The sequence below is a fragment of the Magnolia sinica genome, chromosome 6 (assembly GCF_029962835.1).
Source record: "Magnolia sinica isolate HGM2019 chromosome 6, MsV1, whole genome shotgun sequence".
NCBI lineage: Eukaryota > Viridiplantae > Streptophyta > Magnoliopsida > Magnoliales > Magnoliaceae > Magnolia > Magnolia sinica.
In genome coordinates, this window is record NC_080578.1 from 75,145,778 (window position 1) to 75,217,866 (window position 72,089).

General features: G+C 39.9%; 2 long non-coding RNA genes and 2 other non-coding genes across 4 annotated transcripts; 2 read left to right on the forward strand and 2 right to left on the reverse strand.

Annotated features, from left to right (window-relative positions):
- Positions 1-6,500: 6,500 nt before the first annotated feature.
- Positions 6,501-6,608, forward strand: LOC131250316 (small nucleolar RNA R71). The gene has a single exon (XR_009173238.1). It is a non-coding gene; the product is annotated as a small nucleolar RNA R71 (small nucleolar RNA).
- Positions 6,609-19,264: 12,656 nt separating this feature from the next.
- LOC131248887 (uncharacterized) lies at positions 19,265-21,115 on the reverse strand. The gene is made up of 3 exons (XR_009172525.1): positions 21,039-21,115; positions 20,275-20,393; positions 19,265-19,715 (listed from the first exon to the last, which is right to left on the reverse strand). It is a non-coding gene; the product is annotated as an uncharacterized LOC131248887 (long non-coding RNA).
- A 623-nt stretch (positions 21,116-21,738) lies between these two features.
- Positions 21,739-23,463, reverse strand: LOC131248888 (uncharacterized). Its single transcript, XR_009172526.1, has 4 exons — positions 23,351-23,463; positions 22,687-22,811; positions 22,473-22,602; positions 21,739-22,296 (listed from the first exon to the last, which is right to left on the reverse strand). It is a non-coding gene; the product is annotated as an uncharacterized LOC131248888 (long non-coding RNA).
- Positions 23,464-56,422: 32,959 nt separating this feature from the next.
- LOC131250182 (small nucleolar RNA R71) lies at positions 56,423-56,529 on the forward strand. Its single transcript, XR_009173112.1, has one exon. It is a non-coding gene; the product is annotated as a small nucleolar RNA R71 (small nucleolar RNA).
- The last annotated feature ends 15,560 nt before the right edge of the window (positions 56,530-72,089 follow it).

Genomic DNA, 72,089 nt, shown 5'->3' on the forward strand with positions numbered 1-72,089 from the left:
TTATGAAAATATAGTATTTTTATGAGAAGTAAGTTGATTTTCACTGAGCACGTTGAAAACCTTGATATGCGAACTATGCTCTGACTTAATGGATAAAGAACTTATTTGATTGATTGCTTATGTGATTCGGCTCTAGGTTTTTAAAATCACTTTCTCATCTTGAGTCTACTCATTTATACTTGATTACAAAAAAGATTGTTTTCTTAAAAAGGGTTGAACATTGCGCATTGAAGCTCATTTTTCACATACTATGGTCGAGACTAGAAAAATGCTGGTTGGTGTAACGCCATGAAAATCATGGGTCGAGCAAGAGCCTAACTCCCGAGTTCCAACACATTACTTATGCAACATAGATAATGATGATTAATTGTTGTCTGTATTAGTGTGTTAAACATGAGTGGGATTATACCAAAATAGTATATCATATCCAGAGACAGTTAAATTACGCAAGCGGAAGACTGTGATAGATATATAAACTATATAAACGAATTGTAACTCTCTTGAGTATGATCATATTACCAGGTCACTTAATTACATACAAACTTCCAAAATATACAAAATGTGTAATGCCATCTAGTCAGCATCTCAGTAATCCCCATCGATCAGAACATGGCCTACATAGACCCGCTTGATAACTGCATGTAGGAGAACTCCTCGTCATCATAAAAGTCTGGCTCCACTACATAAGCATCGTCATCATCTGCAACTACAACAGGTTCTGATTTGTGTTTAAAGCACTGTTCCAAAATGTGGGAGTGAGTGATCAACTCAGTGTAGCTATAAAGTAAAGGTTAACATGTTATCAATTCAGCCAAGCAGTAATGATAAAGCAATACAACACTCATGTCCTAAGTACTCTTGTTAATGCAAGGATGATATGTGATAATGATGTATGCCCTCGCCTGCACTCCCTCTACGACATCATCTCACAATCGCGGCATGCAACACTCCCGCTATGCTCAACTCCAACGCCAAAGGCACATGCAATGAGGTGCATGTGCGTGATTAGCCAAGTTCTTAGATAAGCATATTCATACAGTAGGATTGGGAAGCAAAGGCACCTCCCTTTATATCATTGACCCAAACAATGATCCATCTAGGGTCGTCAATCCTAGTTAATCACATACAATAGGCAATTCTAGGTCGCTTCAGAGAGGCTCATCACTATCAACACAGGCCTAGTTTATACTCAAGGTTACTACGGAAAGGCTAGCCACCTTAGCATAGTTCAAGTGTATACTCGAAGTCACTACGGGCTCGTCACCTGATCGTAGGGCGACAGCTCGAATACAGTGTCCTATACCACCGTATTCAGCTCACGACTTTGGGTTGCTCACTGGTCACTACAGGAAGGCTCGTCGCCCTAGCGTAGGCCGATAGCTCGACCACGGTGTCTCATACCACCATGCCCGACTCATGAGTCTTAGCGGAACGAGGTACCAAGGTTAATCGGGTTTTTCACTAGTAAGTTGGTACCTTAGATTCAAGCAGTAGCATCCACACATGGTGAACATATATTAGGCCAATCGGGTTGCTTGACAAGCTCGACTAGTACGAGCGTACATCGAGCTGATCGACATGGAGTGTATAAGCACTCTGCGTGGCCTAACCACTATCGACAAGTAGCGTACGACTCAGATTCATCGAACGTATTCGTCGTGGCTAAAACAGTTCATCCATCGATCATGAACCATTACCGATTACCTAGACTACATCGTAGACCAATCATTCTTAAACACAGCAGGCATTCATCTTCGATAGTCAAAGAGCATGTGACAACGATTCAAATATAAATCACATTTGAGCATTTTAACAAACACGTAATACGCATGTTGTCCCATATAAAATTCCATCCCTAATGCACGTAGTAGTAAGCCAGGTTATATGAAGGAAATTGTAACTACAAGCAAGGGAATGGAGAATCATATCTCAACACCCTAATAGAATACATTTCAACAAACATTTTCTCATTCAGGCATTTTCTCAAACACTTAGACTACACATATCACATGCATGTAATAAAGTAGTTATAACAGGTATTAAGCAAATCCCTTTATAAGGATTCACTATATGTACAACAATCATGTATTCTCAGTCAATAAACATAGCAAGCATAAATCATAATTCCATACTCATTCAAACATTTCAACAAATACATGGAATGTATTTAAAATCAACATAGTTTACATATATGCATAATATATGGTAAACCTTGTATCTAAGCACATGAGATAGCAATCAAGTCAATCATAAATCATTACTAACATTAAAAGCCTTGAAAACCATAACCTAAACATTTATAGTCCGCACCTTTCGCTGGTAGACTCATAACAAACTCAGTTCGAACACTAACTCTTTGTCTATGGCACAACGACAACCTATAGTATGAAATAGGTTAGCTATTTCACTATTTACTCTATTTGAATCCCTAAAATAGATTAAGGTTAGGATTTCTTACCCGAAAATGGAATCGAAAACGCCGGTATAGCAACACAGAAGCGGTGGTTAAGCACGTGGAGTGGTAGGGAAGGATCCCAGGAACAGTCTCCCACTTTCTCTCTCACTTTCTCTTTTTCTCTCTTTCCTTCTCTCTTTGCTCTCTTCTCTATCCTAGGGTTTACAAATTCGTATAGAGTGAGAGAGGGATGGGTTTAGGTGCTTATATAGGCCTAGGACTGATGTAAATGGCCCCAGGGCCATGGTATACATAGGTTATAGTAAAAAGTTGGCTGTTTCAGTCCAACAGAGAACATCCGGAGGCTCCTTTTCTGTGTATGGTCCGAAGTAAGTCCCCTAACATTAGATCTAGGTCTAGTTAAGTTTTCAGTCCGATCGGATTTACAGATCGACCGTGGAGGACTAGTCTCAGTTCAACGGTCATTGACACTCGATCAAGGCCACAAGTACATTGACCTGTGCTGGAAAATTTTTCTGATCCGAGGGTGTAGTTGGGTCAGAATCTGACGGTCTAAATCCTTAGATTTAGCCTGTAAGCGAACTACTCAATTCACTTAAGTTTCAGTTCATTCCCTAAAGATATTCGTGTTTCTCACACACTTCACTCCGGGCTCAAGTTATGCGTTTCGGGACATCACTTGGACTTGATTTCTGAGATAGTTGTCAAGCCCAGTAATGCAGTCATAACCATATAGTTTCACGATAATTGGACTTTCGACGCGCGGTCCAAGTCCGATACAGAGTTTCATGATACTCTTGAGAGAAACTAGGTTTTGAGATGGATCCTAAGTTTTTAGGCAATGTACCATTAGCAATCCTACTAATTTTGGGTCTTGCAGTTCATATTGAAAGCTGTCCAAGCTAGTTGGACAGGTGATCTAAAATAGCACTTAGTTAATTCTCGTCTAATTTCTAAAGGTTGTGGTCCTTAGTGATTTCTGCTTGAGGTGGTACTTAGGTCTTTGTACGGATTTTGTCGAGACATTATAGTTGGAAATTATGTCGAGGGTTAAATATTGCATATTATCCCCCATTTATAACTTTGTTTTATGAACATGATAATGCTTAATGTTCTATTTTAATCATGTTTGTGTTGCAAGGTGATTTTAAGAGCTTGGATTGGAAAGGATGTTAAAAGCATCGATTTAATGCTTAAGAATCACCAAAGCCAAGGATAGATCTTATGAGACCAAGAATGAAGAATTCACATGCCAAAGATCCAAGAAAACCAAGTCAAGAATTAAAAGAATCAAAGTTTCAAAGTGAATTTTCGTGATCCTCGACTAGTCTAAGCTTTGACTCGTCTAGCTTCGACCAGTCCAGGAGCCTGCTCAACTAGTCCTAGCTTTGCTTCAATTAGTCGAGGCTCCTGCTCGACTAGTCAAAGAATCCTCAACTCGAACTCCAACAACATGAACTTCTAAATTCCTGCCATTTTCAACCAGTTAAAGGTGACCCTTGACCAGTTGAAGGCTGTCCTCGACTAGTCGAGGGTTACGCAGATTTTACGCGGACTGCGTAAATTTAAGGCAATTTCTAGATTTTTCCAACTCGATACGAAAGTTAGAGTTGCACAATTATAAATAGGAGTCCTTAGGATGTTCCTAAGCACTAAGGTTAGAGGAGTGAAGCAAAAGGGTGGAGAAGCAGTCACCAAGAGTTTTTCTTCCTTTCCATTAGTTATTTTTATGCTTTTCTTAAGAGATTTTAGTTCAATCATGTCTATGGTTAGCTAAACCTTTTAGCTAAGGCTAAGAGGTGAAGTTTGTATCATGATGGGATGTTTCGTTTACTTTGATTCATGTTTATATTAAACCTTCTTTGATTCTAGTTTGATTTTAAAGGAATACTTTCAGTTATTAATGGTTTATTATGACTTAAATTACAGTAGATCTGCAATAGTTTTGAGTATCTTCTTTTTCTGATTTTGAGATTGTGGGATTGGTAAATCATATTGTTAGCCATCGTCTCATGGGCATGGTTTGGTGATGGAATCTCTTCCAATTATCACAATTCTCCTCCATTGAGAATTAGGTCAAGGAAAGTTCAGATTGATCTCAATTGTGTATCTTCCAATTGTATAGGATAGGACTCTGATTCCAATCATGTGACTTGAATCAAGTAGGAGGGCTCCCTGATCTCTACAAGTAGATCCTTGAAAACCCTAGTTACCACCTTTAAATTTACAAGTTTTAATTACTTTAATCACAATTACTCTCTCAATTACTTCAAAATTAGATTCACATCTTCTTCTAGTTAATTTCAGAAACACACAAGATTAGTCCCTGTGGATTCGACCTCGGTCTTACCGAGATTATTACTACATTGCGACCCTACACTTGGGGTTGTGAACATGGGCCAAGCATGTCTCTAATGTATCAGAGTATAGAATCAGAAAAGCTTTATCTTCCCCGATTGAATGGATCAATGTGACTTCATGGGTATCATCAACTTCTTTCGGTTGTTTGCACATATTGAAAATATTAAGCTCGAGTGTCATGTTCCTGAAAGATAATATCATGATCCCATTCCTGCAATTAATAGTGGCATTTGATGTGGCTAGGAATGGACGACCAAGAATGACGAGAATGTGAGTGCTTGTGTCTATAATGGGTTGTGTATCCAAGGCAATAAAATCTACTATATAGTAGAATTTATCAAATTGGACTAGCACATCCTCGATCATTTCTCTCAATATATGAATCGAATGATTAGCAAGTTGTAATGTGGTCTTGGTGGGTTTTAATTCATCTAGACTAAGATGCTTGTAAACCCAATAAGGAATCAAATTTACACTCACTCCTAATTCAAGAAGTGCGTGCTCAATCCGATGGTCCCCGAATATACAAGAGATAGTTGGGCTACCTGGATCCTTATACTTTTGTGGCACATCTTGCTTTAGGATGGTACTCACTTTCTCAGTTACAAAAATCTTCTTTTGTATACTTTGTCGTCTTTTGGCCATGCAAAGGTCTTTTAGGAACTTGGCATATGTGGGTATTTCTTTAATGGCATCCAAAAGAGGGATGTTGACCTTCACTTGTTATAGAACCTCTAAAACATCCTAAGTGTTAGATAGAGGTTTTAATGCAATCAACCATTGGGGGAATGGCGCCACTGACTTGTATGCTTTTTTTAGTTCTCTCTCTTGTGGAGCAATGCTAGTCTTGGCTTCTTCCAAGTCCTTAGGCTTTTTAGCCCTCGTCAGGATAGTCTTATCATTCATCTTACCACTTCTAAGAGTGGTGATGGACTTAGCTTGCTTCATGTGTTGATTGGAAGAGCTCATGTCACTATCTCACATTTTTTTTTGGGTTAGGGAGAGGTTGGGATGGAAGAATTCCTTTTTCCCTAACGACTACTTTTGACTCAATACTCTAAATAGACGATGCAAACACTCCCAAAGTTTTTTTGATATCTTGGAATGTTTGTAGCATATTCTAATTGAATTGCTCTTGATTTTGTATGAATTTTTTAATTGTATTCTCTTGAGGCCTTCTTTGATTAAGAAATTGAGTTAGGGCCTCTAGAGGTGTAGCCATTTGTCCGTTCCTCCAACTAAAGTTTGAATAGTCCCTCCAGCTGGGATTATATGTGTTTGAGGTGGGTCTGCTGAATGGTCGTTGATAGCTGTTTATAGCATTTGATTGCTCATGTAACAACTCTTGAAACGCAGGAATTGTAGTGCATATTGCTAGAACAAATACTGCAAGCAACTTCAACGGTTTCGTCGGGCTTGACTATCTCTACCTTCTTAATTCCATGGCATCGAATTTCCTTGTGAGATTGGCCACCCTAGTGTTCATGTCATCATCGTCTTTTAAGACATAAATCCCTCCTTTCTCTCTTGATTGAGTAGACTTAGAAGTGGTGGCCTTGAGGAGGTGTCCCATTATTGTGCATTTTCAACGAGTATATTAAAGTAATCCCACGCATCATCTACCTTCTTATTCATGAATTCACCCTTACACATCATTTCTACTAATTGGTGCATAGGTGAAGTCAATCCATCGTAGAAAAACCTTATTACCCACTGTGTTTCATAGTCATGATGTGGACATGAATTCAAGATATCCTTGAATCTCTCCCAACTTTCGAAAAATGTTTCTTCCTCTTTTGGGGAGAAATTCGTGATCGTCCTCCTTAAGGTATTTGTTTTATGGACTGGGAAGAATTTTCTAAGGAATTCCCTGGTCATCTCGGCCCATGTACTGAGGATCTTAGCCTTAAGGCATGTAGCTATGACTTAGCACTCTCTTTCAGAGAAAAGGGAAACAATTTCACACTTAAAGCATCTTCAGAAACATTATTAAACTGTAGAGAGGCAACTATCTCATCAAATTCCTTTAAGTGCAAGTATGGGCTTTCAGAATCTAGCCCATGAAATTTTAGAAGAAATTGGATCACTCCTGGCTTAAAATCTATGTTTCCTTCATTGAGTGGAAAGATCATGCAGGAAAGTGTACTCGCCCTCATCGGTTGTAAGTAATCTCTTAATGTTATAGGCGAGGGAGCAATATGCACCTCATTCTCATCTTGAACTTCCTCAACCGGGTGGTGTGGTTAATTTGCAACCATGACTTCTACTAACTCAGAGGATCTTAAGTGATGTCCAATCCGGTGATGGATAGGTAACCCTTCAACTAATCGTCCTTCGCTCAAAGGACGTAGAGCGTTATCACGTACCCACTTGGGCATGAAACACTCAGCACACTTTTAGTTCTAAACAACCTAATCCTAAAATAGGAATTTAGAAACTATAAAAAAAAAAAAAAAAAAAAAAGAGAAAAAATTAGAAAGATATTACCTGATGGGAGCTGCTAAGTTAGTTGCTACAAAACACTAAAATCATATTAGTACTAAAAGAGAAAACAATGCTAATCTAAAAAACTGAAAACATAGTTAGAAAATATGAAGATTTAGTGCTAATTCCTACACTGATTCTAAAACTAAAATAATCTAGAAAATATAGCGCAGTCCTCAGCAACGACACCAAAAACTTGTTTGCTTATACCCCAAATGCAAGGTTGCGAAGTAGTGATAATATCGATGAGACCAAGGTCAAATCCACGGGGAATGAATGTGTGTGATTTTCTGAAGTATTTAAGTTTAGAATTGGTAGCTAAACTTAAAAGTTATAATTGAAAAAGATATTGTTGTGAAGTGAACTATCAATAGAATGGAAAGTAGAGCACTAAGGATCCACTTGCAATCATCTTAATGCATCCTTACTTGATTCAATCAATACTTCAACTGGAATTAAAGTCCTAATCAATCCAGTTGGATGATACAACGGTTAAAACATCATAAACAATTCAAAATAGATTCTGAACATTCATAACATTGGTTAACCATTTATTTGAATTGATTATAGAAAGGCAAAGCATCGACCATGCCCTTAGTCAATGGTAGATCAGAGAATTGTACAGATCAAACAATCTCATAATAGAGAGGAAAACATTCATAAACTTCATAAGCATCCACCGTGCCGAGAGTCGACAATAAATCAAAGTAAATTCAAAAATATCTCTTTCATTAAATCATAAACTATGAAATACCAATAAGAAGATCAAATAACTTGAATCGAAGTAAGAACAACACTAAAACAAACTACAAGTTTCACCTAGCTAAGAGATTAGACAACCAAAAACATGATTGAAACTAATGCTTTTAAATAAAACATAAAAAACTAACCGGAATGGAGGATTTGGAGAAGATGGAAGACTCCTTAAAGTTCTCCACACCTTGCCCTCTTCCTTCAACCATAATTCATATTTTAGAACTCCTAAAGGACCCCAATTTATAAGCTTTGCCCGAACCGACCTTGAAACTACCTCAATTTATGTAGTCAGGTTATGCTCTGGTTGCAACCGATCGATTTTGATCACATTGAACTTTGAACTTTTGATGGACTGAATTAACTTCTTTTCGTGTTTGAACTCTCTATTCACCTTTGGTCGCACCAGATGTTCCTTCAATCGCACTAAACCTGGCTTTGGTCGTACTAAACTGGGATTCAGTCAAATCAAATTAGCTCTGAATTTCTTCATTCGTCGTCACTGGACTATTTTGTGCAACTTCAATCGGACCAAAGGTCGAGCTAAATAGTCTATTTTTTGTTGTTGCCTCTATGTTTTTTCTAGTCTTTTCTTCCTCCGTTGCACTTGGTTTTTCTTGGATCTTTGACATGTAATTTCTTTATTCTTGACCTCCAAATCTCCAAGTCTTACTTTACTATTCTTTTTAGCATCAATTCACCACTTTTGGCGTCCTTTTCTCAAAAGCTCTTGAAATCATCTTGTAAGAGAAAACAAGTGAAAATAGATCGATTAAGCATTATCATGTTCATAAAACTAATGAATAAATAGGAAAATTATGCTATATTTCACACTCGACATTACACATTTGCCTTTCGTATGAAAGGACTTTTCAATAAAGATAAAATAATAAGAAAAGAATTCTTATAGTCAATCACGGAGAATAGCTACAAAACACCATCCTAGATGGAGAACTTTGATTGATGCTTATACAGAATCCAGCATATGAGCATAGATTCGAATTACAACTGAAGTTAACAACTACTTGATTAACTCTACATATTACACTAAGGAATGTAAACAATAGGAAAAAATAAAGAACTACACTACGAAATGTAATTGAATGGAAGAAAGTAAAGGGATTACACTAAGGAATGTAAATTACATGTAATTGAAAGGATAATTGAAAGATAGATTTGGTTTGATTGAATTTGTACGAGATAATGTGCTTTGTTAAATCTTTTATCATTTATAGCCTTAACCTGATCATCTAGATGCTTCGCATGTTAATTGCATCACACTGCTGATGAAGAAATCTGGTAACCCTTCTTGGACCTTCGAGTACCTGCACACAAAGAAGACAGATGGAGACCATGGCTGTTGCAGGGGACCCTCCAATGACAAAGTCAGACAGGTAAGTTAGGTCTAGTAGAACGTAGGGTTTTTAGGAGTGGTTCATGCGTAAGATTGTATGTACCTTTCACTATTAGAGATGGTCCTATTTATAATAGAAAAAAGGAGGGTGGTGGTGTAGAGGGCAATCTCCCTACTTAGTAGGTGCTTGTTGTAATGAGAAACATATCCTTGAACAGGTCGTGATCATCTTTCGAGATCTTCATCTAATGGTTCAGCCTAGGCTCATTTGGTGAAATAGTCGACCGCAATGACTGCGAACTTAGTCTGACCTTTACTGGTTAGCAGGGGGCCAATAATGTCATGAATGTCAGAGATTCACGATGATTCCTCATCAGCCACCTGAGTAGCTAACCCCTGTGACTGGACCATGGTTGTTCGCCTAATGTGGGATAGACATTATCGGCCCATTGTCAATCAACAAAGGTCAGACTAAGTTCGCAGTCGTCATGGTCGACTACTTCACCAAATAGACCGAGGCTGAACCATTAGCCGAAGATCTCAGAAGATGATCATGACCGTTTGGGATTTGATTCCCTTTACAACACGCACCTACTAAGTATCGAGATTGCCCTCTAGCTATCACCCTCCTTTTTCAACTATAAATAGGAGCATCTCTAATGGTGAAAGGTACACACAATCTTACGTATGAATAACTCTTAAAAACCCTACGTTCTACTAAACTTAGCTTATCTGTCTGACTTTAGCATTTGAGGGTCCCCTGCAGTAGCCAGAGTCCCATTTGTCTTCTCTTGCAAGTATCAAGTGGTTTAAAGAGGACGTCTAGATTTCTACATCAACAGTTTGACGTCGTCCGAGGGAAACGATATTGAAAGCCATTCTCCTCATCTACAGTGCTCCAACAATGGTGAAAGGGAGAAAGAAAGCTCAAACCACCATTGCTGCACCCAATCTTGCATTGGTGGAACAATCCATAGACCATGGGGACTCAAGCTCCCAACTTCAGGCTGATTCTGCACCCGCAGGTCTAGTGCAGTAGTCCCGAAACCGGGGAGGTCAGCTTGTCTCTCTGGAGCATAAAATTGAAGCATTGACCAATAACATTGATAAGATAAAACAAGTACTGGAGCAACAAAATCCCCCTCCCAATCAAGGAGCTGAGGAGGTTGATGCTCGGGCAACCAATGAAGTCTATGAGTTGTCTCGAGCACCCGTCAGATCCCAGAGGAATAGACAGGCTCATGAGATGCCAAACTATGCACACTCCCATGCCTCAGGAATTGTCATATTGGCTACCTTGGACCTGCATCATGCATTGTAGTAGGAGAGGCGAGGTAAGGCCCCTGAGGTGGTGGATGAGAACAAGGATCCCTTGGAAGCCGAACTCAATGAGATACGGGATCAGATCAGCGACATACGACAAGCTTATCGCGCATACACTCTGACCTCGATAGAAGCTATGTTGGAGGAAACTGAGCTGTCATTTATCGACAATATCATGCAAGCTCAGCTCCTATCCAAATTCAGGATGCAGCAGATTACTCCATATTCAAGGTCCACTGACTTAGTCGAGCATGTAGAAACTTTTAGGGCGTAGATGGAGCTTCATGGTGCCTCAACCACAGTGATGTGTTGAGCATTCTCCCTAACTTTGTTAACAGCAGCTCATGAGTGGTTTCGGCAATCAAAACCAAAGTCCATTAGCTAGTTCATGCAGGTCAGCAAAGCCTTCATTACCAACTTCATCGGAGGAAAAGAAAGACAAAAGCCAACGACTCACCTACTCACCATCATTTGGAAGGAAGACGAGTTATTGAAGGATTACATCAAATGCTTCAACCTAGAAGTAATGCAAGTGGAGGGCTATTTGGATCAGATCGCCTAGACCGCTATGGCGGTCGGCCTAAGGGAGGGGAGATTCATCTTCTCGCTCGGCAAGAATATCCCGACGACATTAGCCAACCTCCTCAATCGAGCTCAGAAATACTCCAATTATGAGGATCTTTTTAGTTCGTGAAAAGCCACCATGAGTGAATGAAGCTCAAATAGGGAGAAATAACATAAGGAAGAATAAGCATCAGCTTCGAGCAACAAGCTTAGAAGAGATGATGATCTAACCAAGGGTTAACGTCTGAGCAAACGACCTGAGAGCAGATTCTGCTCTTACACTCACCTCAATCCTACGCCCGAGCAAGTCCTTATGAAAGTTCGAGACACGACTCCTGAAATGGACGAACCGGATGAAAACCAATGCCGATAAGCAAGATAAACGAAAGTACTGCTACTTCCACCGTGACCACGGCCATTCCACTAGCAATTGTTTCGACCTTAAGGAAGAAATTGAAGCCCTCATCCGCAACGGACACCTACGGGAGTATGTCAGTAGGAGGGAGGAACAGTCAGATCGGAAGAATGAGCAGCCCAGCAATGGCAACAACAACGAGGCTACAGGAAAATTTTGCACCATCTTTGGTGGGTCCGCGGGAGGAGGAGACTCGAACCGAGCACATAAAGCACATACTCGGAGCATCAGTCATAACAGCTTGGAAAATCAAGTCCACACCTGCAGACCTCCAAAGGAGCAGAAGGTGATCTCCCACGAACTGACATTTACCAAGGAGGATTTCCAAGGTATCCACCATCCCCATTGCGATGCCTTAATGGTGGTCATGACTATAGCTGACCGCAAAGTGTTTCAAATTTTGGTGGACACCGGCAGCTCGACCGATATCCTCTTCGCCGACACCTTCGATAAGATAGGGGTTGGGAGGTCCTGACTCCGACCTGTTAAAACTCCTTTGCTGGATTCACAGGGGATGGAGTCGCCTCCGAAGGATCTATACAGCTTCTGGTCATTATGGAAGAGGGACAAACCTAAACAATCACGATGATCGACTTCCTTGTGGTTGACTGCCCTTCCGTCTACAACCTCATCCTCAGACGACCGTCCTTCAATGTCATGCGGGCGATGGTATCAACCTACCACCTCATGATGAAGTTTCCAACAGTGCACGGTGTTGGGCAAATCAGATGAGACCAGCAGGAAGCTCGCTAGTGCTACTCCATGACTATGACGACGCAACACCACATGATGGTCGTTACTTCTCTTGGTCCTCAGGAAGAGTCGGTCGAAAGAGGATATCTAGTGGAAGACCTCGTAGCCATCTTGCTCAATAATTACGACCCAACTCATACTCTGTAGGTTGGATCATCATTAGCTCCAGGTCTACGGGGTAAGATCATGGACCTCCTCCAACGCAATGCCAATGTTTTCATCAGGTCTTATTAAGACATGCCCGGCATCCACTCAGAAGTGATGTTCCACAAGTTGAATGTCGACCCCAACCACCGACCAGTAAGACAGAAGCGACGAGCATTCGAACTAGAAGGATATGCCATCATTAGTGAAGAGGTCAATAAGCTCCTCGAAGGTGGTTTTATTAAGGAGATCTATTATCTTGACTAGATCACCAACGTCGTCTTGGTGAAAAAATCCAATGGGAAGTGGTAGATTTGCATTGATTATACTGACCTGAACAAAGCCTGCCCCAAGGATAGTTTTTCCCTTCCACGGATCGACCAGCTAGTCGACAATATGACCGGGGATGAGCTCCTAAACTTCATAGATGCCTACTCGAGCTATAACCAGATCATCATGCATCTGCACAACAAGCAGAAGATGACCTTGGTCACCAACAAGGGACTCTACTGCTATAAGGTCATGCCCTTTGGGCTGAAGAACGTTGGGGTCACGTACCAGTGACTCATCGATAAGATGTTCACTCGACAGATTGGACACACCATGGAGGTTTACGTTGATGACATGCTCGTTAAGAGCATCAAAGCTTTAAATCACCCTTTCGACCTCGAGTGGATGTTTGCGATCCTACAAAAATATCAGATGAAGCTAAACTCGAGCAAGTGCACCTTCGGTGTCGACTCAGAAAAATTCCTTGGCTTTTTAGTCAGCCAGAGAGGGCTTGAAGCAAACCCGGCAAGATTTGATCGCTGCTTGATATGAGCTCGCCAAGGATAACGAAAGAGATTCAGTGCCTCACAGGAAGAGTGGCTTCCCTCAACCGCTTTATCTCCCAAGCTACTAACAAGTGACTCCCTTTCTTCCAGCTGTTGAAAGAAAAACAAAAGATAGAATGGACCAAGGACTATGAGCTAGCCTTCAACAGCTCAAACGATACTTAGGATCTCCTCCGCTACTTTCCAAGCCCATGTAAGGAGAGCCACTACTGCTCTACGTGGCAATCTCGGCCATAACAGTCAGCTCGACCCTAATCCGAGAACAAGGAGGGAAGCAACTCTCAGTGTACTACGTCAGCAAAGCCTTGGTCTCAGCTGAAACCAGGTACCCAGATATCGAGAAGCTCACCTTAGCTCTGGTCATGTCATCTCATTGCCTCCGACCTTACTTCTAATCCCATACAATCATAGTCCCAACCAATCATCCCCTTCGTCAAGTACTCTAGAAGCCTGAGGTGTTGAGGAGACTTACGAAATGGGCAATTGAGCTCAATGAATTTTACATCAAATATCAGCCCTGTATTGCCATCAAAGGTCAAGCGGTAACTAATTTCATCGTCAAGTTTGCCTGCAACCAAAACCTGAAAGCCGATCCAAGAAGAAAAACCGACCAACTAGATAAAGACGATCAGGTGGATAGGGCCGACCCACCGACCTGGACATTATACGTCGACGAATCATCCAAATCTAAAGGTAGGAGGGTCGGGGTAGTCCTTAAGGCTCTCGACCAGACCTACACGCAATATGCCTTAAGATTTGGATCCAAGCATCGAATAACATGGCAGAGTACGAAACTCTTCTCTCTAGACTTAAACTGGAAACAACAATGGGGGCTTAAAACCTAAAAGTCCATAGTGACTCACAGCTCATCGTCAACCAAGTCACCAGCGAGTACTAGGCCAAGGAAGACAGAATGATCGCCTACTTACAAAAGGCCCAGGAACTTATGAGCAAATCCCTCAAGTACAACATCAGCTAGATCCCTAGATCGAAAAAACTCCAAAGCAGATGCATTAGCGAAGTTGGCCCCAATAGCTGAAGATGACATATTAAGATCAATCTCGATAGAGTTCCTGGCCGAGCTAAGTATTAGCAAGTCCGATCCAGATATAGTTCTTCCAGTAAATTCGGTCTCAAGCTGGATGAACCTAATAATCGAATATCTTCAGGAAGGGAAGCTACCCGAAGATCAACTCGAGGCACGCAACCTCCGATCCAGGTCAGCTCAGTACACCATGGTCGGGGACACCTTGTACAAAAAGGAATTCTCTCTACCTTATATCGGGTGTCTTTGACCTAAAGAGGCTGAGTATGTTCTGAGAGACATACATGAAAGGATTTACGACAACTACTCTAGCAGTCATGTCCTCGTCCATAAAGTCATCCGATAAGGATACTTCTGGTCGACCATTTGAAAAGATGTCAAGCAATACACACAGAGATGTAGTAAATATCAGAGATTCATAGTGATACCTCATCAATCACCTGAGCAGCTAACCCCCATGACCGTTCGCTTAATGGGGGATAGACATTATCGGCCCCATGCCAACTGGCAAAGGTCAGATTAAGTTCACAGTTGTCGCGGTCGATTACTTCACCAAATGGACCGAAGCCGAACCATTAGCAGAAATCTTAGAAGATGATCATGACACGTATAGGATACGTTTCCCCTTACAACACGCACCTACCGAGTAGGGAGATTGCCCTCTATGCCACCACCCTCCTTTTTAAAATATAAATAGGAGCAACTTTAATGGTGAAAGGTACATACAATCTCATGCATGAACCACTCATAAAAACCTTACGTTCTACTAGACTTAGCTTGCCTATCTGACTTTGGCATCAAAAGGTCCCCTACAGCAGTCACAGTCTCCATCTGTCTTCTCTTGCAGGTATCAAGTGGTCTCAAGAGGACGTTCAGATTTCTACATTAATAGGCACAATCACTCTTCATTCAAATGCTTAAGGCTTGTTTGATTTTCTAATTCACCCGTAAATACCGTGTAAATATGTAATAATTATTTTCCCTATATTTACCTCACTTTGTCCAATGTTTATACATTTTTAACACAAAAATTGAGAATGCAACAACATATTTGTGGGTCCCACCGTGATGTGTATCGCTTATCCATACCGTTCATCTATTATGCCCGATGAATTTATGGCATGAGCCAAAAAATGAGGCATAATGAAAGCTCCAGTGGACCACGCCACTAGAAAAAAGGAATCGAACACTTGCCATTAAAAACCTATCAGGCCCATTGTTTCTTTTTGTGTGGGGCATTTGAGTGCTCAATCTGCCTAATTTTTTGGCTCATGCCTTAAAATATTGTGTTAAAACGGCTGGATGGAATGGATTAAGCATACACATAATCTTGGGCCCACAAATTTAAAATAACTCTTTTAAACCGCTTCAGAAAATAAAAAGTACTATAGATTTTCAAACTATTTTCAAAAGGGTGAAATGGTAATAATTACCCATTTCAAGAGTATTTACACAACCACTGAAAAAATCAAACATACCCATGGTGAATGATGTGACATTGTTGGATGCATTCTAGATATAATGGGTTCCCGTTGTATGATAGTAAAATCTTCTTAATATATAGACAAACATCTCCAAATACACAAATCCATATAGATTACATAAAACTAGTTTTGATTGGCTGTTGAAAGAAGTGGCGACAACTGGGATGAACAATGGCTACCTCCTACATATATAGTTAAGCGAGAGGAGATCCGGATTATTAGGAGAAATTGGATGGTTGAGATTGTTCTGTCTGCCATATTTTAATACTCTTGTCCATCCACGGTGATATTATGGATTTGGACCATCCTGATCGACGCATATCATGTGTACGGTGGATGGGTTGCCATTATTTGTAAATTGTGCGTTTACACACACTAGGAAAAACCAGAGGCAGAGGCTGGTGTACTACACACCACCGACCTGGCTGGTATGAGTACGTCTCGTACGAAGACGAGCGCTGACCTTCTAAAGCTCCGAGGTGTACGAACGGTTCAAAGGAGATCAGAGTTACATTGACTCCACAATAATGTATTTATTATATCCACACCGTTCATCCATTTGGCCAGATAAGTTTAGAGCATAAAACTAAAAATGAGTCATATCCAAAGCTCAAATGGACCACAACACAAATAGTAGTGGGACAATGATTCTGACCGTTAAAACATTCGTAGGGCCACCATAACGTCTGCTTTCCATCCAATATATTCATACGGTCATACGGACCTAGCTGAAGAGGAAAAAGAAATATCATATTGATTCAAAACTTCTGCGACCCCAGTGGGGTTTCAATGGTAGACGCTCAATCTCCCACTGCTTTTTACAGTGTGGTCCAGTTGATCTTTGGATCTGTCTTAATTTTCGACCCAAGCATCAAAACGAGCTGGCCAAATGGACGGACGATTTGGATATAACACATCTCTTTATGGGACCACAGAACTTAGTGACGTTAATACACCAGCGAAGTCCGTGGTGTGTAGTACACCAGCCAATCAGCTTCCGAGGCGGGACTGGAAGAAATAAAGGAGCATTGCAATGACGGATGTATCTGATACACAACCCGCAGAGTTGATCCTGGTCACAGAGATGTGACCGTAGTACGTCTTTACTAGGGTGGACCCCACACATCCCGCCTACGGTTTTACCCTCCTCCGGCTCGTGGCAGAAGGCCCACGTGTGTCGAGTCCAAGGGATGGACCACGTTCTTGCTTATGCTTTTATGCATAGACCCATAGAACGTGGAATCCTCCATGTCACCTTATCCACTACCCGTCTCCATATCTCTCCCTCTCTCCACTCGTCTAGTTGCAAGGGGACCAGTATCTCTCCGAGGAAATTCTACTTGGTCATTGTTATAGGCAGTTTGAATACCGGCGTGTCATAATTGAATTTAAGAAAGATAAGCAATGTGACCTGAGGTAGGAAGATATGCATCGTTATCTGAATGGGATGAGATAGGTCGTCACTTGTTTAGCCCCTCGTTCACGGTGTAAAATAATTCCATATGAAAGAACTTTTAAATAGAGATAAAAAGAGAAACAAAAAATGGATTATTATGGTGGTTAAAAAAAGAAAAAAAGAAACAAGAGCGAAAATCACGGATTTGCGACGGATGAAATCCGTCGTAAAATCAAATAAACGACGGATTTCGTCCGTCGCTTGGTCCATCGCTGTTTATTGGGTCTTTTTTTTTTGCCGATGGATAAAATCCGTCATTTAATCTGCGACGGATAAGGTCCGTTGTAGATTGCCGACCGATAAGATCCGTCGCAAAAATAAAAAAATCGTCACTAAAATTCGAAAAAGCCCACATTTAATATTCATCATTAAAATCTTATCCGTCACTAACATGAGGAAGCGACGGACCGAAATCCGTCGTTCTTCTATTGTTCATAAATTAGCGATGGATTTGGTCAGTCGCTAAAATATCTATAAATTAAAAAAAATATATCATTAGATTTTATTTATTTATTTATTTTATTTTGAATCTTACACCTGATAATCATTTTAAAAATAATTCAACGATTGTTTAATAAGAATTCTATTCACAAAATAAATCCTATTCACATAATTGTTTAATAAGAATCCTATTCATCAAACTAAAAAGTTCAATCATACTAGAAATCAAAACTCCCTGCCAAAGCATTATATGATACCTCATATGACAAATACATGCACATAAATAGAATCCACTAAATATGATACCTCATATAACAACATATAACCATTGACTTGTAAAAGCCTGCTAACTGCCTAATGAAATCTAATATATACTCGCATACTTCTAGGAGAAGAAGGGAGCTTTTGATGGGACACGTCTTTCTTCCAGCTTGAACCCGCAGCTTGTCTATCATGGGAACATATTCATAAACTTTGAGAACCCTGCCCTTCCAAATTAGAGAAGCATGTCAAAAACTACCGCTAGACACATTGTCACGGTATTTCTAGAAGACGGAACATTAATTAATTAAATACAAATAGAAGAAAAGCCTCATTGAGAGTACATGAATCTTTGAAGTGGTTTTTATGTCGATAAAAGACTTCACTATGCTCCACAACAGCCTAAAACTAGGGCCAGCATTGATGATAAACATTCGGCACAATGTTTGTACGAGAGCAAGTCCAATGTTATAGGCAACCAATATCTAGATGCACATTTCCATTAACAACTCAAATTCCTATTTAATTTTTGGTCTGAACCAAATTATGATTACAAGTGACATCAGGACTCCATACTCAATTAAGACTAATTTCTAATACAATTCTACTTTATAAAACAATGTATATGGAAAGATGTTCGGTGAATCAAGACATTCTTTTCTTGGCAATGCCAAGGCCTACACAAATATCAGGAGTCGAAAGAATCTTATTATATTCATATATTTGTTTCAGATAAATAGATAAATAATGAAATCATTAGCACTGCCTGTCTGGTCGATATCTACATACCTGGAAATGCAATGGATTTATTTGGCAGGAGAGGATCCACCTGCACTGCCTATCTAGTTGAGATCCACATACCTGTTACCCCAATATCTTCAATTGAAACTATCATGCAACTATTTCTTTTTGTAGAATGAGAACCAAATAATTGCAACAAATTCGATATAATGTAAAAACTTACCATCAACCCATAGACCTGTAATAAGAATCTTGCCATCACCTTGAGCAGCAACACAAACAGGATCATCCTGTAGCAGCCATAAAGCAAAACAAAGTAAATCAGCTGCAATTAAGCAATAAATAAATAAGATAGTGCTAGAGCTTCAAGCACAATGAGTTGAGTTTGGACGTGTTCAGTCCTGATGATTATCATCAGCTTAGCCTTGTCCCAGATATTTGGTGTTGGCTTCACCCACCAATTCACATATTTTGGCTTCTAATAATAAACTAAAAAAATATCAAAAATTTCACACTTCCCATCAAGTCTCACCGCACTGGTTTACATTTTAAATATCGCCTTTTTCCAACTTTTCAGCATTTCCTACTGCACTACTTTACATTTTTCACCATTTCAACAGATTCACCAAATTGTGATTTTTCTGGAATGCCTGGTGAACAGGCCTTTGCTTCAGGCCATTTCAGGGCAATTGACTAATCCAGCCACCTCATGAGTTCGATTGCCAGCCTGATTTGTGAAATCTTTTATAACAAATACCAACCTGTAATTAGAACACAGACTGTAACTTGAATGAAACAAAGATTTCCAACTCTCTCAGTTGTTGGGGTTTATTCATGACAAGAATACGATGCTCCTTTGCATATAACTCTAGAAGATCCTTGACCTACTTGGAAAACAATGCATTAATAGTGAACCTGAATTGTTGTTGTGGTTGATGGTTTGCATATAAATGTATTCAAGCTAGATCATCCCACTCTCAACCCCCAATCTAGTTTGAAGATTGAGAAATTAGAAGGAACGATCACATACACCCGCAATCAACAGAATGGTACTATCAACCTTAACACAAATGCCAGGTGCTAAGTGTGTACAACATCCAAGCCATGAAATAGGTGTGCCAAGAAGATCGCCTGGCATAAAAATTAGATGAGTTCACTCACAGGCAAGCCACAATAGGTTGAATTGGATCATCAGCAGATACAAGTTAAATAGTCCACTGTTTTCCCTATGGTGCGCTGACCTGATTTGAATGACATGGTCTTCATGGTTGGGGCCCATTTTTTCAATGCTTTGATTTGACCCACATTTGACATGGTCTGCATGTCCTGCATGGACAATAACTTACAAGCCATTGAGGCATATGTTATCACTAGTAACATAACAATGCCCAAGAACTTAGACAAATAGTGTCCAACATATGCTAGAAAATGTGAGACAAATACCATATGACTGGAACTCTCCCCACCAATCATTTCCTCCAGGGATACACCAAAATGGATCCGCGGTTTTAAGAATCTTTCCCAAGGTAAAATGTTTTCTTCCTTGTTGCAATCTGCATATCCTGTAGCAATAATACATACAATCCATTGGATTAGCTTCCATAAAGTAGAATGCTAATCAGTAAAGCAATGACACTTTATAATATAAACTGCACCAGGAACAGTTGAGTGTAGAGTGTGTGATTTCACAAGATCTCGAGCACGCTTGAGATTTATCTGCCAAAATATAAGTAGAAATTCAATGCAATTGAAAACTAATACACATGAAGCGCGCGCACACACACATAAAAGAAAAGAAAAAAAAAATAGAAAAAGAAGAAAGAAACGAAAAGAAGAAAAAGAGTAAAACCATGGAGAGTATTAACATGTGCATCGACAGCAAACATGTCTTGACTAATAAGACAGCACGCCCACTTATTTTATATACATATATGGGAATACAACATATTTGTATTTGTGGTCACATGTACTTCATGTGAACCAAGCAAAGCTCCTGAGATTAACATCATGCCAAACTCTTCAATGCAAGTTCCAACTCATAGATAAGCAAACATGTATTGGAAAAACAAGTCAAAATAAACTAACATTGCCCTCCAGTGAACAAGAATTTTCTGTATTAAACATTATGGAGTAATCATGATGGAGATTTCATAAATCCGGTCAGATACTAGCAAACTAACATTTGCAACAAGTAAATGATCACCTACAAGAACAGTAGTGGAGGCCGTTGAGCCAGCATCTCTGTATTGATTGTTTTCCGACTTGAGAAATTCGGAGTCTGTGTGGTTGTATGCATTAGCTGCAGACACAGGAAGCAAATAGGCACGACTATTCCACCATTTAGCTAAAACACAAAGGGAACTTTGTTCATGATGGGTACTAACAAGTAGATGGATCAAATTGTTGATTTGATCTATTTTTCTGTAAAAGATCATGACTGTTCCTATTAAAGGTCATTGAACAAGAATCTTAAAGACAATGGGCCACATCTTGATGTTAAAGGCAATGGGCCATCACAATGAAAACATCTCCACAACATCAATCCAACTTAGGCATGTACAACCATGCTGACTAAGAAAAATAGATTATCAACAAAAGAAACATGCTCTTGTTCTAGCACTCACGTTGAACTTATTTGATTTATATATTGAGGTGCACAGGATGCCGCCAACTTTAAGGCCATTTGAGTAAAGATCATTCGGCCACTTTATTCTAACATCAAGATGTGGCAAACCCGGAAATTAGACCATTTTCGCAAGCTAAAGTAAATACTAACTTTAAAATATAAAACATGAGATGCAAAATTTAAAACTAAATCAAATAAACTAGTGCATGAGCTGGCATAGAAAAACAAAAAGCAACATTTCTATTAGTTAATGGATCAGATTTTGAACATATAGACTACACAACAATGAAGCCTCAAAATCATTATTAACTTTTCAAGGTTTTTTCCTGCAACAGCTATACCAACATTTTCAAGATTTCAACTTCCATAAAACCAACATGCATATAAATAAATAAATAAAAGAAAACTATAGAAGTTGCATTTTGTACCCGACTATTAGTCAATGAAAAGAATCTACAATGACAAAAGTATATATCTTTAACATTTAAAATATAATAATTTAAAGAGGCAGCCTCACACATGACTAGTTAGAAAATAATTTACCATCCACCTAGAGCATAAATTCCAAAGTGTCAAATGTGTACAGCATCCCACTCGTCCAAAAGGTTTGGCCCCCACCACGAAGAATGCTCAACATAAAAATTAGGCTCATCCACTCATCATGTGGCCTACACCAAAGAAAACAATTGGCAGATAACTGCCAATTTGATAATCCTAACAAGATTCATGTGTTGAAGTTTTGCAATCAACAAAACCTCATTTTTTAATTCTTCATTCCCTTGCCCCGAATTCTTGGAAAGCCTTTTCCCTGATATTTCCTAACCATTCATCAGCTTACCCTGAAAGTAACCATCCAGTAAATTTGGGTTTTAATTACAATCAAGAAGCACATAAATCCATCCATTCTTAAAATGATCATGTAATAACAAATTTGGCAGTGAAAGTGGCAAAAAAAAATCTAGTTCAGTCAACTAGCCCTTTGTGCGAAATAGACGTATCACATCACACTATTTACCTTAAGACAATCGGGATCTCATAATTCCTGTGTTTAACCATAACCACCACCCGCAAACTCATGAATAGCCACACCAACCATTGTATGGTGTAGGAAGTAATCAGGCATAAGAGGGCATCATATATATAACCTACACAACATATATATTCAGTGATAATAAAGCACATAAGCTATAGTCATACCACAACTAGGAAAGGTAAACACATCAAACCACCTTATTTACTTCTGAGAGCTGATCACCTACAACCACTATATTCTAACTTGTGCTGCAGCCAAATCTTTTCTGAAACACGTCTTCCATCATTTTACAACCAAATACATTGAATCAGGCAAGGAATCCTATTAGATTGCGCCAAATACCAGAAAAAAATCAGATCTAATCTCCAAACCGAATCTATAGCTTCAAAAACCTAAACAAACCATAATAAGATAAGATGGACAAGATCTCTCCATAAAACATGAAAAAACATCATTCTGGGGAAAGAATATGTATGCTCTATACCCAAACGTCGTATTTATGCTCTGTCCCCAAACAGGCCATTTCTTTTCGACGACATTAGAGTAGCAGAAATCCCCAGATCCCCAATAAATAAATAAATAAATAAAACATAGAAGGTGAAATCCCCAATTCCAAAAATCCTCAAAATCCTTAAAATCCTAAAACCCCCAAAATCCTAAAATCCCCAAATCCCTAATTTGTAAAATCAGAAAAACCCCAATTCAGGGTCCACATTCAAATCTGTAAGCCCTAAAATCCCCAAATTCCCTAAATGAGGGTCCACATCAAATCAAAAATCCATAATTTACTAAATCCCCAAATTCCTAAATCGGCATTGAGATTGAGAGAGAGAGAGAGAGAGAGAGAGAGAGAGAGATACCTCACGTTCGACAAATAGTCGTCAACCGAGCTTCAGAGAGAGAGAGCGAGGGCATGCGTGGGCAGGGCGTTCGTGGATCAAAGACACACAAAAGAAAGCTTAGAGAGAGAGAGAGAGAGCGGGAGAGAAGGGAGAGGGGACTAGGACGAGAGAGAGAGAGAGAGAGAGAGAGAGAGAGAGAGACAAACAGACAGAGAGGGAGGATTAGGGTGAGAGAGGGAGAGGATTAGGGCTATAGAGAGAGGAGAGGGAAATCGGTTTACGTACTGAGTTACTCAGCACACTTTTACCGTACTGAGTAAACTCAGTTAGGCCTACCGTGAATGTTTATGGCTTATCCACGCTATCCATCCATTTTTCCAGCTTATTTTAGCGGTCGATACAAAAATTGTAGCATTCTCAGGCTCAAGCGGACCACACCACAGGCAACAGTAGGAATAATGACTTCCATCGTTGAAACTTTTGTAGGGCCCACAGTGATGTTTATTTGTCATCCAACCTGTTCATAAGATCACACAGACATGGATGAAGGGAAAATAAAAATGACAGATTGATCCAAAATTTCTGTGGCCCCCAAGAAATTTTCAACAGTGAAATTTCAATTACACTGTTTCCCTTGGTGAGGTCCACTTGAGATTTGGATATATTTCATTTTTCTTCTAGAGCCCTCAAATTATCTGTTAAAATGGATGGACGAAGTGGATAAAATATGTAAATCATGGTGGACCCGTAGTGTTTTCTCAGTACGCTTAGCGTGCTGAGTTACTCAGTACGCAATCCGCGTCTGGCAGGTTGTGTAGCGAGACTTGCTACTGACGTGAGGTCACCAAGTTTTGTGGGGCCCATTATGGTGTATGTGTTGTATCCATACCGTCCATCCATTTGGAGATATCATTTTAGGGCGTTATCTAAAGAATGAGGCAGATCCAAAGCTTTAGTAGACCCATGACAGAAAATAGTGGGGAGAGTGATTCCCACCGTTGAAACCTTCCTAAGGCCGACCATGATGTTTATTTGAAATCCAAACTGTTCACAAGTTAACAAAGATATGAAAGAAGTTAAAACACAAGTATCAGCTTGATCGAAAACTTTTATGGGCCTTAGAAGGTTTTAATGGTGGGAGTCACTCTCCCCACTCTTTTTTGTGGTGTGGTCCACTGGAGGTTTGGATTAGACTAATTCTTTGATTATTTCCCTAAAATGATCTCTCCAAATAGATGGACAGAGTGGATACAAAGAATGCATCATCATGGGGCTACAGAACTTAGTGATGTTAGTCTCGCTGCTCAATCTGTCAATAGCGGATCCACGGATCCACGTCCAGGACACGGAAGGATTTATGCGAAAGCCTTTAACAGGAACTTCCTGCACAAGGATGTTGGGTGGGGACCGCCGAGATGTTTGTGAGAAATCCATCCCATCCATCCGTTTTATGAGATCATTTTAGGATGTGTGACCAAAAATTAGGTGTATCCAACATTCAATTGGACCACACGAGAGGAAACAATGGGAATTCAGTGAGCACCGTAGACATTCAATCAATATTGTTTTCCCATGGTGTGGTCCACCTGAGATTTTGATCTACCTCATTTATGTGATATAGTATTAAAATGATGTGCAAAAATTAATGGACAGTGTGGGTTGATCCCAAATTTATGGGCCTTGTAAAAAATCGTGGTCCAATCCGTTCCCCTTATTGGTGGTTTGGTCCATTTAATCTTTGAATATGATTCATTTTTGGATAATTCTCTAAAATGATCTCAAAAAATGGATGAATGGTGTGCGTTGATCCCAAAATTTCGATAAATTCAAAACTCAAGTGGACCATGCCACACAAATTAACAGTGTGGATTAATGATTTCCACCATTAATACCTTCCTTGGGCCCACAGTAACATTTATTTGCCATCCAACCTGTTCATAATATCAAAAGGATATGAATGAAGAGAAAACACAAACATCAGCTTGATCTAAAACTTCTATGGCCTCCAAGAAATTTTCAATGGTAGAGGTTCAATTACACTATTTCTTGTGGTGTGGTCCACTTGAGCTTTGGATATGCTTCTTTTTTGTTCTTTAGAACTCAAATTATCTGTTAACATGGATGAACGAAGTGGATGAAATAAATAAATAATGGTGGATACCCACGGAGTTTACTCTAATAAGGGTAACGAGTAACTCACCTAAATGTAGTGGAGAAGGGTTTCCTTAAAACATTCGTAATTATATATTGGGCTTACCTAAATGTGATTCACATATCCCCACTAATTATGTGTGTCCCAGTTGGATGAGGGGTCATACCAAGTTCTATCCGTATCCAAAACTCATGTGGGCCCCGCCAAGTGCTTTTATATTTTTTAGGATGTCTTCACATGGTTTTAGATGGTATGGCCCACGTGAGTTTCATATACGGATGATTTTTGAGATATCTCATAACCTAAAGGGGACACATCAAATGCACGGTGTTGATGTTTGACACACATCATGACGGGGCCCACAAAACTTACTAACACCAATTCTTAGGTTCTCGGGAGGATAATAAGTTGAGTCACAATTTTGACCAGAAAATTTGGCCCATTTTACATGTCTAGTCCATTCACTCTATTTTACTGATCAATACCCTCAATTTGATTAGTTACTCGCCCTGATCAGGCTAACTACATATGAGAAAGAAATTGGGCATACAAGATTTATCAACAAGTTGAGTGAAATTTGATTTAAACATCTGAAGTTATTTATTATTCAATTTAGACTAATTAGATTGTCCAAAAATAGTTAAATGTTCAATTAGTGGATGTGCTAAATAATTTATTATTATTTTTTTCACAAATAAATTTCAATTTCCATTTAAAAATAACATTTTTTTTCAAAATGTATATTTTTTTACTCTTAATTTTTCTTTGAAAACTTTTAACAAAATATCATTTTTATTATAAAATATTTCAAAAAAATATAAATTCTGAATTTTTATTTTTTCAAAATCTCAAAATTTTCACAAATTTTAAATTTTTTTCCCCAAAAATACCAAAATGCTGATTTTTTTTTCTTCAAAAGCATCATTTTGTTTTCAACTTTTCAATTTTCTTTTTTAAAATGATATCTTTTTTTTCAAAAATCTTAGTGTTTTTATAATTAACTTTTTCTTTTAATTTCAAATTTTGAACATTTTCAATTATTTTCCAAAATCACAAATTTTTTCAACTTCTTTATTTTTCATTGTTTGTTTTTTGATAAAGTATCGATTTTTTAATATTGTTTTATTTTAAAATTTTCAATTCTTTCTAAATTCTCCGTTTTTTTAAAGCATTTTTTTTGAACCAATCAATTTTTATCGAACTTTTTTATTTTATTTTATTTTTCAAAATACAAACTTTCATTTTCTTTTTCAAAATATTTTCATTTTTCAACATTGAGAAAATTTTCACATTTTTTAAAATCTTTTTAATTTTCCTTTTCAGGATATTTTTTTTTCTCAAAATCAATTTCTTTTTAATAAAAAATTATCAACTTTATTGAACATTGTTTTTTTTCTCCCACAAAATAGATTTTTATTAAATCACGATTTTTATTTTTTCAAAATCTCATTTTTTTCCTCAAATATTGTTAAATTTTTTAAACTTCTCAATATTCTTTTTCGTGTGATATTAAAAATCATTTAAATATTATTTTCAAATTAAAAATAATAATAATTTCCACTCATTTGATATAAAAACAAAATAAGTTTTTTATTTTTTATTTTTCCATTTAGTCAATTGTTAAAAAATAATCTTAGATACAAATATGTACAATTAAACCATTGAAATTCTATTAAAAAAACTATTAGACTACAAAAAAACTTAATTTTCCACCATATTCTAAAACAAATGAAAAAAATTAATGGTCAAGGCAAAAGTCCTTTTACGATCGACCGTGATCCTTCACAAAAGCAACTGAAAAGGGTCGCCAATAGGTACTTTGGGCAGGAAAAAGCAACTGATCATATTCCATCGCAAAAACAAAATGCAAATTTATGACGGACCAAAATTCGTCGTAAATACATCGTAAAGTAGATTTTAGCGATGGATTTTGGTCTGTTGCGAAATTCCACAACGTTTGGACCGAATTTTCGATAAAGACGGGCCTGGTGACAGATTAAATCCATCGTTAAACCAAGCGATTTTTATGATGAACTACGTCCATCGCAAAAATACGTCGCAATTTCGTGATTTTGGCGTAGTGTGAGTAACTGAATCTAACATACGAGCACAGATGCAAATTACAACTAAGATCACCAACTAATTGACTAATGCTATGGATTACACTATAGAATATAAAATGGTATGTGAAAAATGAAAGATTACACTAAGAAATGTAATTTATTTGGTGGAAAAGTAGAATGATTGCATCAAGTAATGTAAAATGACTGGTAATTGAGAGGATAATAGAAATATAATGTTTGGGTTTGATTGGGTTAGTATGTGACCTCTTTCTTACTGAATTCCTTTACTATTTATAGCTTTACCATGATCATCTAGATCTTTATCATGTTCTGACGGTTGCTATAATCATTCAACACAATGTGTCCTCTGCTCTTGCTCTTGCCATATATCTTATGATTGCTTCTACATGATTGCTCTTCCATCGGCCGCTTAAGCAATGTCGTGGCATCAGTTGATGCACTCTAGTTGTACTATCATAAAATCATCTTCTTATATATCCACAAATCTTTAAATACACCATGCGGGTTCATCCAGATCACACGTAACTCACTCTAATTAGTATCCGCAGGAAATAACGATAATGGGGGTGAACATTGCCCCCCATGTCGCTTCACCTATGGAAAAAGGTGAAAGCAACGTATGACCCATCATTAATGTAGCAGTACCCTTGTACACATGGAGGTGTCATGGTAACCGTCTTTGGCCAATACATCCTCACATGTCAGCCGTAACCACACATTTTCGAAACAAGAGCCTAACCCTACTCTGACACTGTATCTGCATCATCCCAAGCAAGGTAATAATGATGTCGTAATAAATGCTCCACCATCTCGACCGATATAAGCAACATTTCGATTATTCTTTCATTCCACACTTCCTTTCTCCTCAGAACATTCTGATTTCATTCTCATTCTCACATTCCAACCCTCATCGTCTTCTCCTCTATCATTTCACCAGGGCGATCTAGTCATGATGATGGATGCCCTTTTTAAAAAAATATTCCATCAATGTAGTTTTTAAATCGCCTACGGGAGATTAATTTTGTATGGGACTGGTCTTCTCTCCTACAACTAATGCTAATAAAGTTAGCATGATGGATCCTCTATTTTCCATCTGTCCAAGCGAGACTCTACTGATTCAGTCTAAATCCATCCCTGAACCTACTAATGCCCTAAAGAATCCTCGATCTTGTGCTAGACCACTGTCAGAATGGGATATTTGGTTCACTCGTGTCTTGTCTTAATATGAGGCAACATGGAGGAATTTGGACATTTACGAATGCATCAAACTATCCATCCACAATTACTCATCAAATCATGCCCTCCTCACAGCAACTTTAACATTTTGGAGCTCATCCAGTAACATGTTTTTCTTCTAGTGCAACACTATAAGTCCAATGATTTTGGATGTTATAGCCCTTACCCAACTTCTTCCTTTTGGTAAGGTCATCTTCGCTGGTTTTGTTCAGAAAGAAATCGGATGATTCATGAATAAAGTTAGCAAGTCTTACTCTCACTTAATGCTGACATACCGCAAGCACCAAGGATTGGTTGACTATGAAGAAGATGCGGCTCTGTAGGTCATGAATGAGTACGTTCAATTGGCTGAGGTGCTCAAACAGGATTGAAAAATTGCTCTGGCACCTTTCGTACTCAGCCACCTGTACAGAGGTATCTTTGAGATTACCACTAAAGGTTTGTATCTTGACCACCGTGGCTTCTTGAGATGTGGATCTACGAATACTTTCACCATTCCACTATACATCATTCCCTTCACTCTGACACTGCTTATTCTTCATATGGAGAACACATCATCAATTGTCCCCAAGAAACTCGAACATTTTCTTTATATATGTATACTTTATTCTTGTCGTTGGATAGGGGTAAACGTAATCGAACATTCACTCCCTTTCATGATAGAGAATTCAACCCAGCTTGGTTCACCAGTAAATACGAGAGCAAAGAAGATCTTGGAGTGTCTCAAATGCACCTTATTCAGGAGAGCTATCTCATTTGCAAAGATATCCCTTATAGAGGTATGATCAACACGGGCAAGAATGCAAAAGCAAGAATTGATCAATACTGTTAGAATCTACTCGCTCATTAGTTCGATCTCATCCAGTGCGTCCCATGTCCGTTCACTTAGATGACCTGCAATCAACCTTCCTTCATTTGGCCGATTGTCGATCTAGTTGATCTCTATTTCTCTCAACTCTACTTTCCCGTCGGCGAGTCGAACTCTCAATCATACCCACTATCTAAATCAATCCCAAGTAATGGACACTTTTGCCTCTTGGTGGGATGACCATTATCAAAAGCTGATCAATAATTGTCCTAAAGCCATCACTGCCCAACTTTCTTCTTCCATAGAGCTTTGAGGAAAGAAGAGAGTAGCACCCCTATCGGCCACGACTCCCATCCAAAAAAACAAATAAGCTAAAAACCAAATCGGCCACCATCTCTTCCCCACAAGTTTTGTCGACCAAGATGGCTCCTTAATCGAAGTGCTAAAAAGCTATGGTGAAGGTACATGTCGCTCCCACATCTCTCCCATATCGACTACCTACATCTGCTCTAAAGAGGATCGTTGACTTAAGAGCTCCTCTCGGCCCACCTCCTCGGCGTCCTACACTAATCTTCAAGCGCTCCAACCCACCTTCTCAGCCAATCATAGCAAATCAGCCACTGCTATTCTCATCTAAAGGATGATAACAATTAAGTACCTCGTCGACCGAGGTTGTGTCTTCATTTGAAAAATGCTTCAAAACCAAATATTAGCCAAGGCTCTCCGCTGAAGACTACTCTAAAGAAATTGAGGAATGTTTGAAATGTCACTAGGAAGCTCACTATAAGAAAAATGCTGGAATAAATGGTGGTAGGATAGAGAAAGATTAAACAATCTCAATCTTTCATTTAATGAAAAATAACTAACTCCCTATCACCCCAGTTCACCACTATTTTCCACTTCTACACGAGCAATGGCGATGATTATAAAAAATCTTCAAACTATGGACAAACGATTCGTCACCTACACCATCCGTTCTAATTTAGGTGGATGTTACTTTCGCTTGTATACCTGCTCTGAATATTTTTCCTCATACATCAGTTAATTATGTCTTTCTTTTGTAGTTACTCGAGAACTATTAGCTGCAAGAAGCAAGTCATTATGGCACAGCCACTACAACAGCATCAGCTAGCGATTGATGCTCTTAAAATCCTTTATGTGCAAATTGTTGATTCTGTGGACACGATCAACACTAAGGCTCTTCCATCTCATGCTTCTCTTGAGGTTACGACTCTTGCTACAAAGTCTAAATACATGGTTGATCTTCCCCAAATGTTGCCCACTACTGTCAACAGAGAAGAAGAAGAAGAAGACAAGCACCCTTTAAGTGTCACTCCTTAGACTTAAATAGAGAATTGTCTCCTCTACCTACTCCTTCCTCTATTCACCAGCTTCCTCCAACTGCTGAAGGACCTCTTTAACTAGATGCAACACTTGAGGAGATTATCCATGATTAGGTAGTAGAAGAGACTCATGTGGCTGATGTCTCTCTTCCTAACTCAATCCTTGCATTAGCACCAATGGTTGTGGATGATGGCTCGGCCTCTTCTACATCTATTGAAGACACACTTCCAGTTAAAGACATCGTCTCCTACCTCGAATGTGCTCTTGATGTGACCTCAATGTGGCCGAGTCTCCTTCTCTTTCGACTGCATTGCAAAGCTTTAAAGAAGAACTCTGGATGCTCATTCAGGTAGGATTGTCTAGGATAATGTCAGTCAAGATGATTGATAGGCTCACCCAGCTGATTGATCCATACAAGGCTTTCTCTTGTTCAGACGTGAGTCTCATGACCAAATTACCAACCCTCAAGGACTTTTTGGGATTCATTAAAGATAAATACGGATTTGCACCATCATTAATCGCTTCGAGACTGAGCACGTAACAACGAAATCCCAGATGACCTATTTTACGAATATCACAAGTAAATTATCGGCCAACGACACAAAATTAAAAACATATAGGGCCGAGTTGGAAGAAATGAGCATTCAGATCATTGCTCTAGAGGCAGAGTTTATGACTCTAAAGAGGAGCTACGAGGAGAAGAGTGTTGAGTGTGTTCGACAGAAGAAAATTGTTGAAGAATTGACAGCATCTGCTAAGGCTCAGACAACAAATATTAGCTAAATTCTTTGAGCAACTGCCAAATATGAATTTGTTTTACACATGACAAATGGTCGATTGGAATAGGTTGAAGTTACTATACGTATGACAAAGGGTCAATTGGAAGAGGTTGAAGCATCAATTCAGTGCTTTTCTTCCTTTGACTTGTAACTTCTTGTAATTGTGACCATTCATTAATACAATTAGCCATCGAGCGTTCTTTTTACCATCGATTGCCTTACTTAGTATTTTCTTTGTTTTCTAATCTACATAACTAACTGTTGACCTAGCATCTGAAATTTGAGTCATGCATGATCCCTCAAAATAAAGGCTAGGATAATTGCACATTCCTAATTTCATAGGACATAAAGTGTCTTTCCTGCCATAATCGCATTAAACGTGCTCTTGAATCGTCTATTTAAACTATCATAGATCCCATCCAAACTTACATTAAAATTGTCATAAACTGTCTAATTTTCTGCCCTTCATACCATGGCTTCCAACTCCTCTTCAATCCTTGAAAGTGCAAAGAGTTATTTGCAATAAATTTGATTGGGGTCTTGCTGACTTCAGCTAATCCTCTCTGATCTTCGATGTGAATCACTTCGTGTGGGAGGCCTCGGAAGCTGTTAAACCAAACGCTTAATTAGAAGATATCCTACAAATGCTGAAGCATTTGTATTTAATCAGGAATCACTATTTTTAGCTCATTTTTTTAAATTTGAGTAGTTCATTGGATATCTGCGGCAACAAGCTGTGGCCAGGGAAGATTCCCTAGAGGTCAATGAAGCTTATGAGCTAGCTTGGAATGAATGATTGCGATGGACCCGAACCCATTAATTTAACCATACTATGCTTCGTATGCTGCAAGCATAATGCATAGGGTTGTTGGAGGACATTAAGGAGAGGAAACGATCCTTCTTTACCAAGGATCTAGCCGTTCCCAACTATCTCTCCTTCCTTGATTTGCAAATCACAATTTACCAGGCTTAGTCGAAGATGAGCCTGCCTGGGAAAAGGGAGGTTGAGAACCAAGTCTCCACTCATAGAACCCGCATTGACTAGCTCGTTCACATTCCTATTTGAGAAGAGAACTAACTAGAAGTTGAAACAGGAGCAAGCAAAGGTCGAAAAGCAATAACTCCTTGAAGAGTTCGAGGGAATAAAGGGTAAATTTTCCTAAATGCCTGAATTGCTTAGTTATTTTGTTTCCCTTCTTTTCTATCACTTCTATAATGTAGCCGATGCCCAACTCACTCTTAAATAAACTTCATTCTTGTCAATTTTTGTATGATTCACGTACTTGTTGAGATCGTTTTGTGTTATACCATAGAATGACGCTCCTCTTCATTGGACCATCATTCTAAGATATAAAACCTCTCCTTTACCACTATGATCAGCCATAACTTAAGATATTTAAAGCAATCGACCGACTTGAACTACTCATTACTATGGAGCGAGACTCATTGAATGATTACCCTCAGCCGATTGGAGCTGTGATGTCACCTGTTTTGTTGATATCCCTTATGGACCAGACTTTTTCTTCTCAACTCAATTCAAACCGAACAATTATGACCCCATGTAGTGTCTCGATTTCATATAGCTAATTATACACACACCTAGACATATATATATCCACCTTATGAGGAATATAATGAAAAATTAAACCAAATAAATCAGTGTAACTAGTACAAGTAAATAAATTTTGAGGACGAAATTTTGTTTAAGGGGGGTAGATTGTAATACCCTAAACTTTTTAATACCCGAGTATTAAAAGTTCTCGAGTGTTACCATGAAATTTAACTTATTATGTACATGTGTAAGATACCAATCTAACTATCCTAACCTTAAATCTATTCTCCAACAGGAATCTAACCATTGGGAATAATCTCCATTCATAGATCAACCCATCTAACCGTTGATTTTGAGATAGGATCATCATATACCCAAGTATTCTCACTTGTCTATCATAACCGAACATTCGGTCAACTATTCACCGCTAAGATATCTAACCTTCCACTCTGAGTTTGGACCACTTGACTATAGTAAATTAGCTACTTGATCTCTACATCCGCTCATACACATATCAAATTAAGATTCTGATCCATTCATCTTGTTCACCACCTATAAATATATTTAACCCACCATTGGAACTATAATCCGAGGAACTTACACAAGTAATAAGTCACTTGAATCTAACACTATACATGTTCTACCTCTTGGTCACTCCAAAAAGTCACTTGTGATCATCCGTTTACAAAACTGATTGTCCACCTACTTACATACATATCAGAGTATTAACTATCAAGTTTTTCTATTTTTAACATGTTATCTGACCATCCATTATATTGGTTGATATATGTACATTCTCTTAATTAGTTTAGTGAATAATTCCTTATTCATAATGATTTAGATATAAGTTCTTTTGTAATAATTACTTAGAAACATGCCTATAACCATGTAAAACCATTAGATTTTCCAAAACTCTCATATCAACAATAATTTTTTTTTTTAAATGCCATTAACCTAGACCCCCTGAATTCTAGATCACATGGTTTTAACAATCTGTTTGATGTGAAATTTTATACCATGCCCGTGTATCATAAATTAACTATACATGTCAAAATTTGGCCCTTAGATCATTGTAAAAGTGACCCAATTGACAAATTAGCCCCTTAACCGTTGATTTTAGTGTCCATCGAGTGAAGAAACCTCTTGGATAGTCGTAGTAGGATATTTTCTTTCATACGAACAACTTGGATTACCCATCATATAGACCAAGTGTAAAATATGAAGACCCCACTTTGGTAGGCTTTTCCTTAGATGAAAAGTTATCCTATCAAGACCTACTAACTCCTTATAAATTTGGATCTTCTGATTTAACCACTTCCTTCCATCCATCGGAACTCAAATTTGGACCACACTTTGGTCTCATATGACTACGAGGTTATACAAAATTTCGGCCTCGGTCTATGATCTTACATCATTGAAGGTCAAAGCCAGTCCCTTTCTTTTAGTACAAAATGTGAAATTTTAGGCTTTTTCCATCATTGATCAACCACCAAAATTTGTCCAACTGTTTACCTATCTTGACTACACATTTTTCTCAAAATTGGGCCCTGATCATCAAGTGTAGACCGTTAATTGAAATAAAGTTCGTTTTGATACTTGTAAGGAGAATTTTCAAGATAAGTCAATCTAAATTTTGAATCACCAAGAAAATTATATACCCTAGCTCTATTTGATGACCCTGACATGTAACACCCCATACTTTTCAGTGCTCGGGCATTAGTATGAGGACCTAATTTAGGATGAACGCAAACTCGATTTAATTAAACCCTTACCCTCACTTTAATCTGAATCCAACATTAAGGGTAATCTTCTCCTATAGATCGAGCCATCCATCTGTCATCTTTCAAGATGGACCATCACACCACACGACGGGTCTACTTTAGAGTTTCAATCACCCTGATAGACAGATCAAACCATCCATTGTCAATATCAAACGCCAGATCATTAAAACCCACTGTTCATTAGATTGACCACCTTCTGTAAGGAAACTTAGATACTTAGTAAACAATATAAACATCAGACTTTGAAGCTATCTGTGCAAGTGTATTTAGGTTAGCCAGGGAACATTTTAAGACGTTGGAAATCAAGTATGGACATGATCTAATTGTTGAGTCATCGGGTATCACTAGATGGAATGCCAAATCATTAGGTGAGTCCCATTTGGGCTATGGATCTGCCTCATAGTCAGATTGGTGGCCCATTCTAAGTTGCTGGAGCTGATGGATGGACTAGATTTCATGTAAACATCATTATGGACCCCACACGAGAGTGGATGTACATGTGGACTGCGTGCACCTGTGCCGCATTGGACCAAGAAACTTGGTCAATTGGGTTTAACTCGATGAAAATAGCAAGAAAGTAGGGAGCTTTCCCGCCCGAGCTGGTTTAACCAGACAGCATCTGTTTAGACGTGATGAGACCCACTATGATAATCCAAATGATGGATCCAAATCGTCCATCTTGTAGAGGACGCGAAGATGACCAGAACCATGGTCGATCCCCCTATTGGATTGCACACATGTGCACACAAGCTTGGATGCGAAATGATTTCGTGTAACTGGCTATTTTTAAAAATGTAAAAGTTCCATTTTCCCTCTTCTCACATTGGCGATCTGCATGGGTTGCCTCTGCAGCATCCCATCCCTCCACTTAGAGCCATCGGAGCCCTCCAAACTAGGGCTTTCATGATGGTTGTAGCTTGAGTTCTTTCGTCGCCGCTACAAGTGGAAATCAAACTCCATCTTAAGAATGTTGATAACCATCCATTTGGAGGGTTCCATGGTGATCAGGGGACAAATCTACACCGTCCATGAGTGATGGATAGGTAGGTTAGCAATCCACCAATGACTTGCCATTAACGGTGGAGTCATCTTCTCCGTTAACAGAAAGAACCCACCATCATTTAATGGGCCCCATTTTTCGATCTAAACATCCATCAAGTGGACCTTTATGCTAAGAATCCATCCCCGGGGTTTGATTGAAGCCATGAAATGATATAGTGGTCATGAGCACTTAATGATTGATAATAATGCCGAGTTCACATGAGGATTAGAGTCTGACCCGCAACTAATTCGGAGATTAGTCGCATGTCATTCTCAAGATGAGTTTGAGAAGGCTATATAAGCCCTCTTTTAGGGTGACTATATTAGACAAAAAAAAAGAGAAAGCAAGAAATAGAGGGAAAGTTGTGAGAGCACTGCTACCACACCAGCTCAAGTCGAGCGGACTTAGTTCAGACGTTGCTGGAAGCAGCAGAGGGAGAGAGTAAGAAAGGAAGAGAAGGAGAGAGAGAAAGATAAATGAGAGAGAAAGGGGGCTCAAGCTGAAGTCATAAGCTGTTGCACTAGCCCGACTCAGCTGAGTTTTGGGCCGCAGTTTGAGCAAGCTTGGGCAGGTCCATTCCAGGCATCGTCTGGTCTAGAAGGGGAGAAGAGAGAAGAAGTAAGATAGAGAGAGAGAGAGAGAGGATGTTGTCCTTGTTCTTCTTCATGTTAGCTACCACACCAGGCCACTCTCGTGTCTAGACTACGCCCAGATCCAGTCAGGTGCAGTCTGGTTGAGCCCAAACATTGTCCAGACTAGCAGAGGAAGAGGAAGAAGGAGGAAGAAAGGAAGAAGGAAAAGAGAAGAAGAGAGGGAGAAGGAAGCAAGAGAGGTATTGGTGGTGCTACTGCCTAGTTGAAACCAAGTCAACTCGATTGAAGCCGAGTCTGACTGGGTTGAGTCAGGCTTGGGCCTGTTCTAGGCCTAACTTGACATTCCAACAAGAGAGAGAGAGAGAGAGAGAAGAATGGAAGAAGGGAGAGAGGAAGTGAAAAGAGAGAGAAGAGAGAAGTGAGTTTGGGTCGAGGTTGTTGTCAAGTCGACTCATTGATCGACCTGGCTGCTACCATTTCGGTGGGTCGCAGCTGAATCCGTGCCTTGTTGGTTGACCCAGACCCAAGTCGCCAAGATACATCATCTAATCAAGGTAAATGGAAACCCATATCCCTTTTTTGTTACTGACTTGACTAGGTGAGTTTTCATTGATTGTATTGACCCTAGAAGCCAAGCACTAACTATTTTTCTTCATGTTTTATTTAGGTCATGGTCACATATTATCAAGTAGATTTAACTCCATCAGGCCGCATTCATGTTATCTAGCAGGACACATAACTATGTTGCGCGACCAAGGTGAGGACTCACCCTTTCAGCTTCCCACTTAAATTCATTAATCTAGTCATAGATGATGCTTGATTTCTCTCATTAAGTTATTTACCTCACTATGGAATATGCTAAATTGTTGCCCAAATTATTTCTTATGTTAGATGATCGACGTCTTTCTTTAATTATAGCAAGCATAAATGATTTGATAATAGCATGTTATCTTTAGTTGTACATTTGTTAATTAAATGTATATTTGTTGCTTGCAATTAAGTGATGAAATGTACAAAACTTATCATGAACTTACCATCTTGCAGTCCATATTTGACTTATGCGGTTTGGATCGCACATCTGCCTTATATGGCTTGAATCACACATTTCCTTACATGGCTTGGATTACATATTTGCCCTACATGGCTTGGACCGCTTATTTGCCCTTCATGGCTTTGATGGAACATTAGTGCCCTTTTGTGGCTTGTTGGCTATATTCGTATATGTTGTTGATTTTTGGGTCATTACACGGAGTTCATTATGAGTTTCAGGTGGAGCTGAAGTTCACTTGTTGATTTTCTAGCTATCTTGCGGAGTTCATACGATTTCTGAATGACGTCAGAGTTCCTATATTGATTCTCTATTCATCTTACGATGTTCAGTAGTATAGTGATTTTCGGGTAGAGCTGAAATTCAAATGTTATTTTTCTAGCCATCTTGCGGTGTTTACATACGATATGATTTTCAAGTGAAGTAGAGGTTTGTATGTTGGTTTCTTAGCCATCTTGTGGTGTTCAGTCATATTGTGATTTTCGTGTGGAGCTGAAGTTTGCTTATTGATTTTATAACCATCTTATGGTGTTCACATACGATACGATTTCCGGGTGGTCTAGAGTTTATATGTTAATTCTCTCTTCATCTTGTGGTGTTCAGTCATATTATGATTTTCGGCTAGAGAGGGAGTTCGCTTATCAATTTTCTAGCCATCTTGCAGTGTTTACATACGATATGATTTCCAAGTAAAGTAGATGTTTGTATGTTAATTATCTCTCCATCTTGCGGTGTTCAGTCATATTGTGATTTTCAGGTGGAGCTGAAGTTTGCTTATCGATTTTTTAACCATCTTGCATTGTTCACATACGATATAATTTTTGGGTGAAGTAGAGGTTTAAAGCTTGATTTTTTATTCATTTCATGGAGTTTGCGTATAATGCGATTTTTGAGTGCACTAGAAAGTTGTATGATTGATTATTTGACTATTTGGACACGTTCACTTGCATTATGATTGTTATTACATTTCCTTAAAATTGAAAATAAGTTGACTATTTATTTCTGAATATATGATTATGATTTTAAATTGTGTTGTTTGATATGTCTCTCTCATATCTTGTGATCTATGTTGGATTATGAATGATGAGTGTGTAATCTTAGAGGTTACTCCTCACTGCGATAGCCATTGACTCTACCAAATCATATTAGTTGATGCAGGTGTAGAGTGAGCTGATGCTGTTCACTGGGTTGCAAGAGCAGATCGGGTAACTAAAGAGCTAAACGAGGTCCTTGTGGCCCATATTGAACTCCATCATTAGATGATAGATCTTTGTTTTCATGTAATGAACTTTGCTATTTGGGGATTGTATCAGTCCTATATGGGTGCTACATCTGGAATTTTGTGATGATCATAATGTTTTTATACAATGCATGGTTTATAAAAGTGCCCTAGCTTGTCAATTAGTGTGAGTGTTGAGTCGATGAGTCAAGTGGGCCCCATATGAAGATTGTTCAAGACAGTACCTCAAACAGATGTGTGTTCAGAGCTCATCACAGGTAAAGTTAGCCTCACATCCCAAATCCCAAAACACCCAGGTAAATAAAGGCCTTAAGAAAAACTTAGAACAACATAGGTGTTAAAAGTCTAAAAACCTTGTTTCAAAATGAAAAATTCTCTAAGTTTTCAGCTAAGTTCGATATTATCGATTCTTGGTCGATACAATCAAACACTCAGTCTCGATGATATCGAAATGACATTGATAACATCTAATTGAGTCTTCTTTATGTCCAACAACCATAAAGTATTTTGGACAAAATATTCAATAAATTGAAAGTACCTTCAATAAAATTGAATTTCAAATATCAATGATATCGAAGGACAGTTGATGATATCAAAAAGTCTCAGAAATTTATCCAGCAAAGGCTTGGTAAATATTCTTGATATGGCTCGAGGAATCGAAGTACAATCAATATCATCGCAATTCAAATCTCGATAATATCGACACGATATCGATGATATCAAAATGGGATCAGTTGTGTCCAACAAGTTTTTGAAAGAAAAATATTTAAATATTCAAGGATTCGAAGCACACATCGATATCATCAAAATTCAAATCACGATGATATCGATATATACTCGATATGAACATTAGGAGAAAACTGTTCTAGAAAACTTGAAAAGGAAAATCTTATGTGAATGATCGAGGAATTGATGTTGTCTCTATATGATCGTAATTCAAAAATTGATGAAATCAATATGTGATCAATATCATCGAATTAGGTCAAAACATGTCCAACAAGCTTTCTTAAAACATTCATTGAAAAGATCGATGAATCTAAAACACTGTCGATGATATCGGAATTCAAAATTTGAAAACATCGAAGCATGTTTGATGTCATCGATCGTCAGTCAAAAAGTTCCAGGTATGTGCTTCAGCTAAGTTCGCATCATCGAACCCTGACTCGATGGAATTGAAAGTATACGTTCAATGACATTGAGTTAGGACCGATGAGATCACTCAGTCAGACTTGACATATTTATTACCATTGGGACTTTTTGCCTATATATAGGAAGCTTGCTCTTGGTTGCTAAACGGAGAAAAGTAGAGAGAGCCTTGAGAGAGTTTTGTATACTATTTACCCTAAGCTCTTTTTCTTATGGAAGTTCATCCTTCAATCCACCCTCATCATTGATATTCAATAAAGTGGATTGAGGAATGAACTTCCTCATTCAAGGATCATCCAGCTACTATCTTAATGGCAAATCATTAAGTTGGGATACCTTAAATGCTTGAACGCTTGGAATCACTCCTTCTCTAAAATAGGAAAACATTTAATAGAGTAGGATTTCAACATAACCTTGACCCAACCCGTTGCCTTAATTGGAACATCGTCAAGTGTTATAGATTAAGGGAGCTGAAGAATCTTCATCATTAAGGAGGAGATCTTCATCAACATGATTAATGGGGCTCACCTACTTATCTGTAAGTCATTAGAGTCCAAAGACCCTGTTGATCATTCCTTTTGTAGGATTAGGTCGCAGGTGATTCTCACCCCTTTCAAGTCCTTATAGGAGGCCTCTGGCGGGAGAGTACGTGTGGGTGCTTTGTGTTGACCCTTGCTCTTGTGTAGGGCATAAACTTAGGTCCTTGTGTAGGTCCTTAATCTGTGTGGTCTAAAAGTTACGTTCCTTTTGTGGATCCTTGACCTGTGTGGTCTAAAAGGTAGGTTTCTTGAGTGGATCCTTTGCTCTTGTGTAGGGCATAAAACTTAGGTGCTTTGTATTAACCTTTGCACTTGTGTAGGGTATAAACTTGTGCCTCTGTGTAGGCATGTTAGGTACCTTGTGTAGTTCTTAAAGTCAACCTTGTGTAAGTTGTACTGGTTTGAGGTGAACCTGATCTGAAACATCCGTTAATGAAAATCGGTACACTCAAGGGTTGAGTGTGTCCGCCAGGAGTGGAGTAGGCATATAGCCGAACCACTATAAAATGACTGTGTTTGAGATTGTTATTTACGTATTCTTTTATTATGTTTACTTTGAATGATCACATGATGCATAATTATTTAGAACTGGTAAGTATCACATCTCACACACAGTTACTCAGTGCATCCATCATAGACTAAATTTATATACTTTTAGATATTGAATAGTCTTGTGATTGGATCCTCGATTTGGGTTGGAAGCCATTTGGGTTAAATTAAAGATATCTTGATAATTCGTATATTAGATCAAGATAATGGTAATAGGATTTTAAATTGTCATAAAATTTTATAAAGTCCTATTCACCCCTGTAAGTTCTATGTTTTCTAGCTCCTATTATTTTCAAATTTTATAGTGTCAAAACCTTTTGAAATTTATGTCTTATGTAGCTCATTTACAAGTTCAAGACATTGCATCACCTCAAGAACTTCAAATGTAAGATCAAGAGATATACAAGTTCAAGTACATAGTTCACTCCTTCAAACTTCAAAGTTCAAGGTTTCAAATCTTTATCTAAGGTAAGACAATAGTCTTTATTTGTATACTCAAAGCCTAAGGTGAAGTACAACTCAAGTACCTCAAGCTCAATCTTCAAAAAGTCTTAAGCTCAAGCTTCAAATGGTTCAGGATCAAGCTTCATCGTATGTCAAGATCTCAAGCTTCGTGAACTTCAAAGAACGACTATTAACCGAAGAAGAAGAAGATTCAATGTTCATATATTGCTTACAAGGTATGAAAGACCCTAGATTGACCATAGGATAGGTCATTTTGAATACATAATTTAATTGGGTCACTTTATAAGTGCATAGACTGTTTTTCAACTAGTCTTAAACTAAGTTTGACTAGTTCTAACACTGGCTCGACCAGTCTAAGAAATCATCGACCAGTCCTAAGTTTATTACTAATTTTTAAGATTTTTTTTAAAGCCTCGACCAGTCTTGGAGACTGCTCGATCGGTCGTGTGAACAGTGTTTGACTAGTCCTGTAGGCTCGACTCAAAGTCCAGTAACTAATTTGAGTTCCACACGACTAGTCATGGATAGGACTCGACCGGTCGAGCAGGCCCTTCGACCAGTTGTTGAACGGCCTTATCTTATCGCGCCCAAATTTTCAAAAGTTTATTGGTCCTCCGACCAGTCATGCCAACCTCTGGACTAGTCGAAGATGTGATTTCTACACTTATAAATAGAGCACGAATTTTAGAGTTTGATATTCAATTCAAGCAAAATCAATACGCCACTCTGAAAGATAAGTTAGTGATAATCTTAAGCTATTTAGTGTTTATTTCATATTCTCTTTAATTAGCTTTCTTTATATTTGATTTTGAGTTTCTACAATCCAATCATATTTGAAGAAGGGATTGAAATTTTCCCATTTCTTGGAATCAAAATCAAATTGAGCTAGCCCAACTTGATTTAATTTAAAAATCATTTAGAATCTAGAACTATTTCATAAGTGAGTGTGGACATTGAACTTCTACTCTGATTTGGTTCTACCGGGCTGCATCAAAGGAGAATATCTAGATAAGTTTATTTACTTTCTGTAAATTTCTGTTTTAGTTTTTGAGATTGTGCCAGGAAAATCTCTATTTTGGTTTGTCTAAGGTGATCTAGAAAACTCAGAGTGTGGAGTTTTTGAATTGTGTAAGCCCACTTGAAAGACACAATTGTGAGGGTTTTAGGTGAACCTTGAAAAACCTATTTCATAGTGAATACTAATATCCACTGTGTGAGGATATTAGGAGTGGAGTAGTTGTGTGACTGTTTTTCTAAACAGTTGGTGTACACACAAGCAAACCACTATAACTTTTGGTCTTGTGGTGATTGATTGTTTATTTCATTTTGAGGATGTTGTAATTTCCCTTTATGCATTTGTGGAGAATGTTGTAATTTCTTTTATGCAAGTGTGGGAATGTTGTAATAGCTTAGTTAGTTCCTTTGCTATTTAATTCTTTATTCCTCTGTATCAATTTGAGTTTTTTGATACACAGACCATTCTAGGAATCATGTTGTCCTACCATAAGACATTGGTTTTTGGTGTAAGGTTGTCCTTAGAACAACATCTATATCAACCTCTCAATACTTGTACATTTGAGGTTATTATTCATTTTAGCATTGTGGAATTGTTTATGCACTATCTCTATTTATTTATTTAAATTCAACTGTTAATTTTTTAATTTGGTATAGTCCTATTCACCCCCGCCCCCCTCTAGGACTCTTAGCTCGACCTTTTCAACCACCCTCTAGGACACTTTGACCTATTCCTACTTCTACTAGAGCGGTGATTACCGCAATTTCAATTGGTATCAGAGCAGGTCTATCTTACGGGTCTAACAGCCTAGAGAGTGATCTTGATTGAAGTTGGAATCATGGCCAAAGGAGAGGGCTCATTGGTAACTAAACCTCCTATTTTTTATGGCTCAAATTATGCTTAATGGAAAGCTAGGATGCACTACTTTCTACGATCTCTGGATCATGAGGTTTGGGAAATAGTTGAAATTGGATATGTACCACCAACTAACAATGTAGTACTTGAAAATGGTACAACTATCTTCAAACCTTAATACAAAGAAATGTGGACAACATACGACAAAGAAAAACAAACATCAAAAGCAAAAGCAATGAATGCTATTTACTGTGCTGTGTCCTAAGAAGCTTTCAACCAAATTAATATGTGTGGCACAGCTAAAGAAGCATGGGGTCTGTTGGAAATAAACCATGAGGGGACAAGCAAAGTGAAAAGATCCAAGCTGCAACTCCTAACTTCACAATTTGAACATCTCAGAATGGAGGAACATGAGACCTTCATGGAATTCTTTACAAAACTGAATATCATCTGCAATTCCATGGGTGGATTGGGAGAGAAGGTTCTAGTGTCAAAAATTTATAGGAAAATACTAAGATCCCTACCAGAACGATTCAACTCCAAAGTAACAACTATCGAAGAGTGTAGAAATGTGGGTTAAATGAAAGTAGAAGAACTCGTAGGTTCCCTACAAACATTTGAACTACACTTTAAACCTGCTCCCAAATCCAAAAATAATGCCCTCAAAACTTCAAAGCACATCACCACAAATGAGGAGGAGGAAAGTGAAAGGGAAAATGAAGATGAAGAAGTGGCCCTTTTAGTTCAACGGTTCAGAAAATTCTTCTATAAAAACCGTGGCCGACCATTTAAAGGGAAACAGTTGGACAACAAGCATTATACAAGTAAACCTGTTAAAAGGTCCAAAGAGCCACAGTGTTACACGTGCTGAAAGTTTGGGCACCTGTCTACTGAATGCCCCAACAGAAAAACCAAAGGAAAGTCTATGACAACTACTTGGGATGATACTGAAGAATCAAGCTCAAACTTCAGTGGTTCAGAAAATTATGGAGACTAGAAATCCCTGAAAATACTCATGGCCTCCACAACCATAAACATTCCATTGGTAATCGAGGAAATTGATGAATCGCGAGTCGAAGGGACATTTCCATTAAATGAGGAGAAAGAAGAAGAAAATGATAATTTATAGGATGCCTATAATCAACTTTACATACATAGCATCAACATCCTTAAAAGACTTGGCATTAGTGAAAATAAGAATAAATTGCTGCAAAGGGATCTAGATAAAACTTTAGAGACCAATACACACATAATTAATGATTTTTAGCAATACCACTCAGATAATGATAGGCTTAAAATAATCAACTCATTTCTCAAATTTGAGTCAGTAAAACCAACCAAACAGATTGAACTATTGAAAGATGAAAACATGCATCTTAAGAATGAAAATCACACACTTATCTTTGATGCAAAAAAATCAAGAAAAATTGTTGAGCATAGTTACAAATTCTCCCAAAGTAGTGAAAAACTAGAAAGACTCTTAGGGATGGGGAGACATCAAAAGGAAAAGAGAGGACTAGGATATGAAAAATTCAAACCAAACCTCACTCCTGCAGCACCAATGGTAGGAAAGAGTGCTACATTAGGATGTAACACTAGGACTACTCCTATTTGTTATTCATGTGGCGACTCTGGTCATTATAAATTTGAATGCCTCGTTACTAGGAGAACTCAATCCAATTCCGGTTTGGACCTTTAAGGAAAATATAGATCGACCAGAAGAATGATACAAACTGTCAAGAGTTCGCCAAAGTACATGGCAAGAGGTAAGCTACTTCCATCCCCACCTGAAATGACTAAGAATATGGAGAAGCTACTAAGTCAGGTAGCTCAACTGAATCAGAAAACAAATGAATTAATGAAATAAGGAAAAGTGATTCAGCTACCTAATATACCCAAATGAGTTCAACGCAAAGTAAAAACAACACCTTCAGGTAAACTTGACACAAAATGGGTAGTGAAAGAAAAGAAAAATTGCCTAGTAACTCACTCAAATCCTAAAACAAGCAATAATACTAAGTGGTACTTGGATAGCGGGTGCTCAAGACATGTCATAGGTGACAAAACTCTTCTCTCCAACTATTCAAATCTTAATGAAAGAAATGTCACCTTCGTTGATGGAATCACCGCTAAGGTACTAGGGCATGGAACTATTGTTGGATTAGAGATGCTAAAAAATGAGAATGATTTATGTGTAGAAGGACTGACTCATAACCCTCTAAGAATTTCTCAAATATGTGACAACATGCATGTGGTAACATTCTCCACACAAGAGTGCAAGATCTTGGACCTATCAGGAAAACTAATTATGAATGGTCTTCGCACTAATGATCAATTCTATGTTATTAGAGGCAACAGGAAGGATGATCCTTCTGCCTACTAGTGTGGGAACACAGATCCAGGCTACAACATCTAAGCCTTGGACATACATATGTGAAAAGATGTATTCTTTTTATGATTATCATGATATATCTGAGGATAATACTCCTCAAAAATTATTTTTGAATATAAACACTGCAAGTGCTTATAATTTTATAGGTTACAACTTTTTGTACAAATTTTGATATGTACTCAAGCTAATATGAAAATATACTATGATATGCACATATGAAAGATCATCGAAGTGCTCAAATAAATGTCATACTTTTTCACTTCGATAAGTTAGTCGATGAATCGAATGAATCCTTGATTATATCGAAAAAATATCGATATCATCGATGACCTTTCAGAATCAGAAACGTCACACGTTATAAAGTGTTATCGAAGACCTCTTTAAAAACATCGATGTAAGGCGCTCGATGAGATCGATGTAGACACAATGTCATCGAAAAATTCCACGAAATAAAAGTCGGGTGAGTGGGAAAAGTTTTTTCACTTTTCACTTTTACCATTTCCATTTAGGCGGTTTGTCTTCCAGAACATTTCTGTTGTCTTGACCGGTTGTCTGCTCCTGAAATTTGAGGATCCCCAACGTCTACTCCCTCCATTCAAAGGTATCATTCCTTCGATTTGATGTAATGCAGTTTGATAGGATTTCTATTAAGTCAACCAATCAATCATTCACTCCTTGGTTAATTCTCTGTCTTCCTTCACCTTGTTGTCAATTAATCATGTCTAAAAACAAGGGAAAAGCCCCAATTGCAGTCAAATCATCTCGTCCTACACGGAAGAAATCACTGGCTCCGCGAGAAAGGGCCAGAGCACCCTCATCACCTGTTCACCACCGTGAATCCTCCGTAAGACAAACGTCACGTGGTGAGACTCCGGCAGTGGCACATACTCCTCCATCGGCTGCACCAACTCCTCCTCCAAATGTAAATGTGTTGGAAAAATATACTGGGAGGAGTCTGGTACATGAATGATGGGTTGATAGGGAGTGCATTCAAACATACAATTTAGAATCTCTTTTGGATGCAGTTAATTGGTTGCCCATTTTAGACTTTGGTGGTATATGTCATGATGAAAGGACCTATCGCTTTCTTGCATACTATCATTCTCTGGTCCTTGATCCTCCATAGATAACTGTCTCTGTCGGGGAAGAAAGTGTTGAAATCACGATCGAATCCATTGCCAACATATTTGGTCTTACCTTGTCTCCTATCAGTCTATCCAGTCTTAACCTCAAGGACCCAACAAACTAATCTAAGATCACCAAATTTTTGTGTCAAGGTAGAGATATCCCATGGTATCAAGGGAACGCTCTTTATGCAAAATCATGTCTCCAAAATACCAAGTTTTGTATGGGATTTCTCCACAAATATATACCCCAGAGGGACGAATCGAGCTGATCTTACCTCCTTCATGGTCTTGGTTCTATACAGCATCGCATATCGTATTAAGCTATGTCTGCCCACTTTAATTCTCCACCAACTAGCTTGTGTCATTGTTCACTCCCCAAGTATAGGGTTGTGATGTAGTAATAAACTCGGTAAGACCGAGGTCGAATCCACAGGGACTGATACCTGTACGTTATCTGAAACTAAGTAGAACTAGAACTAGACTAAGATGCTATCTAAATCAAAGAGAATTTAGGGAATAATTTGTGGAATAATTATCTAAAACTTAAGTAATTCAGAGGAAGGAAAACTAGGGATTCAGAGGATCCACTTGTAGAGATCAGGGAGATCTTATGCCTGCATCAAGGATTATGGAATTCAAACTGAACTTACTTGATCTGATTCTCAAGAGATGAAAGGTAGATGAATTAGAATGGATTCCATCATCAAACCATGCCCAGGAGACAAAGTAAACAACAGAATTAAACTAATTACCAACCAACCAACAACGTATGAAGATCAGGAAGGGTACTGTCATCCTACCATGCCCATGGAACAATGATGAACAACAGGGCTTCCTGACTTCATAAACATAAAAAGGGGAAGAAATATTCAAAGCCATTGCAAACCCATTGTAATTTTAGTCACAACAGACCATTAAAGACTAAGAAAACTATTCCTTGAATAATCAACTTAAACTCAGTTCAGAAATTTAAATTAAGTGCATAGAATTAGACTCTCTCATCTCGCTACAGGCTTCACCTCTTAGCCCTAGCTAAGAGGATTAGCCACACATGAATGGGCTAATAACCTTAGGCATTATAAGAGAAAGAAGAAAAGGAAAAAAAACAACAGCCTAAACCTAAGCTAGCTCCTGTGCTCTCTCTCTCCAGCCGTGGATAGCAGAAAGCCGACGTCCAGCTCTCTTTCTCTCTCCGTCACATGTGCCAGCAGCCACGCCCCTACTCCCTGCTCTTCAAATCGTGCAACCGTCCAAGCCCCACCGTCTCAAACCTCTCCAGCCGCAAAAAAAACCTGCTGCTCTCTGTCTCCTTCACCTCCGTTTTCTGATTTCCCTTTCTTTCTCCCTCTCTTTTTTTCTTTAATAGCAGGAAGGCCGGTGGAAGGGAGTCCCGGCTGGAGTCGTGCGTGCAGAAGAGCCCTTTCACAGCAAGGAATCGGCAGAAGAGGCGCGGGTCAGCTTACGCAGCCAGTAATCAGAGACTTCGTGCGGCCCGCTGTTCATTTTCTGATCGATTCTGCCAGCGTGGAAGTGGATGAATCTTCCCTCTCTATCATTTAGACGGTTCAGATCATCGAAAAGATTGATGATTGTGGCCCACAACTCCCCCGAATCTCCGGATTTCCCGGACGCGCGTAAGGTTCACGCAGACCTGCTGACGTGATCGGTAGGCCCTATAGTGATGTTTTATGAGAAATCCACACCGTCCATTGAAATCTTCGTGAAAATCCAGTCAGGGACGAGTGGTTTTTGCAGGTTCTTGTGTGGCCCACTGAATATTGTATTCCGCCGTCCATCCTGAGTTTCGACGGTCAAAATCCGCTTCACGCTGCTTCCTACAAAAATTCCACCTAGGTGAGGTTAGTAACCCTCCTCTGTACACAATGGACGGTCCAGATTGATGTTTTGGACGAAAACTGGGCCCCACTGTGCAGAACCGGCGGACGGCGTGAATACGCTGTCCGTATTGGATTTGGAGAAGAAGACGTTGGTCAGCGTGCGCTGACCGACTTTGAGGCGTTCCGTGCACGGCTGGTGCATTTGTGTACCGTGCACACATGATGCACATGCGGTCCTACGGAGATGTTCGTGAGAAATCCGCTCCATCCATCCGTATTGTCAGCCCATTTAACGCGTTGAGACTAATTTTTAAGCACATCTAGATAGCAGGCGGGCCCCATATCACTGTTTTGGTGGCTGATCTATCCGTTGAGCCACTTTTATTGGGGTCTGAGGGCTGAAATTTGATGTGTACGGTTAATTCATGATCCTTAGGCCACGTATGAAGTTTCGTCTTGATTAGATGGTGGGAACCCTATGATCTTGCATTTTGGACATCTTTTAGGCCTGTTTAAGATGAGTGGCTAGACTTTCTCTGATCTCTGATGTGTAATTCTATCGATCTTGGGTCTCTGGAGTCCGTCCCATGCTTTGAGAGCGTTAAGTCCATGCTTTAAGTACCCTTTTCCAGTCCAGACTCGTAGATATGCCCTGCATCACAAACATGATTAAATCAGCCCTTAAACGGAATTATGCTTGTAGATCCAAGTAATAACTGGGGTCTAATATGCAATATTTGACCCTCAACACAACCCCCAACCAGCATTTTGCTAGTCCCGAGCAAAGTATGCGAAAAATAAATTGAGAATTACAGGATAATTTCTACAAACTCAAGAGATTTATGAAAAATAGTTCAGATACTTGAATTCTAAGATTCATGAATGTTGGCATTACTTTTTCCTGAAATCAAGCTTACGGTAAACTTCATAATCAAGTTCAAAATATTTGTCCATTAATTAGAATAATTCTAAATATTGAATTCCATGGATGTATAGTCCAATCTCGACTAGTCAACATTAAGATTCACCTTGATATTTAAGGATATCATTGGTAACAAATAAGAGAAATCACGATAACCCAACTTGGCTTACACCTTATCTGTTTATTCTTTTAATTTTAATTTTAATTTTAATTTTAATTTTAATTTTTATTTTTATTTTTATTTTTTTTTGAAGTAACGCCAAGAAGAGGGATCAAATCCTGACGCAGGGGAGGACGTGAGGTCGAGCACCGTCTCCCTCAAGAGGATAACTATTCCGAATCCACGGAACTTCTCTGGACTCCTCACAGAGACTTCTCGAATCCACGAGGAAAGAAAGCAGAAAATAGAAATAAATTCTAATAAATTCGAAATTGATTGATGAATGATTAAAATTGAGTTCACAACCCTTTAAATAAGGGTATCAAGCAATGGGAAAGAAATCATAATCAAACTACAACTCAAACTCCTAGAATCCGCGACTTACTATAAATAGTAAACTTACTATTTATAGACGGTCGTGATGTCTACTAGTGCGCAAGGTTTTCAGCTAAAAATAGTAAGTGTCCTATTTGGCTTCACCAAACCGTTCCCCTAATTATTCTAAGCTCTTTTCACGTTGGGCGCAACTCCTAAAGCCCAACGGATGAAGAGTTATAATCAAACTGAAACTTACTATTTATAGTAAAAACGAAATTAAAACAGGGAAACGACCGTCAATCAAGGGGTTTTTCGCAATTTCGGGCGGCGCAACCTGGCATAGCGGGGTTGGTTGGCTAAAGTAGCTCGTTCTACCCCAAAATCATATATTTTACGTTAGCTAACTCATTCCGGATTGCGAGATACGCCCGATCTAAGGTCCGATGGTCCGGATCACTTCTGTCGTCGACCGGGCCTTTTCTGATCCATCTTGGCCATGAAACTGTCCGCGACCCACTCTACATCAAATCCTCACCTACAGGGAGCAAACCTAAGGTAAAGACTGTTCGTCCAATCCATTCGATTTCTCAAGTTGGTTCCTTTCATGTTTAGTGATTACCAAGTTAATCCTTTAATATCGAACTGAAACCTTAATATGCGAGCGAGATGTGTCCTGCGAATTCATGACTCAATCAATGTTTACAATTCTAATAATGGTTTAACAATTCAAACTTAGCTGTGAAATTTAATAGATAACTGAATCCAAGAGTCATGAAGTACCAACATCACGCATCTTGAAATTCTAAGTGCCCTAGATGGCCTGTCAAAATCACTTCGACTTCATCAGAAATCCTGAAAAATTAAAAATTTTCACAACTTTTGCTCAAGACCAAGAAAACACTGATCAGGAAACCTAATCTCCCACCCCCAACCAAAAATCTACATTGTCCTCAATGTAAATAGAAATAGACATGCAATGCACATGAGACAACGGAAAAATAGGAGTGATGGAAAGATAGTACCTGGACGAAAGAATCAAGAGGCTTTCCCAAGATATCTACGTAAGAGCGGGTCAGTACAAGAGAGAAACCAAAAAATAAAGATAAAATCCTACCTATACCACTTTTGCAGGTACTCTCGATTGCATTTAGCGTATGCAACAAGCCTTTAAACCCTTAAGTTGCCCCTAGTGGACGAGTTGTAGTCTCGTGAGGGTTTGCAGTAATGTTACCCACAAACATTGAAATAACTAATGATAAGGATGAAAAGAAGTGAAGAGCTGGGTTGCCTCCCAGGAGCGCTAAGTTTACTGTCTTCAGCCAGACAAATAAAGCAACTACCCTAGTCCTAAGAAAACAGGAAACTTACCTATACCTCCATCAGACTAGGAGATCAATCCTGGTAGACAGGATCAGTCAGAGGCATGGACATGTCCTCTGAATCAAATCTCTCGACAAATGGTTTCAATCGATGTCCATTGACTTTAAACTCCTTGCCATTGTCGGGATCTCTTATCTCAACGGCCCCATGCGGAAAAACAGTGACAACAATGTAAGGGCCGGTCCAACGAGATCGAAGCTTACCCGGAAAGAGATGTAATCGAGAATTGTACAAAAGGACCTTCTGACCAGGCGTGAATGATTTTCGCAAAATGTGTTGGTCATGAAATGCTTTCATCTTGTCCTTGTAAATTCTCGAATTATCGTACGCATCATTCCGGATTTCTTCAAGTTCATTCAATTGAAGTTTACGTAGCGAGCCAGCGTTGTCCAGATTGAAATTAAGATTTTTGATCGCCCAGTACGCTCTATGTTCCAGCTCCACAGGCAAGTGACAAGCCTTCCCATAGACAAGTCTAAAGGGAGACATTCCAATAGGGGTTTTAAATGCAGTACGGTATGCCCATAAGGCATCGGTCAATCGAATTGACCAATCCTTACGATCAGGGTTGACCGTCTTCTCCAAGATGTGTTTAATTTCCCTATTAGAAATCTCGGCTTGCCCACTTGTCTGTGGATGGTATGGGGTGCTCACCTTATGAGAGATACCGTATTTCTTCATTAAGCTCTCAAATGGTTTATTACAAAAGTGTGAGCCCCCATCACTAATGATGGCTCGAGGCGTTCCGAATCGAGAAAGGATGTTTTCTTTTAAGAATTTAATGACCGTGCGATGGTCATTCTTTCGACACGGAATCGCTTCGACCCATTTAGTGACATAATCCACGGTGAACAAAATATACAGATTTCCAAACGATTGGGGGAATGGTCCCATGAAATTGATGCCCCAGCAATCAAATGCTTCAATGATAAGAATGGGATTCAAAGGCATCATATTTCGACGGGACAATGCTCCCAATTTCTGACAACGCTCACAAGCTTTGCAAAACTCATGAGTGTCCCTAAACATAGTGGGCCAGTAAAAGCCACACTGCAGAATCTTGGCCGTGGTCTTTTTAGCAGAAAAGTGACCACCACAGGCCTCTGAGTGACAGAAGGAGATGACGCTTTGATGCTCATCGTCTGGTACACATCTCCTTAGGATTTGGTCTGGGCAATATTTAAATAAATAAGGATCATCCCAGAAAAAGTTGCGCACCTCGGTGAAGAATTTCTTCTTATCTTGCGCAGTCCACTGTGTCGGTATGGCACCTGTAGCAAGATAATTAGCAATATCAGCGAACCAAGGTGAATGGGAGACTCTGAACAGTTGTTCATCAGGGAACATATCATTGATATGGGTCGCCTCAAGGGAATCAGAGGTATTAAGGCGAGAAAGGTGATCGGCCACTACGTTCTCTACTCCCTTTTTATCTTTAATTTCCAAATCAAATTCTTGGAGTAGAAGGATCCATCGTATCAAGCGGGGCTTAGAATCATTCTTAGAAAGAAGATACTTCAGTGCCGCATGATCTGTATAGATAATGATCTTGGATCCGATCAGGTAGGACTTAAATTTGTCCAAGGCGAACACTACGGCTAAGAGTTCCTTTTCCGTAGTCGAGTAGTTCACTTGGGCAGGATTTAGAGTCCTACTTGCGTAATGAATGACGTAGGGCTTCTTATCTTTTCTCTGGCCTAGGACCGCCCCAAGAGCATAATCAGAAGCGTCGCACATAAGCTCAAAAGGAAAGCTCCAGTCGGGTGGCTGCATGATAGGTGCAGCGGTTAACGTGCCCTTAAGCTTGGTGAAAGCTTCCTGGCATTGCTCAATCCACTCGTACGGAGAATCCTTTTGAAGAAGATTACATAAAGGACGAGAGAGAAGACTAAAGTCCTTTATGAATCGCCTGTAAAATCCTGCGTGTCCTAAGAAGGATCGCACGTCTCTGATGTTCTTGGGTGGAGGTAGGTTAGAGATAAGATCGATTTTTGCCTTATCTACCTCGATTCCTTTGGACGAGATGATATGCCCAAGGACAATTCCCTTTTTAACCATGAAATGGCACTTCTCCCAATTAAGTACCAAGTTCTTTTCTTCACATCTTTTCAGCACACATTTAAGACTTTCCAAGCACTTGCTGAAAGATGGACCGTAAACAGAGAAATCGTCCATGAAGACCTTTAAATATTGCCCTACCATATCAGAAAAGATACTAAGCATACATCGCTGAAAGGTGGCAGGGGCATTACATAGTCCGAATGACATCCTTCGATAGGCAAAGGTGCCGTAGGGACATGTAAATGTAGTCTTTTCTTGGTCTTCAGGGGCTATCTCTATCTGATTTAGCCCGAATACCCGTCAAGGAAACTGTAATAGGAATGACCAGCTAACCTTTCCAGGATCTGATCAATGAATGGTAAAGGAAAGTGGTCTTTCCTCGTGACGGTATTCAACTTCCTGTAGTCAATGCACATTCTCCAACTAGTAGTAACTCTAGTTGGCACGAGTTCATTATTAGCATTGGCTACGATGGTGATTCCGGACTTCTTAGGGACCACTTGAGTTGGACTCACCCATTGACTATCAGATATAGGGTATATAATACCCACATCCAATAGTTTAAGAACCTCGGCCTTAACCACTTCCTTCATATTTGGATTTAGTCTACGTTGTGGTTGCCGAGCGATTTTTGCATTATCCTCAAGATATATGCGGTGAGTGCAAATCGAGGGATCGATTCCCTTGAGGTCCGCTATCGTCCATCCCAGGGCTCCTTTATGCTCAATGAGAGTAGATATAAGCATACTCTCCTGTTCTTTCTCCAGGTGGGCAGAGATCACCACCGGGTATGTCTCATCTTGACCTAAATAAGCATATTTCAAATCAGAGGGCAAAGGTTTTAGGTCAAGCTTCGGCGGCTTGAGGTTAGACGGTAGAGGCACTACATCGGTTTGTGGCAATTCTTCAAATTGTGGCCTCCACCGGTTAACTTCAAGTACCGGTGCAGTATCAAGCAAGGCACACGTCTCCCTAATCATGTCATCATCAAAATCATGGGAGTGGGCCAGGCACGTCTCCAGATGGTCGGAGGATAAGGTCAGCGGTGTCGTATCTTCCACGAAAGAGTCAATCATGTTAATGTCGTGGAAATCGTCATCATCCTCTGAGTTGCTGCTGTTATTGAAAAAAATGTTTGACTCTAATGTCAAATTTCCAAAAGACATAGTCATGATACCATTCCTGCAATTGATAATTGCATTTGACGTGGCAAGGAATGGGCGACCAAGAATGACAGGAATCTGAGTGCTCATGTTATTGATGGGTTCGGTGTCCAGGATGATAAAATCTACCGGGTAGTAAAATCTATCGACCTGGACTAACACATCCTCAATTATCCCTCTTGGTACACGAACAGAGCAATCAGCAAGTTGTAGTGTGGTTAGGGTGGGTTTTAATTCACCCAAACCTAACTGTTTGTATACCGAGTAGGGAATCAGATTGACGCTCGCTCCTAAGTCAAGAAGTGCGTAATCAATTCGATGGTTCCCGATTACACATGATATGGTTGGGCTACCGGGATCCTTGAATTTTTGCGGCACGTCTTGCTTCAGGATGGCACTCACTTTCTCAGTCAAGAAGATTTTCTTTTGAATAATTTTTCATCTTTTGGTTGTGCATAAGTCTTTCAGGAATTTGACATATGAAGGTATTTGTTTAACGACATCAAGTAGAGGAATGTTGACTTTCACCTGTTTCAACACCTCTAAGATATCCTGAGAGTTAGAGAGAGGTTTTGGTGAAACCAACCGTTGGGGGAATGGAGCAACTGGCTTCTCTAGAAGTTCCGGTTCTACTTTTTATAGGTCATCATTAGATCCATCATTGTTGCCCTCTTCTGGTTCTTGAGGCTTTTCGGGCCTAACCGGAAGAGTTTTATCAATGATCTTCCCACTCCTAAGAGTGGTGATGGATTTAACATGCCCCATCTGATTTGAAGAGCTGGGATCATTATTCTCGTACTGCGGTTTAGGATTTGGGAGAGGTTGTGCAGGAAGCATCCCCTTTTCTATAACCGTCATACGAGAATCTATCTTTTGCATAAAATCTATGATTCCCCGCATTGCCTGAGCCAGCTCTTGTATGGGATTTTGAACCGGTTCCTCTTGAGGTTTCACTTGATTTGGATTTTGATTGAAGAAACCTGGAGGAGTCGCCGTTTGTCCATTCCTCCAACTAAAGTTTGGATGATTTTTCCAGCCAGGATTGTATGTGTTGGAGTTAGGTCCAGTAAAAGGTCTTTAATAGTTATTTACGGCATTGGCTTGTTCATTCAACACTCCTCGAAAGGCAGGTATTGTAGGACAGTTTTCAGTTGTGTGAATGTTGCAATCACAGATGCCGCAAACAATTTCATTGACCTTATCCTTCTTTCCTTCCATGGCCTCAACTTTCCTTATGAGCGTAGTCACTTTACACTTGAGATCATCCTCTTCTTTCAAGAGATATAATCCACCTTTCTCCTTTAATTGAGTCGGCCTAGACGTGGTGTTCGACTTTGGGTAATAGTCCCAAGATTGTGTTTTTTCAGCCAAACTGTCGAGGTAGTCCCATACCTCGTTGACATCTTTATTAATGAACTCTCCATTACACATTGTCTCGACCATTTGGCGCATGGAAGATGTCATTCCATCATAGAAAAAATTTGTAATGCGCCACGTTTCAAATCCGTGTTGTGGGCATGAACTGACCAAATCTTTAAACCTTTCCCAACATTGGAAGAATGTTTCATCTTCCTTTTGGGCAAAGTTCATGATTGCTTTTCTGAGAGTAATCGTTTTATGGTGTGGGAAGAATTTCTTTATGAATTCCCTCTGCATGTCGTTCCATGTGCCAATGGATCTAGGACGCAGCGAATGTAACCACGTCTTAGCTTTCTCTTTTAAGGAAAAAGGAAAGAGTTTCAGCCTAATTATATCCTCAGATACATTAGGAAAACATAATGTAGCTATAATCTCATCGAACTCTTTCAAATGTAGATATGGACTCTCTGATTCAAGTCCATGGAATTTGGGAAGGAGTTGGATAACTCCTGGCTTGATGTCCATTTGTCCTGTATTTTTAGGAAAAATCATGCATGAGGGCATACTCACTCCCGCCGGTTGTAGATAATCTCGTAAAGTACGAGGCGGGGGTGCCTGTTGCACCTCATTCTCATCTTGGGTATCCTCCACCCTGGGTGGAAGTAGAGGAGGTTGGTCTTCAGCCATAACTTTAGTTAACTCAGGGGATTTCGAGCAGTGTCTAGTCCTGCGATGGATAGTCAACCCCTCAACCAATCCTCCTTCAGTCAAGAGACGTCGAGCATCGTCACGGGCCCACTTGGGCATGAAACACTCGCAGCCCTCAATTAAATTTAAAGCCTAATCCTAAGAAAGGAGAAGAAAATCTAGAAAGAAAGAGAGAGTTGGAAAGAAATTACCAAACTGGAGTCCTAGGTTAAGGACCTGCAAAATAAAAATAAAATAAGTTAGATTCTAAAAGAAAGTAGAAACTTCTAAAATAAACTAGGAAAGTCCTATACTAGAAAGTAAATTGCTAGAAGAGAACTGAAAAATAGAAAGTAGAGAAGGAGTGTACCGAATTAGAATTTCTATCTTAAAGGCCTACAAAATAGGAAGGTTAGTTTCTAAAAAAAAATCTAAAAATAAATTAGGAAACAAATTAGATTTTAAAAGAGTTAGAAAGTTACTAAAATAGAAATAGAAAGTTAATTTCTAAAAAGGGAAAGAAATAACCTAATTCCTAAAAATAAACTATTTCCTACAGAAGGGAGGATACTAGAATTAGAAAATTTCTAAAATCTAAACCTTAATTCTAAAAAAATAGGAAAAAGTAAAGAGATTAGGAAGGAATTACCAATTGAGAAACTTATGTCAAGATCCTATAAAACAGGAAACAAGTTAGTTTTGAACTTAAATAAAAATAAATAAATAAAACTAAGGTTAGTAAAATCCTAATCTTAAACTAATCCTAAAACCAATTAATTTCAGAGAATCGTAACCGTCAGTCCCCGGCAACGGCGCCAAAAACTTGTTCACTCCCCAAGTATAGGGTTGTGATGTAGTAATAAACTCGGTAAGACCGAGGTCGAATCCACAGGGACTGATACCTGTACGTTATCTGAAACTAAGTAGAACTAGAACTAGACTAAGATGCTATCTAAATCAAAGAGAATTTAGGGAATAATTTGTGGAATAATTATCTAAAACTTAAGTAATTCAGAGGAAGGAAAACTAGGGATTCAGAGGATCCACTTGTAGAGATCAGGGAGATCTTATGCCTGCATCAAGGATTATGGAATTCAAACTGAACTTACTTGATCTGATTCTCAAGAGATGAAAGGTAGATGAATTAGAATGGATTCCATCATCAAACCATGCCCAGGAGACAAAGTAAACAACAGAATTAAACTAATTACCAACCCATGGAACAATGATGAACAACAGGGCTTCCTGACTTCATAAACATAAAAAGGGGAAGAAATATTCAAAGCCATTGCAAACCCATTGTAATTTTAGTCACAACAGACCATTAAAGACTAAGAAAACTATTCCTTGAATAATCAACTTAAACTCAGTTCAGAAATTTAAATTAAGTGCATAGAATTAGACTCTCACATCTCGCTACAGGCTTCACCTCTTAGCCCTAGCTAAGAGGATTAGCCACACATGAATGGGCTAATAACCTTAGGCATTATAAGAGAAAGAAGAAAAGGAAAAAAAACAACAGCCCAAACCCAAGCTAGCTCCTGTGCTCTCTCTCTCCAGCCGTGGATAGTAGAAAGCCGACGTCCAGATCTCTTTCTCTCTCCGTCACATGTGCCAGTAGCCACGCCCCTACTCCCTGCTCTTCAAATCGTGCAACCGTCCAAGCCCCACCGTCTCAAACCTCTCCAGCCGCAAAAAAAACCTGCTGCTCTCTGTCTCCTTCACCTCCGTTTTCTGATTTCCCTTTCTTTCTCCCTCTCTTTTTTTCTTTAATAGCAGGAAGGCCGGTGGAAGGGAGTCCCGGCTGGAGTCGTGCGTGCAGAAGAGCCCTTTCTCAGCAAGGAATCGGCAGAAGAGGCGCGGGTCAGCTTATGCAGCCAGTATTCAGAGACTTCGTGCTGCCCGCTGTTCATTTTCTGATCGATTCTGCCATCGTGAAAGTGGATGAATCTTCCCTCTCTATCATTTAGACGGTTCAGATCATCGAAAAGATTGATGATCGTGGCCCACAACTCCCCCGAATCTCCGGATTTCCTGGACGTGCGTAAGGTTCACGCAGACCTGCTGACGTGATCGGTAGGCCCCATAGTGATGTTTTATGAGAAATCCACACTGTCCATTGAAATCCTCGTGAAAATACAGTCAGGGACGAGTGGTTTTTGCAGGTTCTTGTGTGGCCCACTGGATATTGTATTCCGCCGTCCATCCTGAGTTTCGACGGTCAAAATCCGCTACACGCTGCTTCCTACAAAAATTCCACCTAGGTGAGGTTAATAACCCTCCTCTGTACACAATGGACGGTCCAGATTGATGTTTTGGACGAAAACTGGGCCCCATTATGCAGAACCGGCGGACGGCGTGAATACGCTGTCCATATTGGATTTGGAGAAGAAGACGTCGGTCAGCGTGCGCTGACCGACTTTGAGGCGTTCCGTGCACGGCTGGTGCATTTGTGTACCGTGCACACATGATGCACATGCGGTCCTACGGAGATGTTCGTGAGAAATCCGCTCCATCCATCCGTATTGTCAGCCCATTTAACGCATCGAGACTAATTTTTAAGCACATCTAGATAGCAGGCGGGCCCCATATCACTGTTTTGGTGGCTGATCTATCCGTTGAGCCACTTTTATTGGGGTCTGAGGGCTGAAATTTGATGTGTACCGTTAATTCATGATCCTCAGGCCACGTATGAAGTTTCGACTTGATCAGATGGTGGGAACCCTATGATCTTGCATTTTGGACATCTTTTAGGCCTGTTTAAGATGAGTGGCTAGACTTTCTCTGATCTTTGATGTGTAATTCTATCGATCTTGGGTCTCTGGAGTCCGTCCCATGCTTTGAGAGCATTAAGTCCATGCTTTAAGTACCTCTTTCCAGTCCAGACTCTTAGATATGCCCTGCATCACAAACATGATTAAATCAGCCCTTAAACGGAATTATGCTTGTAGATCCAAGTAATAACTGGGGTCTAATATGCAATATTTGACCCTCAACAGTCATTCACACCTCTAGAGTAACTCATCTATCTTTTCCTCATATCTTCCATGTGCTATTTGATAAAATTGGACTGCCCATGACAAACGATCTTGAGCGTCCAATGCAACATTTCAATAAGGTCAACATCCAAAAGATAGACCTTAAGTTCCATGAGTTTACAGAAGGATAGTTTAAGACCCGTATCATAGTCCGTACCATTCCATAGATTCCCGCGATCCTCCCTGTCAAATTTCGGTGACCCGTGACCTGTAATCGGCATTTATACGTGACCCTGAGTCACACCCTGTCAACCTGAGTCAACTCAACCCGAGACTTATACCTTAGCGACCGTGTAGTCACCGCGGTTCCAACGTCAGGTCTCACGCACTAAGGCGATACCCAGGTCAGAAGATGTGGGCCTGCGTTCAGTTCGAGGAAAAACATCTTGCATTTGCAAACCCAAGAGAACATCCCATCAATCCCATCAATGGTCAAGTACATGTCAAGTACAAATCACCTCACACCCCATCCCCAAGCAACCCCAAAAGTCAACAGTCTCTTACACAACCCATCTCCTATCAAGTAGACCCATCACTCACTTCACCCATCCCTCTCTCTCCTTACAACCCACTCTCTCTCTCATTTCTCAAACCCATCTCCCAAGCAACCCAAAAATCCCAACGTCCAAGCATTCTAAAGCTCCAAAAAAAGGCCAAGTGTGTCCCACTTCCTAACCCTCTTATCTCTCATCTCAACCCTTCATTCTTCATCATCTTCCATTGAGATCGAAGTGAAGGAGACTACCTTTCTGAGGAGCCAAGAAGAAGTAGACGGTGGGTGATCTTGGACCCACATTTTCATTTTATTTTTTTTGTGATTTAAGAGCCCACATATGGTGGGACCCACCTCGATGTATACTTTGTATCAAGAGGGGCCCATAGTGGCGAGGGCCCTCCATCACCGTCGATCTCTCTCTCTCTCTCTCTCTCTCTCTCTCTCTCTCCTTCTTCATGAATTGGTGGCCCATCTATGGGTGATCCAGACCATCCAGCAGGTGGGATGGCCCTACTGTCCACCCTGCTGGACTGGTGGTCCAGTTGGACTGCCTGAATGATGGGGAAACACAAATATCAGCTTGATAGTGGGCCACGCTGCCTCGGACCCCACCTTACATGCCCTGTACATCCAGACTGTCCACCACCTGGACGGTACTGTGGAACCCAATGTGAGTAGCATGTTTCATCCCAATCGTCCATCCAACTCTCATGGCCATGGGCCAGGGAATGAGGGAGATTCAAACCTCTGGTGAGCCACGTGTGTGGAGCCTCACCATGATGTATGTTTTTATTTAAAAATCACCCATTCATTTGTGTGGGGCCCACCTCACACATGTGATATGTGTGAGGGTGGGGCCCACCAGATGTATGTGCTTTATATTCGGTCATCCATCCTACAGGTTTGGGAGGGCGGGCCATGTGATGTATGTATTTTATCTAATCGTCCATCTAGACGCTGGATGTTTCAATCCCGAAATAATAATAATAATAATAATAATTATATTATATTATATTATATGTGTGCGGTGGGTCCCCACCATGACGTGATGTATATGTACATCTAAACTGTCCAGATGGTAGGACCCACCTGCTGACTGATGTCAGCAAGTTCTGTGGGTCTCATGTGATGTGTATGTATATCCAAGCCGTCCAGATAGTGGGACCCACTACTAGACTGACGTCAGCAAGTTCTGTGGGTCTCACGTGTTGTCACGTCCCAAACCCAGAAATCGGATTCACAGGAATCTCGATCGCTGAATCTAGTGTCGACAGCCTCCATAGTACCCCATTCTTGGCTCCCATTGCCCATATGCCAGGTTCCAATCCTGGGATCCTACAAGGAGGATTTTCAATATAAATTTGTATCATAAGAAGCATAACTACAAGTATACCCAAATCATAAGAACAACATCATCACCACATATCCACTAATATAATCATTTGAGTACAATATTGAAAAGAAAATAATGCATATAATAAAATCTCTAGAAGCTCTGTCGCACGCTCCTGCCCTAGTTCAACTGCGTCCTATCGTCACCTGCACGCATCTATCATGCATAAGCTTATAGAAAGTTTAGAGGGTGGTGTAAGTGTGCACAAGATAAGTGTCAAGTATTCAACATAGTGCCTTAATCATACAATATCGGAATTACAAGCATGAATAATATGATATCAGAGTAAGAGAAAATACTGCAAGTCCATAAAAATATCATCAACCTCATCCAAGATATACGATGAAAAGACATAGCAAGCCAATGTCATATACTGAGAAAGTAATGTAAATTGCCTATGTAATGCGGAAACATAATGAACCAGATATCAGATATTGAGGATGCAATACAATATACAATTTGGAAGAGTTACTAATACTATCAGCCTTATCTAAGTCATATAAATGCAGAAATATAGTAACCCAAAATATTAAATGCTACGAATGCAATGCAATATGCAGTGCGAATGAAATGACCAAGCTAGAGTGAAGTCGGGATGATAGTACGTAGTATCGCAGGTTATGGGGTCCATCATAAGGGACTTCTATCAAACTAGTCTCATACCTAAATTTGGATAGATAGACTCAATGTGGTAAACTCCCTGTCTCAGGTTCGTCACGCGCCCAACCGAAATCCTGGCCATGTGAAGGTACACAATAATTAGTTGCGCACTACTAGCCCAAGTGGATAGTGAATGAAATGAATGCATGAGTATGCAAGTCCTACTCAGTAAGTCTAGATATCAGTACGGTTCCTCTCTGGGAAATCACCGGGGTCTATTACACTCCAAACCAGATTGCCGCCCTATCGCGCGCAACAAGGTGAGTGGAAGAGACCTCACTATCTACCTACCAATATCGGGCCTGGCTCATCAATAGCGGACCCATTCCTTGATCTAGTCAGACTCATCCTAGCATTGCCCCCTCCTCTTGGCCAGGTAAGGCAGTACCCCCTTCTAACCGACCACGACACAGTGGGAGACGCGGCCTAATGGTATACAGCCCTCATGTGCTCATGCATTTACTCGGTCTAGACGTTGGAGCAACCTCTATAACTAAAAGGGTTTAAAGACTTTCACCTAGGGATATCTATAACACCCCATGTAAAATAGATTTTTGGTGTCCCGTCTGGCCATCCATGAAATACCTGTGGAGGCTATGGCCCTGATGTCGCTAGGGCATATGGTGGTCATGTCACATAAATGTGAGATGCATGAGTCATACAATCCAATCATGCATTAATCCTGCACATACAGTGTGCTCATGTGGGGTAACTCCGCCTGTAAAGGAGCCCTATGAACAACTTGCCCTATGACATATGCAATGGTCAATCACATCTCATAACAAACATGCAGATGATGCATATGGGCATGTATTATGATGCTATGTTGTCACATACTCATAATTGGTATCAATAACCGGCCTCAATAATCGGTATCAACATTCAGCCTCGACAATGTGGACATTTAACCAACATTATCCCCAAGGGGCTGCCCACATAGGGTCAAACATATAGTGGACACATGGCCTCACAAAGGGCTTGATATACAACACCATGGGCCTCATTCAAGAGCTTAATACACATCATGATGGGCATAACATACATCACAATGGGCTCTATCGCCTAGCCCTCAAATGCATTACAATGGGCCTCATCACATAGGCATCATATACATCACATTGGGCCTTAAACATGGGCTGAATACACATCACAATGGGCCTCAAATACAGGTCGCATATACATCACACATGCCAAATACAAATCACAATGGGCCTCAACTACGGGTCGCATATACATCACATAGGTCTCGACAATCGGCCTCGGCAATCGAAATCGGCCTTGACAATCGAAATTGGCCTCGATAATCAGAATAGACGATTGGAATCGGCTTCGACACTTGGCCTCGATAATTGGAATCGGTCTATATAATCGGCCTCTACAAATCAAAATCGGCCTCGATACTTGGCCTCGACAATCGAAATCATCCTCGACAAATTAGAATCGGCCTTGATGCTCAGCCTCGACAATTGGAATCGGCCTCGATAATCGAAATCGGCTTATACAATCGGCCTCGACAAATCAGAATCGGGCTCGATACTCAACCTCGATAATCGGAATCGGCCTTTACAATCAGCCTCAACAAATCAGAATTGGCCTTGATACTCGGCCTCGACATTCGGAATTGGCCTCTACAATCGGCCTCGACAAATCAGAATTGGTCTCGATACTCGGCCTCGACAAGCAGAATCGGCCTATACAATCGGCCTTGACAAATCAGAATTAGCCTCAATACTCGACCTCAACAATCGGAATCGACCTCGATACTCGGTCTTGACAAATCGGAATTGGCCTCGATACTTGGTCTCGACAATCAGAATCGGCCTATACAATCGGCCTCAACAAATCAAAATTGGCCTTGACAATTGGAACTGGCGTATACAATCAGCCTCGACAAATCAAAATCGGCCTCGATAATCAAAATTGGCCTATACAATCGGCCTCGATAAATTAGAATCGGCCTCGATACTCTACCTCGACAATCGAAATCAACCTATACAATCGGCCTCGACAAATCAGAATTGGCCTCAATACTTAGCCTCAACAATCAAAATTGACCTCGATACTTGGTCTCGACAAATTAGAATCAGCCTCGATACTCAGCCTCAACAATCGGAATCGGCCTCGACAAATCAAAATTGGCCTCAATACTTAGCCTCGACAATCAGAATCGGTGTATACAATCGACCTCGACAAATTAGAATCGGCCTCGATACTCAGCCTCGACAATCGGAATCAGCCTATACATTCGGCATATAAATAAGGCAGGGTTCATGGATGAACAACTGATCAACTATAATATAAAGATCGGGCCTCGACCGTGATTATATCAAATCCGATAGCATGGAGCCATCTATCTGTGGTGAATGGGGCCCACTTATTTAGGTTAACCCAAAAGAGAATGATGAGAATGGGCCTAATAAGGCCTAAGGGAAGGTCACAATGTGACATCTAACTATCATTGCCCATCAATGTGGACATCTAACCAACATTGCTCCCAATGAGTGGCCTACATAGGGCCAAACATATAGTGGGCTCATGACCTCACGTATAATCACGATGGGCCTCATTTACGTCATATAGGCCTCGTCATATGAGCCAATATACATCACATCGGGCCTCAAATACACAACAGGTTGGCCTCACACCTGGGCCTCAAATATATCATATGGGCCTCGAATACATCACAATGGGCTCGCCCATGGGCCTTGAATACATCACAATGGGCCTCTTATGTCAAGTGGGCCAAATCACATGGGCTACATTATATGGGTCGCACCAACGGGGTTCATGTATATCAAATAGGCCGCACCGATGGGCCTTATGTATATCGAATCGGGCCCACCCTTATGTATATTTGAGATTCGACCTATTCATAAGTTAACATAAAGATAAATGAAGTGAAAACAATATCAACTTAATTGGAAACTACCATGGCCCTTAGAAGTTTGAACGGTGGATGTCACTATCCCCATTAAATTTTAATGGTGGGGTCCGCTTGAACTTTAGATCTGACCCATTCTTTTCCTCATGCCATAAAATGATATCTCAAATGGTTGGACGGTTTGGATACAACACATGCATCATGGTGGGTCCCATAGATAGACGCCATGGATGGAATAGGTGGGACCCACAGAACTTGCTGTCGTGTACAACAGTAGTTCTACACATCACAGGGCAGCTACATAGCTATCGTACATGCAGCTAATGCTACTTTAAAGAACAACAAATGTGGGTCTCACGTAGTGCCCACCCTTATGTATATATATAAATATATAATATATATTATAAATATAGCTGCTGCTATGCAGCTTTTATGCATTAAAAGGGGGTAGAGGTGGGTCCCACGTAGGGCCCACCCTCATCACATATATAATATTATGTTATATTATAATATATTATAGCATATATTATATTAATATAATATAATATATTAATATTATATTAATATAAGCACAATGTCCAGGCCCTAGATGGCTTGGACGGATGCACACACCGAGGTGGCCCCACATGTGGGGTGGGTCCCACCGTCTAGGGATGGTGGATGCCCACATGCATCACATTGTGGCCCATCAAATAGGTGGATGATGTGGGTGGATCCCACGGACCCCACTGTCCATTCACACCACACTGTCAGCACACACCTCATTGTTGGCCACTCCCACAATTAGCACACACTCCACCGTCAGTGCACACCTCATTGCTAACCACTCCCTCACCGCCCATTCACACATCACTTTGAAACGAGGTATCTTTCACTCAGTCTGCCACTTGAGCTATGGATCTGGGTGGGTCAACACATCAAGGAGGGCCCCACCCACACGTGTGGGGTGAGCCACGTCCTAAATGGACGGTTGGGATAATAGACAAACATCATGGTGTGTCCCACATGGATGGGGTCCACCAGTAGATGGCATAGATAAAATACACACATCATAGGTGGGCCATTGATCATAGGATGAGAGAGAGAGATAGAGAGAGAGAGAGAAAGAGAGAAAGGAACGTGTAAGGGAGAGACCCCGCCACTATTGGGCCCTCCCTTGAACAATACATACATCAAGTGGGTCCTACAACAAGTGGACCCTTAAATCATAAAAAGCAAGAATGTGGATCCAAGATCAGCCATCGTCGACTTCTTCTTGGTTTGATGGAAAGGTAGTCGCCTAGGCTTCAATTTCAACGGAAGTTAATGAAGTTTTGATGGTGGAGATGGAAGATGAAAGGGTAAGAAGTGGGCCACACACAAAACTCTCTTATGGAGATTTGGGAGAGCTTGAACGTGTAGTATTTTGTTGCTTGGAAATGGGTTTGAGAAATGAGAGAGAGAGAGAGAGAGAGAGAGGGTTGTAAAGAGAGAAAGAGAGATGGGTGATGGAGTGATGGGTGAGGTGAGAGATTTGTTGACTTTTGGGGTAATTTGTGTAAGAGGGGTATGGGTTGTGTAAGGAATTATTGACTTATAGGGTTGCTTGGGGATGTGGTGTGAGGTGATGTGTACTTGACATATACTTGACCCTTGATGGAATTGATTAATTGATTGAGGTCATAAGTTGTAGAGATTTTCTTAGAATACGTTTTCCTCGAACTAAACACAGGCCCATATCTCCTAGCCTAGGTATCGCCTTGACATGTGAGACGCGGCATCGAAACTGCGGCGATGACGCGGTCGTAAGGGTACAAGTTTTAGTTTTAGTCAACTCAGGTTTATAGGACTCGACTTAGGATCATGTGCAAACATCGGTTAAAGGTCAAAGGTTACTAGAATTTGACCACGGAAGCATATGGAATAATATGGTCTAGGATACGGGTCTTACACGTGTGGTAGGTGTTAGATCCAAACAGTCCATCCCTTGGTGGACCACCCTGATGTACTTATTCCATCCACATCATCCAGATGGTGTTGGACGGTGCTGGACAATGTTTGGATGGTGTTGATTTACATAGACAATGTTTGGATGGTGCTAATTTACATGGGAAATGTTTAGATGGTGCTAATTTACCTGGATAATGTTTGGGCAGTGCTGATCATCATTAGTGGGCCATGTGCCCCATGGAATGATAGTGTACAGTGATACACATGTTACACCTACAACTATTGAAATGATTTTGTTGTGGTCTAAGCCAACTTGAGGACCATTGGTGCGGCCCATCCTTGAGGCCCATCATAATGTATTTTGGTCCATGGGTGGGGCCCACCTATTTTTATTGTTAGGCCCATGTTGCGTGGCCCATTTGATGTATTTAAGGCCCAGATACGTGGCCCATTTTTGTATTTGAGGCCCAAGCAGTTCGACCCACTTGTTGTATATGAGGCCCATGGTGATGCATTTATGGCCCATTTGATGAGGCTCATTGCGGTAGGTTGGAGACCCATGGGACGAGGCCCATTGTGATGTATCTGAGGCCTATGGGCGCGGCCTATTGAGATGTATTTGAGGCCCATGGACGAGACCCAATATTATGTATTCAAGGCCCATGGGTGAGGCCCATTGTGATGTATTCGAGGTCCATGGGCGTGGCCCATTGTGATACATTTAAGGCCCTTGTATGTAGCCCAATGCGATGTATGTGAGGCCTATGAGGGAGGCCTAATGTAATGTATGTGTGGTCGTTACATTGTGTATGAATCCCTTATATGGGCCACTCCTTAGGAGCAATATTAGTTCGATGTCCACATTGATGGGCAATGATGGTTAGATGTCCTCATTGTTACCTTCCCTTAGACCTTGTTAGGCCCATTCACATCATTCTCTAAGTGGGTTGACCCTAATTATTATGCCACATTTACATGCTTTATTTATTCTCATTAGGCTATCCCAAGATGTTGGGCCCCTATTGGTTGTTTGTGGGATTACTTCTTTTATTTTTGGAGTTCGTCTAGGACTAATTTGGGCCCCCTAGGGCATTTAGCGGGCCATGCAATAGTATGGTGAAAGAACCCTTTCCAGATCCCTAGGATTGTGGGTAGGTCACTTAGGCTCAACCTAGATATAAGGGGGAGTACATCATCATCATATAATATGCTTAGTATAGATCCATGATCCATGCCCATATGCTTATATATATGTTTGATATGAGGAGTGATTGATCATAGCACATGCCTTTGGGCAGATTATTATGGTACTCCCTGATGGGGGGAGTTACCCACATGAGCGCACGATACGCGTAGGATTGTTGCATGACTGTACAGTGTGATTCATGCATCTCACATTGTGTGACATGACTACTGTATGCCCTAGCGACATCAGGGCCGTAACTTCCACAGGCGTATCATGGTTGGCAGGATTGGATACCAAAAATCTTATTCTACATGGGGTGTTAGAGATGTCCCTAGGTGAAATTCCCTAAACCCTTATGGTACTAGGAAGTTGCTCCAACGTTTAGACCAAGTAAATGCATGAGCGCCAAGTGCCGCATACCAGAAGGCTGCGTTTTTCACTGTGTAGTGGTCAGTTGGAAGGGGGTGAGACCTTACCCGCCCGAGAGGAGGGGCAAAACTAGGCTGAGTTTGACCAGCTTGAGGAATGAGTCTGCTATCAATGAGCCATCCCGATATTAGCAGGCAGATAGTGAGGTTTCTTCCACTCACCTTGTTGTGCGTGATGGGGCGGCAATCTTGTTTGGAGTGTACTAGACCCCGGTGATATTCCAAAGTTGAGCTATATTGATATGTGAACTCAGATGAGGATTCATATGCTTGAGTTGCATCTTGCATCGCATGACCTTGGTATAACCGACATTATTCATGCCTTGTATCGCATGGCCTTGGTACGACCAATAGTATTCATGTATTCATCATCATATTCTACATTACTCTAATATTACATAATTGTATTACTACATTGTGCACACACTTTCACTACCCTCTAAGCTTCCTATAAACTTATGCACGACCATTGTGTGCAGGTGACATTGGATTGCAGCAGTGCTGAGGCAGGAGTGCATATCAGATCATCTTGGAGCTTTTGTCTATCATTATTCTATTTTCCTTTATATGCACTATACTTAGAAGTTTTTTCATAGTGGAAATGTGATGGAGTTTTTGGTTATTATTTGTGGGTTATGCCTTTGGTTATGCTTATTATGAATCAAACTAATGTTGCAAATCCTCCTTATAGTATCCTAAAAACGGAACCTGGTAAATGGGTGCCAGGAGTCGAGAATGGGGTACTACGGAGGCTGGTGGCACAGATTCAGCGATCGAGAATTTTGTGAGCCCGATTTTCGAGTTTGGGGCGTGACAGACAGCACAAGGAAGAGATACAAGGAGAAGCAAAAATGGGGGTAGGAGTAGCGCCGATTGAAGAGGAACCACAAGAGCCTCGACCTGCTCCGACTAGGCCTGATACGGCACAAACTCAGCGATACAAATTTCATCAGGATTGGGTCGGGGCAACCTTATGAGGAGTGGCACGGATTGAGGACAGGCTTGATAAATAAGATGAACGGCTCTCAGGCTTGAAGCAGTTGGTGGCCGGATTACAGCTTACGGCCCAGCAGATCGTCGATTTGTTGACGTGCCGTCGTGATGACACTGCTCCTTCTAGTTCAGCACCGTAGTTTTACAGATTGCCCATCACATACACATGTTCCTCACTCATGCTTAGGGCATGGATATCTTTTTTGTTATCCTAAGCACTTATGAGTGTATGTGACGGTCCACTAACTTGTATAGTCTGACAGTTTCATGTGTCTATCTGGTCCTTGGAAGGACCAAAGATGCTGAAAGTATTGGGATATTTTTTTTTTTTTTTTGGATTCGATACTTGGATTTCTTTTTGGGAAATGTGTGCCCTTGGATGGGTTGGATGATATATATTTTTTTGGATGCCTATATCTTTCCAAGCTTGGGTAGTTTCTTTTGATTGCTCCTAGTATTTTATAATGATCTTTTAGAGCTATATGATTATGTGTTACATGTTTATGGGATGAATGGTATGAATATTATGGATAGTGATTGCTATTTTTGAACTTAAATGATTCATTCCTGTTATGACCGTAAAAGTATGCATTAATGGTTTCCATGCTCTATTCTCAAATGCATCTGCACTTCTTTTGTCTCTTACTAATTATGCGTTTTAGAGATGACGTTATCTATTATGGAATGAAATATATTTGTCTATATTGATTCTCCCAGTTTCTTTAATGTCAACTTCAGTCATTCGATCTGTTATTAGTATATTAACCTTTATCAATGACTGACAAAAAAGGGGAGAACAAATCCCACCAAGAGAACATTCTTGGTAAATAGTTTTGAGCATGGTGATGCAGGTGATAGGGGGAGCAGCTGTTTGAATCAAGATTTTGTGTGAACTCTATAGTACCTTTGTAAAATTATGTAAAGTTCATGTACACATAATTTAGGATGTTGTTCTAAGTGTGTTTTAGGTGTTTTGTTACGTAATTGACAAATGGGGAGATTGAAAGTACCCTGGTTTGTCAATTAGCGTGAGTGTTGAGTCGATGAGTCAAGTGGGCCCCATATGAAGATTGTTCAAGACAGCACATCAACCAGATGTATGTTCAGAGCTCATCACAAGTAAACTTAGCCTCACATTCCAAATCCCAAAACACTCAAGTAAACAAATGCCTTAAGAAAAACTTAGAACAACATAGGTGTTGAAAGTCTGAAACCTGGTTTCAAAATGAAAAATTCTCTGAGTTTTCAGCTAAGTTCGATATCATTGATTCTTGGTCGATACAATCGAACTGGTATGATAACATCAAATTAAGTCCTCTTTATGTCTAGCAACCACAAAGTATTTTGGACAAAATATTTGATAAATCGAAAGTACCTTCAATAAAATCGAATTTCAAATATCGATGATATCGAAGGACAGTCGATGATATTAAAAAGTCTCAGAGCTTTATCCACCAAAGTCTTGGTAAATATTCTTGATGTTACTCGAGGAATCGAAGTACAATCGATATCATTGTAATTTAAATCTTGATAATATAGACACAGTATTGATAACATCGAAATGGAACAAGTTGTGTCCAGCAAGTCTTTGAAAGAAAAACATTTAAATGTTCGAGGAATCGTAACACGCATCAATATCATCAAAATTCAAATCATGATGATATTGATATATACTCGATATGATCGAATCAGGACAAAAATGTTCCAGTAAACTTGAAAAGGAAAATCTTATGTGAATGATCAAGGAATCAATATTATCTCGATATGATCGTAATTCAAAAATCGATGAAATCGATATGTGATCGATATCATCCAATTAGGTCAAAACATGTCCAAGAAGCTTTCTTAAAATATTCATTGAAAATATTAATGAATCGAAAACACTATCGATGATATCGGAATTCAAAATTCGATAACATCGAAGCATGTTTAATGTCATCGATCGTCAGTAAAAAATTTCTGGGTATGTGCTTCAGCTAAGTTTGCATCATCGAACCCTGACTCGATGGAATCGAAAGTATATGCTCGATGACATCGAGTCAGCACCGATGAGATCGACCTCAGTCAGACTTGACATATTTATTGCCATTTGGAATTTTTGCTTATATATAGGAAGCT